This window comes from Gossypium arboreum, chromosome 10, assembly GCF_025698485.1.
Source record: "Gossypium arboreum isolate Shixiya-1 chromosome 10, ASM2569848v2, whole genome shotgun sequence".
Taxonomy (NCBI): domain Eukaryota; kingdom Viridiplantae; phylum Streptophyta; class Magnoliopsida; order Malvales; family Malvaceae; genus Gossypium; species Gossypium arboreum.
The window spans coordinates 113,667,045-113,739,133 of NC_069079.1; the positions used below are offsets into that span (position 1 = coordinate 113,667,045).

The following is a 72,089-nucleotide window of genomic DNA, read 5'->3' on the forward strand; positions in this document are numbered from 1 at the left end:
AGACAACTATTAAAATTATGAACACCATACACTTCAACATACTTATAAGGTCTTACGAAAAAAATAATCCACTAACATAACACAGTCAATGTAAGATCTTTTAAACATTACTGTAGCTTTAATGTCGTACACCCTGGTGTGGATGCTATTGTAAGATCTCTTTGCACTAAAGTAAAAAAAAAAAAAAAGAAACCTTGCTTCCAAATACTATAAAAACATCAAATAATCTTCAAATGCAATAACAAGAAAAACTCCTTTACAAGTACATTTGATCTAAATTAGGCATAAATGCCAATTTTAAAACTTAATTGAGTGATTAGGTCGATTTTCACCATATTTACTGAAATAGGTCGATTTTGAAGAGAGAGAAAAATGCATCGAGTTGGACATGTTTTCCTCTCTCTCTTCGGTCAGTTTTTGGTTTTAAGGTTTATTTGGTTTGGTTAGGGTTTTTTAGGGTTTAAAATTTTTAAGATAGTAGTTGGATTTTAATGTGTTAGGGTTTTTTTAAGAGTTTAGGGATGGAAATAATGGGGTTGATTTATTTGTGTTTGTGTTTGTGGCAGACATTGTGAAAGCTTAAAAGTATATTTCAATGAATGGTGATGCGATAGCGCTCGAAGTCCTATACATTTCATCTGTCGCGTTGGGATAGAACCATTTCCTTAGAAGCCCATCACAATGCAACTCAAGCCCCGAGTTTACGGTGCATATACAATCACAGGCACATGTATAAGTAGGGTTCCTAGTTGACAGATGTTAATGCAGGGTCAAGATTTGGAGTATAACTTGGGAGCCCATTTAATATTTTTTTTTTTGCGGTCCTGGGTTCAAGTTCCACCTCACCGAAAGAGGATGGTTTGTAAACCCTATACCAAAATTTTAGATTATAAATGTAGGGAAAAAGTCAATGGCTTTCCAATATAACCAACTTATTTTTTTTCTCCATCTCCACTAAAAGTAAGATTGATAACCTCTTTATTGTTTGAAACGGTGACAGAGTTGGATAGAAGAGCATTGTCAAGGGGGCGATGGCAGCTGTAGAGCGAAGCTAAAGGTCTAGTCGGGGCGGCAGTGGTAGCTGGAGGTCAAGTCAGGGCAACAATAATTGTAGTTATTAGTCAGTGATTTAATCACAACAAGCACTATCGAGCCTAAATGACCTCCAGCTTTTGTCCAATGTGACAGTCGATCACCCCTTAACAATGTACTTGACCCCAACTTTATCACCAATTGGGGACAAGAGGGAGGTTGACAATACTGGCATTGGTGGTGATGGAGAAAAAGAATAAGTGGATTATACCAGAAAGCCCCTGAGTTTTTCCCTACGATTATCATGTCAAACTTATGTATTGGTTTTACAAAACATCCCCTTTTAGTGAGCTAGAACTTGAACCTATGACCGCATAACTACCGTCAAGTGGTCTCCCGAGTCATACTTCAAGCCATAACCACACATTAACATCCGTCAAGTGGGACTCGTAGTTAGGTTATAACTAGTGACCATATAAGTACTGCGAACTCTGAGTGCCACTGCATCATCGTGAATTCAAACACATCTTAAAACTAGCACACTAGCTCCCCCAAGCAAAAATAAATCTATCAGTTGAAAAAGTTAAAAAAGTAAAAGTAAAATATAAACAATGGTGTAAATAAGTTTTTAGGGCTGAGGGTAGGTGATTGAGGGAGTTGATGCACAAGGAGAAGCAAAACCCCCCATTTATAAAGGGAAGCAGATGGAAATGAGTGAATGAGGGAAATTTAAATCTTGCTTATGGATGTCTCAAAATATCCCACGAATCTTGGGATATCTGAAAAAAGGATTGAGATTCCTAGGGTTTAGTAAAACTTTACAGGTGAGTTAAAAATGGGAGAGTCAATCGAAAATGTGTCCAACTGGGCATACTTTAGGTGCATCTTTCTGCCACATCACTGAAAGTACGCCTTAAGTAAAGCGTTTTCACTCTCGTATTTTCAATTCCCTTGAAAATTTTCACTAAACCCCAAGAATCTTGGTCCTTTTTTCAGATATCTCGGGATTTATGGGATATTTTCAGACATTGAGAAGCATGTTTGTTGTTTTATTTTGAAAATGCTTCTACAAACATGCGTTTTTTTTATTTTTAAACGTGTTGTACCGATGTGCAGTTATGTTCAATATTCGAGGTAGTATTTGGTATAAAATGAGTGGCTATTATGCTTGAGATGTTCGAACTTGAAACACGAGAAGATTGTCAGTAGAAGGAGATTTGCATAAGGATAACCATATTTACATGAAAGAATTGAATTTCACAAATCAACCCAAAACACATTATATCAAGTAAGTTTCATAACTTGCACCGAAATAGTATTTAAGTCAAATAATCAGGGATAGGAATAGAACCAAAAATTAACAATTTTTTTAAAGAAAAGACTTGAACCCAAAACCTTACATACACAATCATAATCCTCAACCACTAAACCAAACTAAATTAGTTTGTATAATTCAGCATTCCAAACTTAAGAAAAATTGGGGCGTTAAATAAAATATCAAGTTACCTAACAAAATATCAAAATAATGAAATATCAAAATAAAAGTAGTAGTATAGAAGATTATCATAAACTCAAAAATACATTGATTGTTAATCAAAGATCCAAGCATCGGTCATATTTGCATATTCTCCCCATTTTTGTTATAAATGTCCAAAGAGCTAACTTCCTTCGATTGTTGCATCACTAAAAATTAACTAAAGTATAAATAGAAAACATATATATTCTAGCAAAAAGAACACCATAAAAAAAAATAATAATAGCACTATTACTCGTATTTTTGTCAAATAGGCCACAACAATGGCTCCCCTTAATAAAATGCTTTTTTAAATAAACTAAAAAAGTAATGAAATATTTGAAACACCAAGTGCAACATCAGGAGTAACACCAACACAATCAATATGTTACACAAGCTTTAATTTCCTAGAGATTCTAATTTTATAAGGAATATACTCGAGAAAATCAAAATCCTTCTAGATGTTATTTTGTCGCATTAGAATTCCACAATTTAGTGAAGGAAATACAATTAAAACATGAATGACTTAAACCTTAACATGTGCAATAACCTTCAAACATAAATCTTCAAATAGTCTTCAAATGTAAGCTCATTACATTAGATGAAGGTGTCTCAACAAGTGGTGCAACATCGCTAGTAATTGGTATCAACAATTTGATCACAAAGTGTTATAACTTCAGAAATGACAGGTGGTTTTACTTCATCCCCATCCCTTCAAGAATTTAAGAGGAGTCTTGTTCTTTTTTTATTCTCATAGCCTATCAATTCATTAATCACATTAAATACATTAGCATTTTTTTAAAATCATTGGAAGATTCTAGTGTAGTTAAAGCATTCAAAACAGAGGTTTTACCTCCCCTTATATGATCCATTGATAAGAACAAGAGCAGTGATAGTAGCAATAAAGAATAAAATTAAGAACCATTAACTGGGGCTTTTGACATAATAGAAAAGTGAGAATCCACAATTTTAGGTAATTGGTGTACACATAAAACCATAAAAAAAATTATTATGAATCAACTAAGTAATGAATGTCTCTCCAAAAATGAAAATAATTTCTTTTGAAATAGGGGGAAATATTGTGTTGAGATCAAATTGTTTTATTGTTACTTAAACGCCTCCTGAAATAAATCATCTTACACAAACATTTGATCACACCCCGAGTGATATTTTTATGGTTTCCATCTTATTTGTATTCCCTATTCAAATTGGAAATAACATTACTAACAAGATTATTTTTACAAACCCTTAATGAAGAATTCATGGTAGTTGATACTCTTCAATATGATATTAAGTTTTTTCGTCTTGTGTTGCAACATCATTTTTAACACCAACACGAATCTTTTGTATATCTTCACAATAAATAAGTTAATATGAATGCCAGAGCTATGATACCAATTGGTTTGTATTCTCAATATTCTTTTTCAAAGATTAAGTTTGAGACAAGCTTCAATTTAAGTAAAATGTAAGGTTTTGGAATTAAGAAAATGGTAAAATATAGGTTTCCCACTAGACCCCTAGGTAAGGAAAATTTTCTCTACTAGACTTCTAATTAACTTGGAAATGGAAACTTAGATAATTAGAATAAAAAAATTGAAAATGCCGCAAAATACTATAGTGTGATAAGTTAACAATTCTTGAAATAAAACTAAGAAGAATCCTTCCTTTTTAAAAAATGAAAGCTCAAAATCTCAAATTTATTAATTCTCAAACATATGTAAAGTTGCAAAACATAATGTCTTATATATAAACCTAAGGAAAATAAGGAAATAACCCTTCTTTGTAAGCATGGTCAACCCTTGACTTAGTCATTGGCTTCTTCTTTAAGTTAAAGTAACCATAGTTATTTTGTAATATTGACTTCATGCTTATATCAATCAATGAAATCACATGAAAATCATACGATCCTTATTTAATAAGGTAATCCCCACATAAATAATAAATGAACTTAAAAAAACATTTAATAATATTTAACAATCTAATTTCGACCCAATAATGGTACTCAAGTTAATCTGTGCATCTTCCTTTTTGTCTTTCTTATGTATGATATAATGGACTTTGATGTTTGACCTAATTTGTCTATCAATGAAGGCCTGCATGGATATTTATAGTTTTTTCCTTATTTCTTTAGCTTCAGCCCTTATTACCGAACCTATTTGAATATTCAAGTCTTTAAGTGCATCCGCTCCATGCCTATGAACTTAACTTGGCCCTTGAGTCCTTACTTTCCATCCACATTCGTATCATAAGTGGATCATCATTTTTCAACCATACCCTCTTTCACTTGTAAGATCTTATTGTATTCCTCCATTTTGGAGCATTTCTAGTAACATTATTCGCTTATCCCCATCTTAGATCATTGAGAAACTTATAGTTTTCCTAGGTTTCCCTCAAGTTAGATATTTCATCTAAATTTTCAGTCTTTATGCCCAACTTTTTCAATATATTATTTGTTATAATCAAATTTTCGTTTGTAACATTTAATTTTCTCTTTCAATAAAAAAAAGCTCAACATCTTCTTCTTTGGCAACCTCTATGTAACAACCTGATTTTAGTGGTACTAAAAAATGAACTTTCGGAATCATATTTCCATAAATTAGGTCTTTACTTATTAAATATGAATATTTAAGAAGATAATACAAAAATATATTGAAGATTGGTAAAGCAAATTTATCAATTAAATAATTAATTAAAGCTCAAGGACTAAATTGTAGAAATCTAATCGTTATAGAATTTTAATTGACAAGACTTAAAAGGCTTATATAAAAAATAACCAAAGGTTTAAAATGATAATTAAACCATTTTCTATTAATAGATAATGGATGTTGATGATGGTTACTTATGTTAATTAATAGTGAGATTAACATGATTAAGGCTTACTTTGGATTTACAACTATCATTAGTGAGATGGAATCTTAGAGCATATGTCTTTTCACTAGACCTTTTTTGTTGTTTGGATTGTTAATAATGAGGTGCGTTTCCACCATCTCACTACATTGTCTCCTTAATTTTCAAGTGAAGTGAATTGGAGAACTGGGCAATTGGTGGAAGGGGTAATCCCCTTTTTCCCCTATAAATTTTTTAAAATTTATATTTTTTAATTTTAATATATTATTATTTTAAAATTAAATATTATTTTAATTATTTTTAACATTTCAGAAATTAGATATTAATAAAACCTCTCGCAATCATAAAAAGTCAAGAGTGCTTTCTCTCAATGTCCTAGAGAAATAGTGTTTGTTGTGATTAGGTTAAGAAGGATGATGACTTTATCAAAATTGGAATGGGGATAGTTGAGATCCCCCTCCTAGAGGAAGAGTTGGTTAAGTTAACGATGAAGAGTTCACAAGTTATCCCTAGTGATAACCCGACATGGATATGCTCTGTTTGGACGCGAAAGTCTTGCAATCTAGATAGTTTTCAGGCACAATTGAAGAGTATTTAGAAAATAAAGAAGAAATTTGAGATTCAAGTAGCAAGGCAGAACTTATTTTTGATCTCGTTTGAGTGCGAAAGATGATTTGGAGACAATTATGGAAGGTCGCCCTTGGCTTTTTAAAAGATAGTTGATTGTTTTTTATCGTATGAGAAACCCTATAGATTGATCGAAAATCAAGCTTGACCTTTCCCCTTTTTGGCTAAAAATTAGTTATTGCCCGCTAGAATTTGATAAAAAGGCTTACATTCGATTGGATCAACTTTTGGAGGCGTAAAAAGGTCAAAAATTAAAGAGGAGTTTTGCCAACTTTAGGTTCAATTGGATACGCAAAAGCCTCTGCGTCAGGGTATATTTATTTCAACGGATAGGAATGTAAGGGTTTGGATCTCCTTTAAGTACGAAAATTTGGTGACCTTTTGTTTTGGTTGTGGGAGAATAGGACATGGAGTTCAAGAATGCAATTTGATCCCGTTGAAAGAAAGGGAGGAAGTGGGCGAAAATTTCTTGTATTCAGTTCTGCTGAGAGCTGATACTTCATTACTTGGAAAGGAAAGTTTGCAATTCGATTTTTCCACCAAAAATTCAATGCATGAGTGTTTTTACACAAGGAATATTAAACTATCAAATATGGGTGAAGGAGGTGAAGGTGGGGTAAACCCTGCGGTACAATTTTCAACAACGGTTCACCATTCAGTTGACAATAGCGCTTCAAAAAAGTTCTTACCAAATATAGTTACTGTGTAACACCCTAATTTTGGGCCTAGTTGAAACAGTGGTTTCGGAATCACAAATTCGACGAAAAAAATTTTATTTTTTATTATATTTTTATGGTCTACGATTTCATGGAAAAATTTCGTGAAAATTTCGTTCGAAAATTTTGACATTCGGGCATTAGTCAAAAGGACTAAATCGTAAAAAGTGTAAAACTTGAGTTCTACATACTAGAGGTGTCCAATTGTTATGAAATTTTAAATTGAGGTTCCTTAAATGGTAATTAGACCATTGGTTAATTTCTGGACAAAAATAGACAAGAAATGGGTGTAATAAAATATTTTTAAGTTAGGGGTATTTTGGTAAACTTATAATTAAAAGAATTAAAAAGGGAAATAAGCCAAATTAGCTATCATCTTCTTCATTCAACCATTTCTACCAGCAGCAGCCATGGTTAAGGTTTGATCAAACTCCCAAGCTCGATTGTAAGTGCTCCTTAGCCTTGTTTTTAAAGTTCTTTACATTTTTGAAATCTCGGTAACTTGGTTAAGCTTATTCTAGCAATAATTTAACCTAGGGTTTATATTTGGAAAAATACCCATAGGTGAAATGTGTTTATTTTAATGTTTTATGGTAGAATATAAAGTTTGAAATTGTGTTAAACAACTTTTACTAAGAGATTTTACGTGAAAATGAGTAAAACGACATAATCGGTAAAAATACCTAATGTTCATAAATACATGTTAGAGTGTGAATTTGATGTTGCTATAGAAGGGAAAATGAACAGCATGTCATAAAACATAAGAAAATAGGATGGAGTTTAATTTACGAGCTTAGGGGCAAAAATGTAATTTTGACAAAATTTAGGGGCAAAATTATAATTTTTTCAAAATATGATTTTGGGTTAATTTGGATAATGTGAATCCTAATTAGGCTATATTTGTAATGATAGAGTAAGGAAAATTGAAATTTGGGCTAAAATCAGCAAAATACCAAGTTGTGGACAAAATGGTAAAAATGGCCATTTTCGTATACGAGGTAAGTTCATGTGTTAATAATAATGCAATACCATACTTGAATTGTAATTTTCTATTGTTATGCCATAAATTGTATGATTTAATATGTTCAGGAGAAGTTGATGGATGGTGTGTATAATATGGAAAATGTGATGCTTGTTGTGTCATATGAAATTGAATAGCAAATTATTGTTATATGAATTGAATGTTAAATTACTATTACATGGGTTGTACCTGATTAGATTTTGACAAGTTTGTACGTAAATAATTTATCGATTCTTTTTATTTTATTATATTTTGTTATCATATGAAATGTGGCTGCCTATAGAATGATTATTTGTTGTAAATTGTTAATTGAAAAAGGACTATGAATAAATTTGTAACATGTTGGAAAGTGAGGAATTTCCCGGTTGAGCCTTCGGAATAGAAATAATACGAATGATCTATTGTGAGGTCACGTGTGTAGTACTAAGTGCAGGCTACTACGTGTACCGGATAATTGGTCGCATGTGTAGTACTAACTGGAGGCTACTATGTGTACCCGATAACTTCGATCACGTATGTAGTACTAAGTGCAGGCTACTACGTGTATCAGATGGTTAGGTCACGTGTGTAGTACTAAGTGCAGGCTACTACGTGTACCGGATAATTGGTCGCATGTGTAGTACTAAGTGCAGGCTACTATGCGTACATAATAGCCTTATCTACAAGTGTGAAAATATGTGCAGGCAACTGAGTATCAGTTATTATTCCAAAGAGTTCAACGAGAAAATCGATCAAGTAAAAATACATGTGAACATGATTATATGATGAATAAGTGCAGGTATATGTTTATGAAAATTATGAGCAATGTGCTCGATATTTGAGTGAACTTCGATAAGACAAAACGGATTAAGTGAAATTATGTAAGAGTGAATTTTAGTAGTAAAACAGTGTTGGACAGCAGCAGTTGCGTGATTTTGAAAATTCACCAAAAATTGTGTAAGTTGAATTAAATTTCAAAAAAAAAATGGAATTAAAGACTAATAAGTCTATTTTCATATAAAAGAAACAGGGGGAGCAAAAGAGTACTATATTATGTTATATTCCAATTTTTGTGAGATAGTGTCAGAATGAATTCTAGATCCCCTGTTCTGACTTGGGAAAATCGTTAAAAATTGTACAAAAATAATTATGAGTTATAATTTATATGAATAGAATCCTCAATGAGTCTACTTTCAGGTGGAATGGATGGGAACATCATCCGAGTCCCGAAATATAAGATAAATAATTTTTAGTGAAGAGAGGTCAGAACTGTTGGACAGCAAAATAGGGGAAACTTTAATGAATAAACCGTACTAATTGGCTAAACCAAAAATTCTGAAAATTTTATAGGAGAAATTTATATGAGTCTAGTTTCAAGGAAAAATTAACGAAACTAAATTTGGAGTTTTGTATCTCCAGATATGAATGATTTAGTAACTGTAATTTGATAAAACAGCTTAACCTGAACATGTATAATTGTACAATTATAGTGTTTTATCTTGACAAGCATGTTAGTAATTGCTTATTAATTTTATATGGACTTACTAAGCGTAAAGCTTACTCATCCTCTCCATTTCTTTAGTATTTGCAGGTCGGCTCGGGGTTGGAGATCGTTGGAGGCAAAATCACACTATCAAACTATCATTTTCGGAGAATTAATTCAAATGTTAGAAATATCAAGTGAGTGACATGTATAGGAAGTTGGTTTATGATATGTATTATTATTATGATTTTGACCATACGTATCAGTCTGCATTGAGTTATCGTATATGATCATGAGATGTGGTCATTATCCATTATGGTTTATAAGTTTAATTAATCATGACATGCCCTATATTTTGATGTGATGATATAATTAGCTTTGTTTGTTATGCATGATTGGTAATACATCAGGTAAGTTAAATGCAAGCTAGTGGATCATGAATTAAATGGAAATGAGTAATGTTGCCTTGAATATGGATGTTTAATGGACAAATTGGTAACTACATTATGATGGTATAAAATGAGAATAAGATTTAACATGTCTAGTTCTAGTTAATGTAAGAATGTATATTATATACAGGATGGTAAGCAAATATGTTTAAAGTGAATGACATGTTATTGCATGATTATGGATGTGTAAGTACTCATTTATGCCACGTTATATGTCTTTAAATATGAGTCTATGCATGTGTTCAAAAAGTTTTGAATTAAATGAAATTTTATGGCCCGATTTTCGTCTATAAGTATGGTTAAGTCTGGTAATGCCTCGTACCCTATTCTGGCCTTGGATACGGGTAAGGAGTATTACATACTAATAATTTGAGGCGTGATTTGGGGGATTCTAATATGGTTTCCTCACCACTGTTTGAGGGAATTAGCACTAATATGGGGGATTTTATGAGTCAATTGTTGCAGATGTTGGGATGGACTCTGGAATTGGGGAAAGTCAATTTGGAAAATTAGGTTATATGGAAGGTAAAAGTGCGAATGCTAAGAAAGTTCGATGGAAGAGATAGTGAGAAAGGTGATGGAATAAGGGGAAGGGAGCATTAAGGAAAAAAGGAAGTTAGGTTCGAAAAAGGACGATAAAAATGATGAACTTCTATCTAATGGGGTTTGTAACAAAAAAATAAAATTCAAGAATGAAGACATTGTATTGTCGATGCTTTTGGATGTTGAAAGGACTACTTTGGAGTATCATTCTATCCTTTTATAATTGGATCGACGGCTAACACAAGTCAAGCCGACTGGGCACAATGAAAATCTTATAATGGAATGCCCACGGACTGGAGATTCCACGAGCAATTAGAAGGTTTCGGCACGTGTTGAAGTTACATGTTCCCCAGATGGTCTTCTTTACGGAGACAAAAGTAGATAAGAAACGGATGGCAATAATTAGAAGTGGATAAGGGCTTGTTAATGGGATTGATGTATCGACAAAAGTTACTCGTGACGAGTTCTACCTTGCATGGAAAGATTTGACCGTAGTTACTCTACGCAGTTTTTTAAAAAAAACATGTGAATGTAGTGGTCAAAAAAGTAGATGAAGCTTGAGAATGGAGATTCACTGGGTTCTATAGGGCTTCGTGTGCAAGTAATAGAGAAGATTCGTAGACCATCCTCAAAATTCTAAGGAGGAATCATGTGCTCCCATAGCTTGTTTGTGGGGATTTCAACGAGATAATGTATTCCTTTCAAAAAGTTAAAGGTAAGGTGCTCCCAAAAATGAACAATGAATGGAGTTATTCAGAAATGTTCTAGATGAATACCATTTAAGAGATGGCGAGTATACGGGTTCATGGTTTTCTTGGGAAAAAAGAAACCTTCCATAAAAAAACATTCGGGAAAGGTTGGATAGAGGAGTGGCCACAGATGATTGGTTGTGCATATTTTAGAATGCAAAAATTAAACATTTAAATTCATTCTTTTTTCGATCATTGCCCGCTCTTAATCAATACAGATCAGGAAAAAAACGAATAGAAAGTGCATAGATTTTGGTTTGTAGCTTGGTGGACGTTAAGGTTTCATTTGAAGATGTGGTAAGAAAGATTTGGGGATATACTTCGAGGAATATCCTGTATAAGTTAAGCTATGTACATGAAAGTTTACAAGTTTGGGCTAAAAGGGTTAAAATGGAAAGGGCTGGGTTAAAACGTCAGTTAACAAGGAAATTGGAAATGTTTATGGACAATGAGAGGGATGATGATAACATAGCTAAACTTATTGATACAAGAGAACATTTGAATATGGAAATAGATAAAGATGAAACCTATTGGGAGCAAAAGGCGAGGGTGAATTGGTTACATTTGGGAGATAAGAATACAAGTTTCTTCCATAAGTTTGCTTCATCCCGTAGGAAAATTAATACAACACAAAGCTTGGAAACCGAAGATGGTAACGAGGTTTTGACAGATTCGAGAATGGGGGAAGTAGTGAAAAGATATTTTCAAAATTTATTTGCTACTAATGAGATAGGTGATGTAGAGCATATTCTATTCCGGGTTACCTATTGCATTTCAGATGACTTGAATATAATGCTAACAACTCGGTATACATCAGAGGAGATTTTTGTGGCTTTAAAAGACATAGGACCAACAAAGGCACCGAGGGATGACGATTATTTGGCATTATTTTTCCAAAAATGTTGACATATCGTAGGTGAAAACGTAACCTCTTTTTGTTTAGAAGTCATAAACGAAAGGAAAGAGATGGAGAATTAATGCCACAAATATTATTCGTATTTTAAAAGTGTTGCAACCAAAACAGTTGGTAAATTTCAAACTTATTAGTCCTTGTAATATTATTTTAAAATTGATAGCAAAGACAATAGCAAATTGTTTTCAAAAGGTGTTGGAAGTTTGCATAGATAAAACCTAATGTCCCGGGACATTTAATTTCAGATAATGTGCTCCTTGCTTTTGAATTATTACACACATTCTGGCAAAAAAAGAATAGGAAAAAAAACCTTTATGGCACTCAAATTTAAATATGAGTAAGGCATATGATCGGGTTGAATGAGAATTTCTTAAGAATATGATGAAACGCATAGGGTTTATTCTAGGTGGGTCGATGTCATTATGAGATGTGTATCATCTATATCATACTCAGTTAGTATCAATGGCCAAATGAGAGTTTCTTTTTTACCTCAAAGAGGACTTAAACAAGAAAACTTGTTAAGTCCTTTTTTTATTTCTAATTTGTAATGAAGGTTTATTCACCCTCATGCACCTTGCTTGAGGGAAGGGTTATTAAAAGGTGCAAAAACAAGCAGAAGAAATCCCCAAGTTTTCCACTTACTTTTTGCTGATGACTATGTCCTATTCGGGGAAGCAAGTGAGCAAAGTGTCCAAATTTTAAAAGGAATTTTGATGGAGTATGAAAAGAGCTCAGGACAATGTGTCAAATATAAATTTATGATTTTTTATAGCTCAAATACTCGAGAATTAGATCGTGAGCTAATTTTGTAGCAGTTGGGAGTGCATTACTCAAACGACCTGGAGTGGTACTTGGGCTTACCAAATATGGTGGGACAGCAAAAAAAAAGTTACTTTTCATACATTAAAAGGTAGAATTGGGAAGAGGATTGATGGGTGGAATACACAATTCCTTTCTCAATGAGGGAAGAAGGTCTTTATAAAATCGATATTGCAAGCCATTCCAACCTATTTGATGGCCTTTTTTTTGTTACCCAAAACACTATGTAAGGAAATTGAAAGTATATTGGCAAGGTTTTGGTGGCAAAAAAGGCATAGTAAAAAAGAGATACATTGGTGTGATTGGGTTCGACTTTGTATGTTGAAGGAAGATGGAGGTTTGGGTTTATGCAATTTGGAAATTTTCAATATTGCCCTTGTAGCCAAACAAGGCTAAAGGCTCATTAATCAACTGAATTCCTTATTAGCTTGTGTTATAAAAGTTAAAGTATTATCCTAGTTCTGATTTTTTAAATGCGCAGCTAGGTAATCTACCATCTTACCCGTGGAAAAGTATTCGGGCTGCTAAAGGTTTGTTGCAAAAGGGCTTGTGTTGGGGGGTTGGTTCGAGGGAAAGCATTTTAATCTCAAAGCATGCATGGATTCCAAGTTCAATTAATTACAAATTATGTGATGACATGCAAAATAATGATGTTTTCTTTGTGGCGAAACTTAATGATAATATTACGAGGGATTGGAATAAGGAAATTGTGCTCAATACCTTCTCGTTTGGGGATGCAAACCAAATTTTACCAATACCGTTGGCCAAGGAGCAACATGATGAATTTGTGCTGTGACGGGGTGAACACTCGAGGGAGTTCTCGATCCAGAGTGTGATAATTTACAAAAATAGTCACTTTTGTTTGCCTCATGTTATATTTTAGTCACTTATGTTTAAAATGTTACGTTTTAGTCACTTATGTTATTATTTTGTTTCGAAGTGATCACCCTACCGCTAAGTTTCGTTATCTCTCGAACGGTAATCCTATGTGGCAGTCCAACTAGATTTTAAGTGTCAATTTGGATTTCCAAATGGGATGAAAATAGATTTTTAATTAAATAAATTTAATTAATTAATTTTTTTAAATATTAAACCTTAACTAAAAAACTGTTCATCTCCTCTTTCTTTTTAATTTTTTCTTCCGTCACTCTATTTTTAGTTTTTTTTTTCATTTTATTCGAAAGATTTGGATAGATTTGGAGAGATGACTGTTCATCTCTCCCCCATCTCTCCCCCAAATCTTTAACAATTCATTGCCCCCTAAATCTTCACAGTTCACTCAAACCATCCTTTACTTTTCCTTCTTCTGTCGATTTTTGAAACTCAAGTTTACGTTTCAGTTTTCTTCTTTTTCGTCATTTGTTTTGGGTTTATGATTTGTTTTGGGTTTATACATATTTCATCTGGCTAACTTTAGCATTCATCTCTCCAAAAATAGTTCTTTAATTTTCCTTTTTCTACCGATTTGTTTTGAACAGTTTTTTAAGGTTTAATGTTTAATGTTAAGGTTTAATGTTTAAAAATTTTAATTAATTAAATTTATTTAATTAAAATATATTTTCATCCCCATTATTTTAATTAATTAAATTTATTTAATTAAAAATCTATTTTCATCCCCATTTGAAAATTTAAGTTGACACTTAAAATCTAGTTAGACTGCCACATAATATTATCGTTGGGGAGTGATCAGTGACTAAAACTAACATTTCATAAATAAATAACTAAAATATAGCATGGGATAAACAAAAATAACTATTTTTGTAGATTACCCTCCAGAGTGCCTATAAACTATTAGGAGTAGGTATTTTTGGGCCTAAGTTTAATGATGTACAGACCATTTCTATAGGAAGCTTTGGAGCCTTAAACTTCCCACTAAGATTAAGATTACAATATGGAGAATTGGTAACAATTGTATCCCTACATGTACAAATCTGAACCTTGGTGATTAATACTGTCTGCCCTCGATGTACGGAGGGTACAGAAAATTGGGACATGTTTTTAGAAATTGCCCTGTATCAGTAGAAGTATGGTCACAATTAGGCCTTCGTTCGGTTTTAAGCAGAGCAGATTTGGGCCAATTTGAATGGCTTACCTGGGTGTTTAGGGAGAGTAATCATCATACTAGTAGGATGTTCGGAGGAGCACTATGGGCAATCTGGTCGGATAGAAACAAAATAGTTCACTAGAAGCAGTCAAAAACTGGACGGAAGATCGCAGATGATTTACTTTGCTACTTAGTGGAAATTGATAAATCAAAGTTAGATGGGCCTACCAGAATAAGTGCGAATGACCAGTGGATTCCCCCACATGGTGAACTCATCAAAGTTAATTTTGATGGGGCTTTTGACAAAGATTGCTTTCAATCTTGCTTTGGAATTGTGGGAAGAAATGCTGGTGGTCGGGTTCTGGTCTCACGAACAGTGCTGTTGTTCCAATAGGGTCGGAAACGTGTAAATTATTGTACTAAAAAATCACACAAAGTTCAATTCCCAGGGAAGAGAGGTGGATCACAAGGATCTCTTAAATACCAAGTCTTTCCTTAGTCAGAATATTCCTTCTAACGTAATTTAATAGCACAATTAAATACAACTATTATACCCTCAAATATTGAAAGAAAAATAAGACAAAAAGAACACAAGAGTTTTAACGAGGTTCGGTAAATTATACCTACGTCCTCGGGCACTAACATCAGATGATAACTTTACTATCTCCAAAATATTACAAACAAATAGAATTCCTTAAGAATTCTCAAATGGGAGAAGAGAGAAAACTAAGAGAAAAAGATTGGTTGGGATGGTTGAAATGAGAAATGGTTAGGCCTATTTATAGTTGAGGTTCAGGGACTAACTTGTAAATGGCCTAAAAAATTAGGGACCAAAATTGCAATTATCCCATTCAACTTTAAACAACTTGCCTACCACTTTTTTTCTTTCGGTGCCACTTGCACCACCCATTTTTGACTTTTCAACACCCCTTTTAATTTGACTTTTCAACAATCTCCACCTTGAAGATTTGATTAGGATAATCACATCTTCACACACTTCCTTCAACTCCCCAAATTCGATAAAGCTATCTTTTGTAGTGCCTTCAAATGCGCTCTCGAGCGCCATACACCTGAAGATGCTCAAATTCTCAGGATGTTAATCAAGTGCAAACAATAATTAAAATTGATTGTTGTTACCACCTTGGTCATCATATCTGCGGGATTATCTGCTGTCGGAATCTTCTGAAGTAGAATTTTTCCTTTTTCAAATACTTCCCGCACAAAGTGATATCTTACGTCGATATGCTTGGTTCTTGAATGATAGACTTGATTTTTCGCTAAATGAATAGCGCTCTGACTGTCACAATATAAACTTATGTGACTTTGAACAACTCCCAAGTCTTTCAACAATCCATTAAGCCAAATAGCCTCCTTAATGACTTCTCAGAATCGCCATATATTACGCCTCTGTAGTAGACACACCATCAGAGATCGAAGGTAGACTTCCAACTCACTGGGGCTTTCGCAAGAGTAAACAGATACCCCGTAGTTGAACGACGTTTATCTAAATCACCAGAAAGTCGGAATCAACATATCCAACTACAAACCCGACCAAGTGCTTCATCCTGCTCAAAAATTAAACCAACATCTACGGTTTTTCAAGATACTGTAGAATCTATTTCCTGACTTGCCAATGTCCTTTTCGAGGATCATGCATATACCTGCTCACAACTCCAACAACTTGTGAAATGTCAGTCACAGACACACCATCGCATACATCAAACTCCCAACTGCATTAGCATATGGGACTTTTGCCATATATTCTCTTTCTTCTTCGCCGGAGATAATTGAGCACTAAGTTTCAAATGAGAAGCAAGTGGGGTACTTACATGTTTTGTGTTTTCATTTACACCAAAACATTGTAATACCTTTTCAGATATTGCTTCGATTCAAACAAAGCTTGCCTCTCTGTCTATCTCTACTTATCTCCATGCCGAGAATCTTCTTGGCCTCACCTAGATCTTTCATCTCGAACTCTTGATTCAACTGAGCCTTGACTTATCTATCTCTTTTGGCTCTTGAGCGATTAACATATCATCAACATACAAGAGTAGATAAATGAAAGATCCGTCATCGACTTCCGCAAATACACACAATTGTCATATTTGCTTCTTGTGTACTTACGCCTTTTCATAAAGCTATCAAATCGCTTGTACCATCGCCTCGGGATTGCTTCAATCCATATAGCGATTTGTTCAACTTACAAACCCAATTTCTACCACCAGCATTTGTGTATCCTTCAGTTGAGTCATATAGATCTCTCTTCTAACTCACCATGCAAGAAAGCCGTCTTAACATCAAGTTGAGCTAGCTCCAAATTTAACTGTGCTACCAAGGCCAACAAAATTCTAATGGAGGAATGCTTCACTCTGAGGAAAATACATCATTGTAGTCAATTCCCTCCTTCTGAGCGTAGCCTTTAGCTACCAATCTTGCCTTGTAGCGAATATCTTTCTTGCTAGGAGATCCATCTTTCTTTGCGAATACCCATTTGCATCCGATTGCCCTTTTAACTTTCGGTAATTGCGCCAACTCCCAAGTATTGTTCTTCAGGAGAGATTGCATTTCTTCATCCATGGCGCATTTCCATTTGTCACTTTCTAAGCTTTGCATTGCTTCTTGATAAGTGACAGGAATATCATCATCAATAACGGGAAGGGCGTAGGCACCATATCAGTAAATCGAGCAGGTTTACGAATTTCTCTCCTTGGCCTTGCAAGCGCAATCGGTTCAGTGTACTTAACGGTTCTTGGGTCGAACCTCTTCAACCTCTAATTCCTCCATTATGGTGGAGAATTAGACTTATTAATGGGCAAATCCCCATCCGCTCAAACTCCACTGTTTTGGAGTACACTCCACCTGCTTGTGAAGTATCGCCGTCGAATATCTTTATCTGCTACATTTTCAATGTGGCGATTCATCAAAGGTAACATCTCGCTCACATGATCATTTTCTTTGTGTCTAAGCACCAAAGACGAAATCCCTTCACTCCGTAAGTGATTCCCATAAAGAGAGCTTTCTTTGCCCTCGGATCTAACTTTGACTCCTTCACATGGTAATATGCGGTGGATCCAAACATATGTAAGGAATCATAATCAGAGCCGATTTTCCGGACCATACCTCCATAGGAGTTTTTCTTTCTAATGCGAGATGATGGCAAACGATTAACAAGATGGCGGCAGTATGTCACGACCTCAACCAAAATTGCTTGCCCAACCCAAAGATTGGACAACATACATCGAACTTTCTCCAAGAATGTTCAATTCATACGCTCGCCACTCCATTCTCATTGTGGTGTATCCCTAATTGTAAAGTGTCGAACAATACCATACTCTTGGCACACATCGAAGAACGGATCACTTTATATTCCCTCCATTGTCCGTCCTAAGCCGCTTGATTTTCTTGCCGGTCGGTTTTCGATCATAGTTTTCCATTTAAGAAAAACTCCAAGCACTTCATCTTTAGTTTTCATGGTATATACCCAAACTCTTACGGAAAAGTCATCAACAAAAGTAACAAAGTAGTGTTTTCCTCCCAACGAAGGTGTTTTGGAAGGCCCCACACATCTCGAGTGAACATATTCCAAAATACCTTTTGTATTATGGATAGCAGGTCAATTTCACTCTCTTTTGCTTTCCCGAACACAATGCTCATAAAATTTTAATTTGCAAGCCTTTGCACCTTTCAACAATCCTTGCTTTGCTAGAATTTGCAAGGATTTTTCATTGGCATGTCCCAACTTCATATGCCACAAGCGCATTGAGTCCAAGTCTTTGTTCTGGGAAGCTACAATGATCGCTCCAATAACTGTACTACCTTGGTAGTAATACAAGTTATTTTTCCCGATGCCCTTCAATATCACAAGTCGCCAGATGTCACTTTCAAAATCCCATCTCTCATAGTAACAACCGAACCATTGGATTCCATGGCTCCCAATGAGATGAGATTTTTCTTCAAACCGGGCACATACCGAACATCGGTCGAACTCGGTTGATCCATCTTTATTCTTTAATTGGATTGAACCTATTCCAACAGCTTTTCTGAGCATTGTCATTGCCCATATAAACAACTCCTCCATTTAGTTCTACTAAATCGAGAACCACTCCGGTTAGGGGACATATGATAGGTACAACCCGAATCCAATATCCACTCATCCGAATGGAACGACGATGATGATGCAACCATGATAGTTGAGTCACGGTATCATGCTTTACAACACAAGCATCTACAATGACTTTTCCCTTATTCTTGACTTTGGACAATTTTTCTTCCAATGGCCTTTCTCATGACAAAAGGCACATTCATCTTTCCGAGCCTAGACTTTGACTTTGATCTCCCTTTGAGTTTTCTTCCTAGTGTATGCGTGACCTCGGACTACTAAAGCTTCGTATCTCGATTGAGTTTTTCTGTTTGTCCTTCTTTCTCTGTTCATAAGCGTATAAGGCCGCAGACTTGATCCGAGATATATCACTCTTGCCATGAAGTAGAGTAGTTTCTAGGAACTCAAACTCCTCGTGAAGTGACCCCAACAAGATCAAAGCCAAATCTTCATCTTTGAATGTCTCATCCATATTCAACAAATCGGTGACTAACGATTAAATTTGGTGATGTGATCATTCATTGTGGTACTTGGGACGTAAGTGAAGTGAAACGATCTTTTCTTCAAGTGGAGCTTATTTTGACTGTTTTTCTTCAAAATTTTTCTTCAAGTGCCACCCACAACTTATTTACAGAAGTCTCCTTTGAAAAAGCATACCTCTGCTCTCAAGAAAGGCATGATCGAATTGTGCCACATGCCAACCGATTGATCGCCTTCCAATCTTTCTCCTGTACATCATCTGGTTTCTCTTCATCAATGGCAATGTCTAGACCTGCTGAAAAGGGCATCTAGAACCTCACTTTGCCACATACCAAAATGGCCCGTGCCATCAAAGATCTCCACGGCCAATCTTGTATTTGCAATTGTCGGTCTTGTCCACATAGACGATGTTGAAGCTCCTACACCGACCGTTTTCTCCATAATCTTTCAATATACCTAAGGAAATCTTTTCTGATGTGGAAGATCAGTTTAAACTGCAACCACAGAGCATACTACGATTAACCTTCGGCTCTTGATACCACTTGTTGTTCCAATAGGGTCGGAAACGTGTAAATTATTGTAATAAAAAATCACACAAAGTTCAATTCCCAAGGAAGAGAGGTGGATCACAAGGATCTCTTAAATACCAAGTCTTTCCTTAGTCAGAATATTCCTTCTAACGTAATTTAATAGCACAATTAAATACTACTATTATACCTCAAATATTGAAAGAAAAATAGGACAAAAGAACATAAGAGTTTTAACGAGGTTCGGTAAATTATACCTACGCCCTCGGGCACTAACACCAGATGATAACTTTACTATCTCCAAAATATTACAAACAAATAGAATTCCTTAAGAATTCTCAAATGGGAGAAGAGAGAAAACTAAGAGAGAAAGATTGGTTGGGATGGTTGAAATGAGAAATGGTTAGGCCTATTTATAGTTGAGGTTCAGGGACTAACTTGTAAATGGCCTAAAAAATTAGGGACCAAAATTGCAATTATCCCATTCAACTTTAAACAACTTGCCTACCACTTTTTTTCTTTCGGTGCCACTTGCACCTCCCATTTTTGACTTTTCAACACCCCTTTTAATTTGACTTTTCAACAAGTGCTTCATGAAAATGTTGCGTCCGCTTTCGCTGCTGAGGCCTTGTAGGTACTTGGGCAGTACAAACAAGTATGGAAATGGGTTGGCTAGATCTCATCTTTGAAGGGGACTCGTTATCAGTTGTTAATAAATGTCGAATAAATTCCCCTGATAAGTCAGAAATTGGTGCTTATATAAGGAATATTCAACAAATTTCGAAAAAATTCTGGTGGGTTCGATTTCAACATGTGAACAGGAAAGCCAATCAACTTGCTCATATACTAGCGACGGAGTGTTTAAGAAGGAAGGAGAAAACTTACATGGAAGGTGGGGTTTCCAGATTTGGCAGACGGAGAATGGAAGACGACTGATCGTGCGAACCAGATAGAAGGAGCTGTTGTGTTTAAGGGGTGGAAGAATCGGGAACGGTGGTAAAGAAATGGAAAAGGGTTTTTTGTTCTGTTGGAAGATGTAATCACCTGGTCTTGAAATATGGAAATGAATTGATGGGGGGTTGCTGGTAAGTCTTTTGGTCTGCTTTTATTTATTGTTTTGGAACAGATATTTTATGCTCTCTCTTTTGGAATGGTTGGTTTTGGGTATTATGTTGTTGGGTCAGGTCATTTATGCTTTCTTTCTTTGCTTTTAAGCCCGTGAGTTTTGGGTCTTATTCTCTTTTGTTTTTTCTTTTGTATATTCATAAAATCCAGCCCATTTATTGATTAAAAAATATTATTTTAATTATAGGTTAATATTAATATGTTTATTAATGAATATAAATATATTTTTAACAATTTCTTAATATAAATACAAATTTAATACTTTTTAATAATTTTAATTTATAATATATTATTTCATATAAATATAATTTCAATCATTTTGAATTTTTATTATAAGTATGCTTATTTTAATCTAGTGTTCTTAATGATTATTTTATACTTTCACCTTACTTTTATCACTACGATTGAATTCAAAAACTTCTGTTATATATCACTTCTAATCTAATGTTATTAATAGTCATTTTCTATTCTCACAACACCGCTACAATTGCGTTTGAATCCAAACACACACCCTATCGTTGTTTCTAATCTCACCGCTATAGTATCCCATATCATCGTTATAATAACCAGTCTCACTGCCACCGCTATTTTTAACCTCATTGAAGGTAAACACACCACCCTTCCAAACTAAGCCTAAGCTTAATTAAGTTAATAAAATTAGATTAATTAAGCTTTAAACCTAGTATAAAAGCTAAAGTTAATGGGCAAAATGTATGATCTTCTTTCCCCTTCACCATCCACCATTGTTGAAAACAAAAGAAAACCCTTTCCAAGCTTTAAAGCTTTCGGCCAAGGAGAAACTAAGGAATTAGGTCATTTTTCATGTAATTTTTATAGATTTTGGGTTATGGGAGTTTGATTTAGCTAGATCATGTACCGATTTGATAAACTGTTAAAGTTTTGAGAAATTTCTATTGTTGATTAATTGATGAATTAGACTTGAAATTGATAAATTTTAAGTTTAAATTATAATAAATATTGTATTGTAAAATTTATTTAGCTTGTTTATTAACTTTATTACTTTAGCAAACAAATTGAATAAATGTAAAATCAATCATAAAATTATATTAAAAATAGAAAGTATAAAATCCTGCAATAAACAATAAAAGGTATTTATATTTAATATACATATCATATAATAATATATTTTACCTATAATAAACATTTTAATTATTTTATGTAAAAGAAATCTAATCATATATATAATAAAATAGAGTTTTAGAAAAAAAAGTCAACATTCAGTTCTGAACCACTTCTAAGCTTGACATTTGGCACATCAAATGTGTTAACACGTTAGCAATGTAACACCGCTAACCCGTATCCATCGCCGGAAGAGGATTTCGGACATTACTAGGATTTACATATCATTTAACAAAAATTTCAATTAAATACTTACCATTTCTTCATAAGTATATATCATTTATTTCATTATATCAATATTTCATGCATTATCATTTCCATATATTTTATGTATATTTATTCCGATAATAGTTCATATCAAACTTAACATAAATTATATTCCATGTACCTATACTTATTTCGTTTATCTATCTTCATAATTATTTCATGCAACTATTTTGTATATATATTTCCATATGACCAATTATTGTAAACGTTTCACACAACCATTTTGTACAACCAATTTATATAACCATTCATCATCTGATACATATTACCTGAATATCAATTGTTCAACAGATGTCATAGCGTCTCCCATCCACGGTCTTATTTATCTTTGACATGATGCCATAGTGTCTTTCAACTATAGTCTTACTAATTTTCTCTCATGTTGCCATGGTATTTTCCAACTATGGTCTTATTCATTTCTTGTCACGTTGTCATGGTATCTTTCAACCATGGTCTTATTCATTTCTTGTCACGTTGCCATGGTATCTTTCACCCATGGTCTTATTTATTTCCTGTCATGTTGCCATGATATTTTTCAACCATGGTCTTATTCATTTCTCGTCAGATTGCCATAGTCCAACTATGGTCTTACACGTATATTGCCATGGCCCAGCCATGGTCTTACACTCATGGTGCCATATCTCAGATATGGTATTATCATCAGGATGCCATTGCCTAGCTATGGTCTTACACATATATTGCCATGGCCCAACCATGTTTTTATCCGTCAATTCATCACTTATCACTGAATGGTCATACTCAATTCAGCATTCTGCTTAATTTGAACTTTTGATCCGATTTTTATAATTTAGCAATATTCATAATTCAATAGCAAACATATGAAATAATACATTATATCAGTCCTAATTTAGCAAATAATCATGAAAGTTCAACTATATGAACTTACCTGGTTAAATTGCAGAAATACCAAAATTCAGGGGAATTTTAGAAATTTTTTTATTTTTCTCTATTTTCCACCCAATATTTATCTAAATTGATAATTTCATTCAATTTATTAATTTAAATAATAAAACAATTCATTTCATGCAATTTGATCATTTTTGATATTTTTACAAAATTACCCTTAAAGTTTTACTTTTATTCAATTTAATCCCTGAGCCTACAACATGCAAATTAGTCATTTTTAATGTAAACCTATGTTAGCTGAATATTCACAGATATTTTCCTCCTCCTCTCCATTCTACATCCTTGATATGTACATAATTTCACTATATGCTTATATACTCATATCAAGCTGTCCACTTGAGTCATTTTCACTAAATTATTTATATCTTGAGCTACAGAATTCTAAATCAAGATCTGTTTGTTATTTTAAAAACTATACTAAAATATATTTCTACCATAAAAATTCCAGAATTTATAATTTAGCCAATAAGTACAGTAAAATCTTCAAATTTATCCATGTTCTATTATTTGACAACTTCAACCTTTCTTTATTAAAAATTAATTATCTCTTAGTACGGAATTCGGATGATGTTCCCATTTATTTCTCTTGAAAATAGACTCATTAAAGATTTTAAAATTTAAATTTAATCCCCTAATTATTTTTATACAATTTTTAATGATTTTTCAAAAGTCAGAACAGGAAAACCCAAAATCATTCTGACCTTGTCTCACTAAATTTATTATATCTCACAATTTACGATTCCATTGCTTACACCATTTCTTTTATGAAAAACTAGACTCAATAAAATTTAATTTCTTATTTCATTCAGCCTCTAATTCGATTTCCACAATTTTTGGTGATTTTTCAAACTTAGACCACTACTGCTGTCCAAAACTATTTTAGTACAAAATGTTGATTACCAAGTTTATAACACCCTTATTTCCTTTCTCGACAATATTTTCCATCACTTTCTCTTATGTTCCTTCAATAACATATCAATAACATAAAACTTTATATAAAAAAACTCTACATTCACATCATTTCCACGCTTTTTCAATGCTATTAGTTGATTACCTATTCAAAAATAAGGTAAGTTGGTTACACTTAAAATATTTATTGAAATCTTGATATTCTTACCTTGTTCTATTGTTTTTAATTTCTAACTTGATTTTCTCTCTCCTCCAGCTTCTATTTCTTGAATCTAACTTGATATTCTAGCTCCCCATAATCTCCTTGTCATCTTTCTCTCTTGATGGCTACGGAAATTCTTTTGATTTCTAAGTAAAAATGGTGGATTTTTGGTGAAAGGACCAAATTATAAAGAAAAGAAAGTTTTTTTCTTGACCAAATTATAAAGAAAAGAAAGTTTTTTTCTTTCTTTTCTCTTCATACGTTGGGTGTATGGGAAAAAGATTATGGCTCTTTGATTATGGCTCTTCATCTTTCTTTCCTTATATACTAAATAAAATAATAATAAAATAATAAAATATCATTTAAAAATCAAATTAAAATATTAATAAACTAATATTTATTTATTTAATTAATCTAAAATATCTTCAACATCATTATTACCTTCTAGATTTCTTTCTCCTTCTAACTGACCATTTTGCCATTGATGATCTTTTAAAATTCCATCCTTGAGTCATCATTTATGATAAAATTGTAATTTAGTCCCTCATAATTCTTCATCTATTCAATTTGGTCCTAATTCATCTATTTTCCTTAGTTTCTAGATCATTCCACCCTTAAAATATTTACACTATTAGTCCTTTAACTTTTTCATATTTACATTTTAACTCCCAAATTTTGAGTATTTACTCTTGTGCAACAAAACTTTTCTCACTTTTACGATTTAGTCCTTTCTTGAAGTAATATATCATAATATACTCCCCAAAGTTAACATAACTCAAAATTTCCCTTTTTGTCACTTTATTTCCTTATTTTACTATATCAAGGATAATATTTACTGTAAAAATTTTCGGGGTATTACAAGCAGTGAATCTTGATTACATATTCAACATAGGCACTAATTTTGCCAATTAACTTTGACAATGGCAATTTAGGAATTTAAATTTGTAAAATGTTAACGGTTTATGAGATTTTTTTTTTTTGCAAACTAGAATGATAAAGATGTGAAGTAAATAATGACAGTAAAATGCATTAAACAAAATAGTTTAGTTATAATTATACAATACTTCATATACTCAAAGGACAATCAAAGATTACATTGAAGGTATATGCTATATATAAAAAAAAATTCATTAATTACATTTAAGGTTTTCATGTATCAAATTTTACTCAATATTTATTGACACTAAACTCCATATGATAGCTTGATGGTTAATGATGTTCACCGTTCTAGATGTGATTTGGGTTTGAGTAGCACTAGTCACATTTGTTGTTCAGGTTTTACCTTGTTATTATAATTCACAAATATATAAATATATTGACACTCTTTAAACATTCCTAAATTTTTGTTTGATGAAAAATTCAATGGCTTTCATTTCAGCTTATCAATGCTTAAAATAGCAATGCATCAACATTTGCACTTTTCGCGGGGTATCGTGGAGTGCAGAAAAGATTATCAAAGATGCGCATAGTTGGGCTAATCAATACATTTCAGCTCACAAAGAAGGGAGTTTTGTGAGATATAACTCGAAGGAGGAGGCGGTGGCAACAATAAGGTGGATTTGTATAAGATCTAATAGAGCTGTTAAAATCAACACAGGTTGTGCTACTGCAGGTGGGGTATTGAGAGATCATAATGGCGGATAGATTATTGATTTTAATCGCAAAAATAGGAAATGCTTTATTTTTTAGGTTGAATTGTGGGGTATTCTAGATGATATGACACTGGGATAAGGCAAAAAACATGATAGAGTTTTGGTGCATACAAATATTATGGAAGTTATTGGAGTTATCAAGGAATCATTATCGAAATGATCAAATTCTACTTTAATCATGCTTATTATACAACTCTTGCAAAATGAGGAAGATTGGTCAATTGATTTTGTTCCTAGAGAAAAAAACATAGAAGCCGATAGTATCACCAAATTGACCTTTGGTAGAGAAGAAGATTTATAGTTATATGCAATCTCTTCTTTTATTTCTTTCTAGCATTTTGTAAAATTTATTTCTATAAAAAAAAAATAGGAATGCATCGAAATGGCTTAATAATATAGTTTTAAAAATTAATTACATGACATCGCTACGTGCTTCATCAACTTATTGCTTTGTACATATGATGGGGTGATCAATTTGTGAAGAAATATTTTTGAATGAATTAATTTTCTATTTTATAACGTTTATAATAAATGTGAGTATATGGTAGGGTTAATAATTGCTTGTTTTCATAATATGTGCATATTTACCGAATTTAGAAATGTTAGTAATCTGGTTCCTTTCTTTACAGTGGAAGAAAAACACAGACGGTTATATATACTCCAACTCCAACATATATTCTCTTTTATATTATTATGATTTTTCTTTAATATAAAATTATAAGTGTAATGATTCAATTTTAATAAAACATTTGATTGAATTACATTACACATATTATCATCGAATGGGAATAAAAAATAAAATGACTAATTACTTTTGAAATTAAATATTTTTTTAAAATTATTAGAGTTTACCCATTTCAATTCAAACCCGAATTCAAAAAAATCCAACCCTTACAAAATTCCAATCCTAGCCTGCCCGTTTGGCACCTCTACACCACTCCCTACCCCTTACTATTCCACGAAACGAAGTCGTTTAGGTAGATTTTTCATCTGCTTATCCCACAAAAACGATGTCGTTTTCTGTTCTAAGTAGCAACTGAAATACTCGAACGCATTATTTTTCGTACTACCCGCTATTTTGGGGTAGTTGCCATCATAGCCGCCGCCACCGCCAGCACCACCACGACTACCAGCGGCTTCGGCCATCGTAACTTGCTCTTGAAGGTTCGGTCGGGTTCTCTTATATTTTCTTTAGGATTATGAATGCATTTTACACTTTTCTTCAGGCTCATAGCTAATGCGGGATTCACATGAATCATGATTCAACGGTTTAAACTTCATTTCAATGCTTCTATGTTCTTTGATGAATTATCTTTCTGAAGGGTGATTGTTCAGGATCTAATTACTTAATTTTTTGCATTTTATTTTGATTATAATGGGGAACGAAGTTAGATTTAGATGAGCTTAATTTTACTGTTTGTCTTCTTATTCACTCATTTTCTACGAAATGTAAGTAATTGATGTCACTTATCTTAAATGGGAAAGATATACTTTTTTAAGTGGGTATAGAAGTTTGTTTTAATTGGTCTTTCTTATCTTACTTGAACTTACTTGAATTCTTCCATAAATAGCATGAAGAAGCTTTGCTGAGCTTTTGTTGTTAAACTGAGTTTAAATTGTTTCATTAAGGATTGTTCTTTTTTCACTTGCTTGGGTAAACGGAACTATTCTGCAATGGAGGGGGTGGCATTCGCTTCGTTTACAAGCTTCGCAACAAAATCTTTGCTCTTTTCTTCTCTGTCACCATCTTCTATCATAACCCATCGCCAAAAGAGTCAGAAAAATACTCTAAAGACAATATCTCCCCGAAACCTTGTTATCCGCGCTTCATCTGCTTCTAGTTCTGGTACTTTTAATAAATCTGGTTCACTTGGTGGAAATAAAAGAATATAACAAATATTGGTTAATTTTATATTACGTTTTTCAAATCATTTTGTTGTCTTTTTTAGGTTCAGTTGTGACGTTGCTTGATTATGGAGCTGGAAATGTTCGGAGCTTAAGGAATGCGATTCGCTACCTTGGGTTCGAGATAGAGGATGTAAGCCGTTTTAGTTTTGAGAAGATGATAATAATTTGTATCATTCTATTTTTAGTTGCTTTTCATAAAAGGATTCATGGAAAGTTATAAATGTATTCTTCCTTTTGAATTATAATGTAGGTGCGAACTCCAAAAGACATTTTGAATGCAGATCGCCTTATCTTTCCTGGTGTTGGGGCCTTCGCTTCAGCCATGGATGTATTGGTCAAGACAGGGTATGATTTTTACCGACTTTTTTATGAAAATAATTATTTAGAGCACCTTTCTTTTTCCATTTGAACTTAGAAGTATTAAATGTTCTTCAATGTGCCTAGATGGATTTTGGACTTGGAAGAATTATTATTAGAGAGTTTCTTGCATCACTTTCTTCTTGTTCATATGATCGTGCAATGTATTGAAGCTTAGGACCTTAGGTTTGATTTTTTAATTCTATTTCTAAATTCTTTTAATGTAATTGGAGATAAATAAAATAACTCGTGGATGAAATCTGATTGGATGATCGTTGAGCTTTTGATTTGATTGGCCAAACCATGCATCTTTATCTTGATTGGTCAAATGGCTTGAAAAATCTTCAATTAGTTTATTTAGCAACACTAAATAAAATTTAAATAAAAGTTTGAACAGTATGCAACTTTGAAATTGGCTTGAATTTTTTCTCCTTACAGACTTTTAATGATAACTAAATATCTCTTCTCTTTGGCTTGGAATTCTAACTTTGTTAAATTGTCTTTCATTTATCATATTCTTCAGGATGGATGAAGCACTGTGTACCTATATAACAAATGACCGCCCATTCTAGGCATTTGTCTTGGACTTCAACTACTTTTCGAGTACAGTGAAGAGAATGGACCAGGTCAATTTCTAAAAACCTGTCCTTTTTTTATTATTGTAAATCTTTGATAGACATATTATATATTATGATCATGACTTGATAAAGTTTCTATGCTTGTAAACTGTGTTATGAGTAGAGTTGTTCATGACTCATGACTATCTTCCTCACTGTATCTTATGTCATATTATGTGGTTTAATGAACATCTTTCTTTGGCATTTTAAATTTTATTTTATAACTAAATATTTATTGATTGCTTAAACAAGAGGTGAAGCATGGGAAGAAGGAATCAAGAAGAGAAAAAGGAGATACCAATTAATCTTCATTTTGCAAATAGAGAAAAATTTAGATGTTTTCTTTTCTTTTCTAGTTCTTAACTTTTCAACTTGAGTTCACAGTTTCTATTTGTTTCAGTCAAGGGTCTTGGTTTGATACCTAGTGTGGTTGGGCGGTTTAACTCTTCTAATGGTTTTAGAGTACCCCATATTGGCTGGAATGCTTTGCAAATTGCAAAAGACTGAAATTTTGGATGAAATTGGAGATCGTCATGTCTACTTTGTTCACTCTTATCGAGCCATTCCAGTATACTCTTCCTTGTCAACCTCTTAATTTGTTTCTCACCCTTGAATGTGCATGTTGAAAAAGCTTTCAATAAGCATGTTTTGTGCAGTTTGGTAACCTATATGATCATATGTTTGTTAGTCAGATGATAACAAGGAATGGGTTTCATCTACATGCAATTATGGTGATGATTTTATTGCATCTATCAGAAAGGGAAATGTGCATGGAGTGCAGTTCCATCCAGAGAAGAGTGGAGGCAAGATATTTTGTGCCTTCAGTTGTTATCTTTTGTTCTTTGCATATTCCAAATTTCAAAATATACAAGTTTCTTCCTTGTGGTATTGAAATGATATCACTTGTAAATGTCAGTTGAACAATGTTGTACGTTCATCTTCTGGTTTACTGTATTATCATTAAAAGAGAATGAGGTAAGCCAGAGGGGGATTTCTGACATGTTTTTCCTTGCTTACGTAATTAGTTCATATCCTTTACAATGTACTTACTCGGTCAATTTGATTATTGGACAATCTTCTTTACAAATTGTTTTTTTATTTTCAGAACAAATGTCTGGCAGAATAACTAACCTCTTTATTAACAATTAATAAATCAAAAAAATTGTTTCAGATGTTGGTCTTTCTGTATTGAGAAGGTTCTTACATCCAAATTCGCAGGGGACAAAGGTAGTGTTTGTGCCCTTGGTTTTAATTCATCTAGCAACTTTTATCAACTCTTATGTTCATCCATCTAGCAATCTGATTGATTCACTTAAGTACAGAGTCCTACTCAAGGGGAGGCTTCAAAACTTGCTAAGAGGGTAAGAGTTTCTAAAGCTAGAATTACTTTGTATATTATTCTTGATTTTATTTTCTATGCACCAACTGTTCTTCCAATTTTAATTACATATCTCTTAATTACTATTGAAGTTTTCTGCTTGATTTTGTGTATCATTTGGCTCTATGCTGACTGGTATTGCTTCCACTCAGGTTATTGCTTGTCTTGATGTTAGGACAAATGATAAAGGGGATCTGGTTGTAACCAAAGGCGACCAATATGATGTAAGAGAGCAAACAAAAGAGAATGAGGTAAGCCCGAGGAGGTCATTCATTGCTATAATTTCCTGATCTATTTGATTTTTAGTTTTAGATGCCTCAATCAAAATTTTGTTTTGCATATCAGTGCATGGTACTTATCATACATGAAAAAAGTGGGATGTGCCCTTAGATATTTTACTGGATACAGGAATTGAAAGAGTTTAATCATGTTGAAACACTCACACTTGTTTTCTTGTTGATCTCCTATATATTATATTTAATCTAGAGAACTTACATGGATCTAGATGCTGTTTTAACTCATCAGAAACTTTTATAGGTGAGAAACCTTGGCAAGCCAGTAGAGCTTTCTGGACAGTATTACAAAGATGGGGCTGATGAGGTATGCTTATACCTTTGAGGTGTTTTATGTTTATACTGCAATATTGGCAACCGTTTATCTTCTCCAGAGTTTCTTTTTATACCTTGAATTTTTTTATTTCTTTCTTACTTTAAATTTCAGGTTAGTTTTTTGAACATTACTGGCTTCCGAGACTTCCCATTAGGCGATTTACCAATGTTGCAGGTTCTTGACATTTCTTTTTGATAGATTAACTGTGATTTGACATAGTATTTTTTTTTTAATTCATTCTTTAATGGTTTCTGTGTTTGTATATCTATATTTATATTAGTTGTTGTGCTTTGCAGGTATTAAGACACGCTTCACAAAATGTTTTTGTCCCACTAACAGTTGGTGGTGGTATACGAGATTTTACAGATTCAAATGGCATGTGTGCCTCTATTTTATACTGTGATGTAGTTTTCACACATCTTAAGATTAAGACTTGATTTCTATTCAAGTGATTTATTAGACATTCTCTTATACTGCAGTTTTAAGTGATCTATGTGTAATTAACCAACACAATATTGTCTAGGAATTTACTATTTGTATATTTTTCAGGTACTATTCTAGTTTGGAAGTTGCTTCAGAGTATTTTAGGTCTGGGGCTGATAAAATTTCCATTGGAAGCGATGCAGTTTATGCAGCAGAAGAATATTTAAAAACCAAAGTTGGCAGCTTCACCTCTTTAGGACTTGTAGCTTATCGGAGTTAAGATGTTACACATGCATAAATATCTTTACCACCAATAGTCCTGTAAATGTTTCTTTTAGGTAAAGACAGGAAAGAGCAGCTTAGAACAAATTTCTAGAGTTTATGGGAATCAGGTGATCGTTATTCTTGTTTTTGTTGTGTTGATGCCTGTACTAATATGCATCCGTGTATATTTGTTGGTCTTATTGTGAGCGTTGTATTTTCCCAAGAAAGTAAAAGAAAACAGTGAAGCTGAAAAGAAATCAAAGAATGAAAGAGTTTGAAATAACTCTTTCTCTTCTAAACTCTCTATTGAATCAGAAAATCAAGAGAAACATATCTTCTTTAAAATGCTAGAGGTTATTTATAATGCTGAATTGAAAACTGAACTTAACAGCTTCTTACCAACCTTCTGATAACAGCTTCACAGACTAACTACCATCTCAATGATCTGCCAATGTCAGCTGCTTCAACTAAGTAACGACCTTAAACTCCTAGCTTAACCTCTGAAAGTCAATCTTATTTGCTATCCGTGTCAACCGCTAACACTTCTCTATATGCTTACTTCAGGCTCTAGCTGATTGTGTAGCTTCTACTGTTGCTTGCCTGATATTTAATTTTACCCTGTATACAGAAATAGATTTTTTTCTAGGAAAAATAAATTTTAAAGAAAAAAAGCAGCATACAAATGGAGGATGGATATATGAAAGATTTAATTTGGTTGGGCCTGTTAATAAAATTGTTCTTCTGTTGCTTTGTATTTTAGTTTAGTATTAGCAAGTTAGGAGATACCGAAGAAAGTTGATGACTTTTCTTTCATTGTAAGCATTGATTCTTTCATTGTAAGCATTGATCCTCACAGTGTGCACCTTTAATTTGCAGTAAATGAATTTATAGTGAATTGATTGAATGCTTTTTTGACAGGCAGTAGTTGTAAGCATTGATCCTCGTCGAGTGTACGTTAAAAGTCCTAATGATGTTAAATTGAAGACTATACAGGTCACAAAACCAGGTAAAGAAGATTTTACTCGTTTGTATTACCATTCATATGAAATTTACAATGAGTCCTTGGAAAATTCTACCCTGTGAATGGAAGATAAAAAAATTTCTAACGACTGTTTTGAGAAATCTACAGTTTTTAGATTTTACAAGGACTTTTAACGGATATGCCTATCTGGTGTCAGGTCCGAATGGAGAAGTGTATGCTTGGTATCAGTGTACGGTAAGCTTCATTGCTTTCTGCCTTTTGCATGATCATTCATAAAACATTTATCTAGATAAACCTTTTAAAACTAGTGATCTGGCTTAAGCGCATCATGGAATTAGATCTTATACAATGCAAGCAAATATCTTGTATAGAACTAAAACCCATCAAACACTTAATTCCATGCTACAAATATTAATCACAACAACTCAAAATGCACACTTAAGGCCTAGGACCTAAATGCAGTCAATACCCATTCATGCACATCAATGGGCGATCATCACTTGAGTAAGTTTTTTTTTTTTTCAGAATATCTAAAACAAGTCTGTTGGTATAAAGAGGAGGGAAAGAGAGTCAACAAAACCTAGTTTTAGAAGGGAAAAAAGGAAGAAAGAAAATGCATGAGATAGGCATCTGGTTCGGCACTTGACCATGAGTATGAAGAGCAAATAGTCAGGAGAAAAGAAGAATAAGAGAAACAAGGGAGGCACTTGACCATGATTTTGTGATAATATGAACTCTTGAAAATTAAATAAAATTTAAATGTGCAAACATAACAAAAGAAAAACTGAGAAATCAGAAAGAAAATTAGCTTGAAGGTGCAAACAAAATATTGAAATGTTATAAGGAACAGTAGCATGTAAGTAACATTCGAACCCGTTGATATAGAAGGAAAACATGTGAAGAGATAGATAGACAATGATAAACTAACAGTCTCAAATGAGAGGTGCTTTGCAGAACTTTGAAATCACAGCTGGCACCAGTCCTGTAAAACCCCATTGGAACCTTCAGCTGTTGGAATGCGAGTAAAATAAAATCTTAAGCAGGACAAAATACTAGAAAAATGTATTTGTAAATTGAAGAACGGTGCATAGTTAATCAATATCAAGATAGATGTTACTAAAATGACACTAGTCTATAATTCAAGTGCATGTTCATGGTCACCGACATAAAATCCAAATTACAAAAATGAAATCTTCATTATCTCACTATGCTAACCCTAAAGACTTCCACATGCTAACACGGATCCTCAACAAGCAATCAAGAGAGCATTGGGATGATTAAGCGAGAACGGATTGCAATTAACTAAATGTACCTAATTGGAAACTTGCAAATAAATGACAACTGTTTAGGAACTAGCATGGGAAGATCACTTTCATAAGAAAAAAGATATGTTTTGCATTTTAACAGCAGCAATATGAATTCTGTCATATTTTTAGGGCCTGTTTAGCATCTTAATGCATTCATAAATATTACATATACAGGGTTAAATGATCATTGTTTGCCACTTATATCCTCAAGTCTTGTGCATATCTTTAATGGCTTTCTGTTCTTAAGGTTAATGGTGGACGGGAAGGTCGACCAATTGGAGCTTACGAGCTTGCAAAAGCAGTTGAAGAACTGGGAGCTGGAGAAATACTGTTGAACTGCATTGATTGTGATGGTATAAATAACTTTCCTGTCAAACAATTCGTCCTTATAAGTATTTGTTTAAGCATGGCATTCCCATTTCAGATGATTGCTTTGAAAATTACATAAAGAGATTTTTTGGTTTTGCTTTTTTTTAAATATATAGTGATGGTTAAGTGTTACTGAGAATACCTATCCAGAGTAAGCCAGTTTTTTCTGCTACACAGATGGTCATCAAAGTTATATGGCTGTTGAATGTTGTCAAGCACACGGTCATCAAAATGACTGAAGATGGATATTATATAATTGTGATTATATTGTTTAACCTACAAGAATATTTGGTTTATTCCTAAATCCTGCTCCTCTTTTTTTTGTGTTTAATCCCTACTTGCTGATTCTTGCAGGTCAAGGAAAAGGATTTGATATAGATTTAATAAATTTGATATCAGATGCTGTTAGCGTCCCTGTGATTGCAAGTAGTGGTGCTGGTGCTGTCAAGCACTTCTCGGAGGTATTCACTAAAACAAATGCGTCAGCAGCTCTAGCTGCTGGCATTTTTCATCGGAAGGAAGTGAGTATTCAATATAGAATTTCAGTTTTTCCAGCTTTATGGAACAAAGAAAAATATTTATTTCCTTCATATACAGCACCATGCAAGATTCCATTAATTTGAACTGTGATTACAATGCTTTGATTCTTTGGGTTTTAGGTTCCCATTCAGTCTGTAAAAGGACACTTGTTGAAGGAAGGCATTGAAGTAAGGATCTAATAATATCTGCCGACTTGTAGATTAAGCGCTTGAAATTTTATTCATAAAGTCAGGAATGATAGAAATTTTCAAACATTTTAAATCTCATCTGCTTTGTATATTTCAATGCATTTTTGCAGTTTTGGGATTGATTTCAAAATGTTTTTTTCTTTTTCTTTTTCTTTTTCAAATGTATTCAGCATGAATTAGAAGTTTATGAGTGAAGCATTCCTAGGATTGGCAATTTTAAATGTTCAGAAACTCAGCTGTGTTCTCTGTTCTCTTTTGCTTTTGTTGTAAAAATTTACCGTCTGCTTCTTTGTAAACGGCAAACTTGTGAAGCTAGAAAATTTCTGTAAAGATCGGGTTCCAAGATGTCTACCTTGTGTCGTCCTATGGATTGGGATATGGTTGTGCCTTTGTTTGCGCTTATGTTAAAGGTATTATCCTTTTTGGGCACTCAGACTTATCACTCAAAGGTGCGTCTCCTTCAGATTGAATCTACCTCCCGTGTATAGAAAACCTCTTCATTGTACATGCCGGGGCAACAGTCGTATCTGGGTGCGTAGTGTGAAACTATAGCTGCAAGCTATCAAAATTGAATAACAGCTAGAAAACTAACAAGTATACAAGAAGAATAATGATTTGAAAAACTTATATTGATCAGAAACTTGCACGGCTTATATACACATTAGTGGTGGTTGATAACAGTATAACAGAAGATAACAACCCTAACAGACATAAAACAACCCTATCAGACTTAATTGATCTGTTAGTTAAACAACTAAGTTGAGCTGCTTAATACTCTAATATTCTCTTGGTTTTTTACTCTTTGTCGATTATTAGACACATCAGCTAATGGTAGCACTTGAAGAGCATTCAAGCATTGCGAAAGGAAACCAATTGCTTTGGTGTGACCGACTTTGTAAGAACATTGGCCACTTGATTTGCCGAGGGAACAAAATTAACTTGCAAAACCTTGCAAAACCCTAGCGTGGAGATCGATTTCCACATGTGTAACCTTAGCGTACACATTAATGTGCTAGTTTAGGTTGATAATTTGCATATCTCTGGGAATGATTCCGTTGCTTTGAAAACTTTTAAGGGTTATCTTAATTCTTGCTTCCATGATCTTGGTGCTTTGAAATATTTTTTGGGCATAGAGGTAGTTCGTAGTTCTTTGGGTATATTTCTTTGTCAAAGGAAATACACACTTGATATTATTTTCGAGACGAGTCTTTTGGGAGCAAAGCCCGTAGGATCACCAATAAAGCAAAATCATAGATTTACGAATGCTATAAGGGCGATTTTGACTGATCCTAAGTCGTGCAAACGGTTAATAGGCCGTTTGGTTTATTTGCCTGTGACCAGACTTGATTTAGCATACTCAGTTCATGTCTTATCTCTGTTTATGCATGAGTTGAGGTAAGAGCATTGGGACGCGGCTTTGCGTATTATCCAGTACTTGGAAGGCTCTCATGGCCTAAGGATTCTATTTAGATCTGATAGTGATTTGTCCTTAAAGGAGTGGTGTGATTTGAATTGGGTTGCTTGCCTGTTAACTCGACGATCGCTTACTGGCTGACTATCTTTCTGTGACAATTACTCCTTCTTTTGTTGAGGCCGAGTATAGGTATATGACTTCCATCACTTGTGAGCTCAAGTGGCTGAAGGCTTTGCTATTAAGCTTAGGTGTTCATCATCCTAAAGCTATTCATTTATTTTGTGATAGTCAATCTGCATTGTATATTGCACAGAATCATGTATTTCACGAGCGTACAAAACATATTGAAGTGGATTCACTTTGTTAGGGATGCAATCTAGGATGGGTTGATTGCACCTTCTTGTGTTTCGACCTCTGTTCAGTTGGTTGAATTTTTACAAAGGCGCTTGGTAAATCGTAATTTAAATACCTTCTTAGCAAGTTGGGCATTTATGATCTACATGTTCCAACTTGAGGGGAGTGTTAAGATATTATTATGTGATGTTATCTTTTAAGAATGTATTGTATATTATTGTATATCTTTTACGCATATATTTAAGAATATATTATATATATTTCATATTCCTACATTATTACTGTTGTATGAATATTATGTATACTCTTTAGGTCTATCAATAAGATTGAAAAGGGTTACCCTATTTTTGTAATCGACCTGCTTCTGCGATATCTTCATTGATATTCCAACAAAAACTATTAAGCAGTAGGTAAGTGTCTTAACATAAAACACTCCCTTGAGAGTAAACTCTACCAAAGCCTACAAGCATAACAAGTATGAACCCGATATCAACAGGAGGACGATTGGTGGTATCATGGTGAAACCAAAGAAAGATAATCAAAGAGAATTTTGTACTATTAATCTAGTTAGACAACCTAGACTAAGTGATATATAAAGGTAAAATGATAGAGTTTTATCAATTTTCTTGATACTAGCTTTTCTTGTTAGAAAAGTAAAGTTTTGAACCCTAACTATTTCAATTCTCATTCTTTTTCTTCTATTCTCCTTTTATTTTTTTTCAAACATTTTAAAGAATTGAAAAAAAATGATAATTTAAAAATGCATAAAAATTAAAAATATTAAAATTAGAAAAATTAAGAAATATATATTTACAAAATTTAAAGATAAAATGAATTAAAACATAATGAAATCATTCAAATTTTTTCGTTGAATAGTTTTTTAAAAATTAAGTTTTCCATAGTTCTCAATTTTTTACCGGTTTAAAATGGTTATTTTCGATTATATACTATCAGTTGGACTATCGATTTTCAATTCATTGGGTTTAATCGACCAATCTATTTTGATTATGAGGACAATATTTAAAAGTGTCTCCTTTGAGCAATAAAGATATTTTTATCAATTCAAAAGTTTTACTAAATTCATACTTTCATATATTATATATTATAGATTTAATTTAATTTTGTTAAACCCTACACTTTGAGTACCTCCTATGCCTCCCATGCAGGTGCAACCTTACACTTGACTTTAATGAAAATTTTTGAATAATTCAGTGGTAAAATTGTAATTTTTTAATTAAGTGACCAAAATAAAAACGTACCCGTAATTTAGTGATTAATGGTGTAGTTTACCCAAAATAAAAATATTTCTAATATTTTGCCACGTATACTAATAAATTTGAATTTGAGTTATGGAAAAAGGCAAAAGTCAACAAGGAAATCCAGTCGTTGGAGATTTCAATGACGAGGAGGAACTCACAAACTTAGTAGAGCTTTGAACTTCCCTCCAAACAACAAAAATGAATATTCTTGTAATTGGAGACTTATTATTAATTATCATTTTTATATATAGCAAGACCTAATTGTCACATTCCAAAAATCGGGTTGGAAGAAATTGGGTTAATGAAACTTAGAGGGGTCACATTATGATTTTTGAGTTAAAATTATGAAATTATGTTAAGTACTTTGTTCTAGTTAAGTGGTTAAGGGTTGTTCTTGTGTGAGGAAGGTTTTAGGTTTGAATCCTTTTGCTTGTGTTTTTGCCAATTTTGTCTAAATCCCTAGTTTTTGGTATTTGGTTTAAGAAATATTTGAGTGCATTTATTAACAAGAATGAATTTATTGGTTTGGTGGTAAGGTGATTATTAGCTTATTTTTTGGTCTTGTGTAAGCAAGTGGAAATTGTTTTTGTTTTGAACTATAAGGAAATCTGGTGAGTGATTATTTGTGGGACTTAGTGGGATGTGGGTGGTTAATAAATTATACCAAATTGTCTCTCCCACTCTCACGTTCTTTTTTCCCCTCTCCTTTATTTTTCTTCTTTCTTTTATTTTATTTTCTTTTCTCCGTTTCCATCAGTTTTGCTTGCTGCCGTTTCAATTTTCTTCTATGTACGTGTGTAAGATTCTCTCTTCGATCAGCGTAAGTTTGTCAAGCTATTTTTCTGTTATTTTAGCTTTAATTTGTTCTTGAATAAGATTTGAGGTGTTGGTGTTTACTTTTCATCCCACGTTGTGTTAAGTGTGTTCGAGATTTTGATTAGGCGGAAGGTACGAAAACCAGAACCCTCTAGCGAAGTAGATACGGTTTCAACATTGTTTCAGATAAGTAAGTGTTTGAATTTCGTATTAGGGGCTGGACGTTTGATTTATGAAAGTTATTTTTTGGATGAGTTTTGATGATTAATTAGTGAGGTTTGATGAATGATTGTAGGATTCAGAGTGCAATATTTAAGTGGTTTATCATCAGGTGTGTCATTCTAACCCAAAACATCATTTAAAACTCGAAAAACTTGAGAAAATTGAGGCTGTTTTGAGACTGTTGTTTGTTACATGGCCTTGTGGAGCACACAGGTGTGTGCGATTACACGGGAAACTTGGGTAGGCCGTATGGGGCACACAAGCGTGTGTGATCACACGGGCTATTTAGGTAGGCTGTGTGGGTGCCATTTTTTGGAAAATTTTCATTTAAGGCCCATTTGATTTAGAAATGCGTAATTATATCTTTTGTGGGGTCCGTTTGGCTTAAATAAGACCCGAAATGTGATAGTTGTCAATATGTGGTAGTACGTGATGTGGTTAAGGTATGTGAAAAATGTAAGTACGATCTATGTTCTGGTAACTCTGAAAACATAATTATGTGTTTGATTACGCATGATATCTTTATGTGGAATAACTGTTAGTATAAGAACTAATATATGATACGATTTGTATAAGTTATGTGTTGTGTTGTGCTCTGTAAAATATGTGTTTCGATATGCATGTCATACCACCTATGTGTTATGTACGTAAGCTCATATGAATTTGTATTTGCATTGGGGTGGATTTTGATACAATGGAAGAAGTGTTTTCTGTCAGTATTACTGCAATTTTGGCAGTATTACTGCAATATTTGTCTGGCAGCTTAGTTGCATCATTATGAGTGACATACCCCATGACTCAATGTGATTGAATGGATAAACTCTTGTAATCTTATTTGGTGTGATTGGTTGGACGAAGTTGGTGTGTAGCGGATAAGGGTAGGATTTGTTCTGTTTTGATATGACATTATGATCCGATATATATAAATTTCTGAAAAATATGACTATTCGAAACAATATATGCTTCTGGATCTGTTATGACATTTTGATATGTTATTTGCATATGTGTATGTTATGAGTAAGAATCTATTTCGATACCGGTGTCTGCACTTGTATATGATTATAAATATATATATCCAATTTTGTATGTGAGTATATGTTAAATCTGTAACTGATAACGTGTCCATTATTTATGTATCTATTTGTGGGTCAGGTCACACACTAGGCTTCTAGCTCACTCGTTTGTTTAATTCGTTTCAGGTGTATTTCCAACTTAGGACTTGGCAACAACTTCAAAGCCCGGTTCACACAATTTGGTATAAGTTGATTTGTTTATTTATTTATTTAAATTTTGGACTTTACAGTCTTTCAGATTTTAATTTGTTTTGGAACGTTAAATTCTTGATTTTGGTATTTGTTTTCGTGGATGTTTTATTTAAAACTCGTAAACACACCCAAGACAACATAAGTAATAGATCTTACGATTTTAAGAGGTAAGAATTTTAAAAGTATTTTTCCGCTGCAACGTTTTGAAATTAATTATGACTTTTTACAATTCAATTGGTTAAATATTCGGGATTATTTTTATAAAATTAATAAAACAAGATTTTCGTCTAAGTGCTTATAAAGAATCTTTTGAGAACTTGTGTTTTTGATAATTAAATAACTTTATTACTCTGGAATTAAAACTAAGTTTTTTTTTCCTTGCGTAAGTTAATCGATAATATTTTTACGAGCATTGTAACCTCTATAATCTGACTTTAACGTTTAGGCCGAGTTTAGGGTGTTACACCAATAATTTAGGACATAGAAGATCAGAGAAGAAAAGGAAAATGGATTCAAAGATAATTATTTGCATCATTTATTTCTTCTGTATCGCCGCTTGTATAATAATTTCTATTCTTTAGACTTCTCTGTCTCCGTCTCTGTCATCGGCGCCTGGACCTAGTAAGGGCGGATGTTGGCTTCACTTATTAATTTGTCATAATAAGAGCTTAACGGCATGCGTCCATCTTTCTTGAACCGGTTAATTCAAAACTTGACAAAAAAAGAAGTGATTTTATCTCAAAATTATAGTAATACTTTTATCTACATTTAAAGAAATTATATTCCCAAAAGATAATTCCTATAAATATCTTTTAAATATCAATGTCTTTAAAAAATCAACACTTTATATCATATTATATCATGCATTTGGGACCAATGAATCGGAAGTCATGAATTTTACCCTTCTTGAGTTTTTCATCCTACAAATACTATATAAATTTTATTATTTAATAAATAATGAAATGTATGGTTTAAAACTAATTAATCATAATAATATATTAAATATGTACGATATTAAAATAAAAATTAGATTAAATTGTAAGTAAAACGAAATTTAAACACATAAATACATCAAATTAACAATACTAAATACACTACAATTATTTATTATGATGTTGTCATCAATTGTGACTTAGTGTCGAGTTGATTTGTGACTCTAACTCAATTAACAGTATTATTAATATAGATATACAATTTATAGAGGTAACAAAGTGTGCATAATAAAATTAAACTGTGTAAATAAGTTAAAATAAAACTTTAGTTAAATATTAAATTTAAAATTTTTACTAATGTAATTTGACATGGTTTAAATCTCACCATAGGTTTTTTTAAATTAAAAAAATTAAATACCCTCAAATAATATAACACATTTAAATATGGAGAGTTATTTTATAATTTCCTAATCGAGTTGATATTTGATTAACTCGTGATACTTACTTGGTCAAAGATTTTATTAATAGTATAGATATAAACTGGTGACTAAATTGGTGTCACGAGTCAATACAACCAAATTTATATAAAGAACCATTGCCACTCTACCAATAGTTATTTGTTAATATATTTTTATAAATCTATTTTTTAATATAAAATATTTTTATTCACCCACATTATGGATATGATAAAATCTAATGTATATAATTTGAATGCAAGTTTGGATACAAGATTTTTAAACTTCTGGAGGTTTTATAATGTTCTCATTTTGAAAAGCATCATTTTAAAATGTTAGTATTTCTAATTATTTTGTTTGGTTAAATAATTTTAAAAAATTAAATTAATGAAACTTAAAAATAATGATATAAAAATAAATAATATAAAAATATGAAATATAGATATATTAAATCTATAAAAATATATAAATATTTTAATAACATAAAATATATATTCAAATTAAATAAAAGTGATATATAAAATGAACGAAAATTTGAAAACCACATCTTTGGAATTTGAGTTACTCGAAGATTTTATTTCAAAATTCTTAAAATTTTAAAATTCTAACAAGTAATTTATTTAAAAAATTTAAAACTATTATAAAATGAAAATCTTTCTTCATATCCTTCGTCCAAATACAATATAAAGTTTTTAAGATTGGCAAATGTCAATCACATCAACACTACTGTATATAATTTGAATCTGCTAATGCATTTAACTTTTTATTTCTATTAAGTTTGGCTTGCTTTTTTTTTTTTTACATTATAAAAATAATGGTTTTACCTCTATATAATATTGAAATTTGATATTTAATTTATATATTTTAATTTTTATTTAATGTGGTTCTTTACTTTTAAATATCATTATTTAGTCTAAATAATTAATAGTATTAGTACTTTTGATTAAAATGTTAATGTCAATTCATCTTAAGAACACTATTTTAAGTTTTAAAAATTATTCATGATAAGTTTGGAGTAGTCGTTTTAATAATAAAAATCCACATCAGTAGTTTAATTGTTATATTAGTGAAATTAATAAAAGAATTTTAACCGTGCTAACAATTAGACTTGAGTTTTTAAATTCAAAAAGTAGAGTGGCCAAATTCTTAAAAATAAAAGTAGAATTAAATTCCAAATGGAAGAAATGTATAAAGACTCGAAGTATAATTTAATTTTTAAATTCTTTACTCTATAATTTGACCAAAACAAATAATTATGAAATCAATCATGACTGATGAATTTGCCAATGGGATTGAAATTTCTTTTGCTTGGCTCAATGAAATCGTGAGGAACATTTCTTTTTTTCTTTATATGTAAATTTCATAGTGGAAAACATCAATAAGAAAATTTGCCATTTCGATTCAAAGCAATTGTTACTCTATGTGGAGAATGAAGGTGAGGCCTCCCGGGTAGTAACTGTCTCAAACGCGCAACATATCATCCAGGAGTTTTTATTACCAGCACATCAAACCAAAAAGGTTTAGTTTCAAATTCTCCCTGGTTGATTTTGGTTTAGGTTAATATCTCAGCCGAAGTTGGTGGAAATTCGCCCATACAAATAGATTCTGGAAATTTTGGATGCGAAATTCACACAGTATCATTAGGAACTGGTGTAGGAATCTGGAGGACGAATATAACCCCCCTCAATGTAGCCTACATACCGTTCCTAACAGGTCTCAGCATCGCTGCAAGCAGGGTGATGGAAACCCATATCAAGAGTTGGAAAACAGGCAACCTGATTCACCTTCAGCCATCGGATGGTGAATAGATCAGTCGATTTTACTTCCCGGACTCCAAAAAGAGGTACAACAAAGTAGTTGTAGAACGAAAGTTCGACATAAGTACGACCATTTTTAACGTTCCTTGTGTAACACTTCGTGTCAACAGTCTTGAATAAAAGATAATTTTTTTCAAACTTTCTGATCTGATCATATTTTGAGACTGCAGCTTTTGATAGAAAGTTCCAAGAACAAGAATTGGGGTCTATAAGAAAATTATAAGGTGGGGACATAAAAGAAAACCACTTGTGTGATTGAGGATGTCAAGCAATAAACAGAGACCATAAACATCTCTTATTCCTCTCTACACAATATGTCCATTGTGAAACATAATTTGAAAATTTTAGTGGTGGCCGGGGGGGCGGGGGAAGTTTTGTGGATGAAAGAAAACCACTAAGATTAAGATACAATCATGTTTCACGGTTAGGTACCTCTATTCAATCCCAACTATCATTACATACAAGGTTAAATTCCCTTCCCTGCAATGAGTGGCTTAGGTGGGGTCAATGACCTAATTTCAGGTGCAGAACTGGGAAACAGTATATTCAGCTTGTGCATGAGGATGTCAGCTCTTGATGGAATCTCATTCAAAAGAAACTGTTGAACGATTGGTTTTTTGAACCACTCCATAACAGAGTCTCCGGTGGCCCTTAAAACCACCTTACTAACTTCAAATGGGGATTCTACAGAGCTCAGCATCTGTGCAACCACGATCTTCAGAGTGGGTCCTGTAACCAATTTGATACGCCTCGGGACCACTCCATAATACAACATTCTTTTCCTAAATCTATGGAGGGTGTGCACAACAGCTATAAGAGCAGCTCCCACCGACAAATTTCTAACGTCAAGTGACCAAGCAATATGCTGATCGAAAACTATTGCCTTCGGGAAAAGCTTATTCTCGTAGGCAACCTTCCAAACACAGCGAGCTCTGTTTATCTGCCCCATCAGAACAAGATAGTTTAGGAGAACATTAACAAAGTACCTCGCAGCCCCTTCTTCCAACTCGTAATCAATACCTTGAAAAAACTCCCTCACAAACGATAAAACTGGCTGTTTTCTCTGTTCTGGGCCAGTAAAGAGTCCACACATAAAGGCATGAGCTTTGTGTTTTGTTGCACCAAGGATTGCCATCAAATGTCTCTCATTGTGTTCTTCCTGGCATCGTACCAAATAGGCAAGAATTGATGTGTAAAGAATCAGATCCACCTTCGCAGCAGAGTTCACATAGTTTTCAAGGAGAGGCTTTGCTGAGTCATATAAACCATTCTTCATGCATGATTCAAACAACTGCCTAACTATGAAATTATTTGTTCTAATCCCCGATGAACCCATGAAACTTAACCACCTCAAGGCGAGCTCAATGGAACCATCTTTAACATAAACCATTAGAACATCACTAGCACTAACATCAATAGAATATCCCATGGACTTCATTTCAAGTAAGATTTTTGCTGCGACATCCACAAGTTTCTTATTAGCCAAGAGGGTCAAAAGAGCTGTATACGTGCTCAATCCGGGCCGTAAACCTGCATTTATCATTGAGTTATAGAGCTTCATCGCAGAATCTACCTGTCCAGAGGCTGCATGCATTTCTAAGAGACATGAGTACGTCGATGGAGTGGGCAGAAACCCAGCTTTCTCCATTTCTTTAAATATTGATGTTGCAATATCAAGCTTTCCTGATTTTGCATGGGACTCAATGATCATCGTGTATAAGCCAAAATTCGGCCTAAAACCAGCTGCCTTCATCTCCTCCCAAAGCCGAAGTGCAGTATCTAGCTTCCCAGCCTTTGTGTAGGAGTCGATCAATGAAACAAACATAGTAGCAGATGGCCGAAGCCCAGAGCCCAGCATTTCCATGTAGATTTTCATTGATGTGTCCAGTCTCCCAGCTTTCCCCATTGAATCAACAAGTGATGCAAAGATACTAAAGCCTGGCTGAAACTTCCTTTCTTTCATCTCTTGAAAGAGCTTAGAAGCTGCATCAAGCCGGCCTGATTTTGCCAAGCTAGGTATCATCAACTCATACGTAGACCCATCCAACAAACATCCTGCCGCTTGCATGCTCTCATATATCTCAAATGCCTTGTAAGGCAAACTTTTATTCAAAAATAACATCATAAGGTCGTTGTATGTTTGAGTGTCGATTTTACAACCATAATCCTGAGCCTTCTTGAAACAACAAAACGATACCTCCAATTTCTCAGCTTTAGCCAGAAACTGAATCACCCGATTGTATGCACTAAATAATGAAACCTCGTTACCACTCGAATCTTGGACCAACTCCTCAAACAATGATTGAATCGCATCAAAGTCTCTACTTTGATTTAACCCATCAAACAACATGTCATAACACTCATCACTCGGGGCATACCAAGATTGTCGCTTAGCCCATCTAAACAAACTCAATGATGCATCGCTATCTTTGACAACCTTCAAGGCCTGAGTAATATGAGTCATATTAGGCGTAAACTGTAGTTTATCCAATTGGGTCTCTAATTCTGGTCCCCATTTCCACCTCTTAACAACCTCAACAATCTTAGCAACTGCAGAGGTATTCAAAAATGGTTTCTTTAACCCACCCACCATAACATGATCGTCAAGCCCCGGCTCGACTGACCGGATACCTTTACCAGAGTATATAACACTCCCCGACTCATCTAAGTACTCTATATCCTCAGTCCACTCACCAGAACAGTAACTTCTTACAATTCTAGGGTTTCCAATAAAATTGGGGGTTTTATAAAGAGTATGGAAGGGGGAAATTTGATTGATACCCATTGAAGAGTTGAAGAAACTAAAGCTATTGGAGCACTTAGTGAGTGCATTTCTGCTAGAATTCAGGTCCGAAGAACTAGTGCAAGAGTTAGGGTTTAGTTTGAGAATGAAACAGAGATTTCTAGGGAAAAGTTTACGACTCAAGGTATGAAGCATTGAAATAACTAGGAGGAAAATGCTAGGGTTTGGTAGATGTAGAAATACTTACCAGACGATATTCTCTTGTGTTGGTAATCTCTCCAAGGGAGGCCAAAACCTTAAACCCTACTGAATTGGCAATGGAGGAACCTTTACGGTAATTTGACGTGGCAAATAGCCAAATTACTCATTGTTTTTAGGGTAACTTGCATATTCAGTCACCCAACTATTATTAAGTTTTTATTTTGTTCACCCAAATATAAAAAAATACAAAAATAGTCACTCAATTATTTGATTTTTTTTTTTGTCATCAACCGTTAAATGGTTAATGGAAAGATAGCATGACAACTATTAAAATTTGTACAAATATTTACATATTGTTTCATTAAGTCTTAATTTTTAAAATTTAGCTCTTAATATTTACATATTCTCTAATTTTATCCTATATTTTATATGAAAATATAATTCAAAACACAATGTGTAAATTAAAAATAAAAACAAAATATTTTACAAAAAATCCTTTTTATTAAACTAGACAACTTTCAAATACATTGCTTTCTTATACTTTAAATAGTTGATAACTTACTACCTTTCAATGCCAATTAACTATTTTTTTGTTAGCTTTGTAAACTAAAATATTTTTTTAAAGTTGTTAGAATTAAAATTAGGTTAAATTGACAAAGAGTGTACTTTTATTTTCAAGGAATTGAATTGGCTATCTTATAAAATTTGGGTCATTTTATTTTTTTCTGTTCTTTTTCATTTTTCTTTTAGGCCAAACGTAGGGACGACATTGTAAAGAGATGAGGTGGCGGTACTATTGTAGCTCCTATTTACTAACAAAACTCATTGTTTGATGTCAACTCTAGCGATCGATAATGCAAGTTCATTTTCATGGCACTGTTTGAATTTTCGAGTCCCCTAGTCATTCAACTTATCCACTCCTTGAACTTGATTAAACTTTCCTTTCAATAGTGGGTTAAATGTAGGAGGATTAAAGTTGTTATTATGCTAATTTTAAAAACCAACATGTCATTTTTCAATTAACCATTTACAACTAGTGATTAAAAATTCAAATAGTTCGGCCATCGGCTGTTTCACTAAAAGCAACTCTCAGAAAATGATTTTTGGAAAGTGAATTGATTTTCTGGAAAAAGAATTATTATTTTCTGGTGTTTAGATGATTCTATATAAAATATTTTCGTTGTTTAATAAATTTTCTTGAAATCATTTTTTAACAATTATTTTCACTAAAATGCAGACACAATATTAAATTTTAAAAAATTATATTTTAATCTAGAAAACTAAGTAACATTAATTCAAAAATGCTCTTTTCCATAATTAATCTTTTCTAATAGAACTCATACATAGCAAGTATCAGTTTTTAATAGAACCCATACATAGTATAACATGTATTAGTTTTAATAAATATTTAACTGTAACGCCTAAATTTTCGGGAATTCTGTGAATGTTGGCATAGGTTTAATTATGTTAGTGGGCTTCTAGAAGGCCCAAGCTTAAGATAGAATCCGGCAATTTTAGTTAATTTTTGTTCCATAAGAAAAAAGGGGGTGAAATTATGAAATAGAACCTATGTGAAAATGTTTGAAAATGCTATAGGCTAAATTGAAGTGGGCAAATAAACAGGAGTGCAAAATAGGAGGATTTGCATGACAAACCTCCCATTTTACATGAAGTGGCCAGCCATCATGTTGTTGTAGACAATATGAGCACTTGATATCCATAATTCATGGTACAAATTGATAATGGGTTAGGTAAATGTTCCATGATAATGGATTAGGTAAATATTCCATGATAATGGGTTAGGTAAATGTTCCATGATAATGGTTTAGGTAAATGTTCCATGATAATTGTAACACCCCTAACCCGTATTCGCTGCCAGAACAGGGTTTCGGAGCATTACTACCATTTACAGATCACTAAAAAAATTTAAATACTTACCGATTCAATGCATCATATAAATAAATATATTACCATTCAATCAACAGTTTGACAGTTGTATAAACATCAAACAGCAACATTGTTAGTATACTTGCACATATCTCATATAAATTCAACACTGATATATCTATTTTCTCGACATATCACACTTGAGTTTAATAATAGTCTCAATTACATAATTTCCTTGTATCAACATATCAAAGATAATCATATATGTACATGTCATGAAACATATCATGCTCTTACCGTTTCTTCATAAGCATATATCATTCATTTCATTATATCAATATTTCATGCTCCATCATTTCCATATATTTTATGTATATTTATTCGGTAATAGCTTATATCAAACTTAACATAAATTATATTTCATGTACTTATACTTATTTCGTTTATCTATCTTCATAATTATTTCATATAACCATTCGTCATCTGATACATATTACCTGAATATCAATTATTCAACAGATGCTAGAGCGTCTCCCATCCACGGTCTTATTTATCTTTGACATGATGCCATAGTGTCTTTCAACTATGGTCTTACTCATTTTCTGTCATGTTGCCATGGTATCTTTCAACCATGGTCTTGTTCATTTCATATCACGTTGCCATGGTATCTTTCAACCATGGTCTTGTTCATTTCATATCACGTTGCCATGGTATCTTTCAACCATGGTCTTACACATTTCATATCAGGTTGCCATGGTATCTTTCAACCATGGTCTTACACATTTTATATCGAGTTGCCATGGTATCTTTCAACCATGGTCTTACACTCAAAGTTGCCATGGTATCTTTCAACCATGGTCTTACACATTTCATATCGAGAGCACACTCCATGAACCTCATCCTTGCAATGGGATTACCGGTCAAAGCTAAATCCTCGCAATATAAACTCATAGAGTATTGTCGGGATTACCATCAAAGCTAAATCCGCAACGACAATTACTCTAATGAGCTTGGATCCAATTACCATCCAAAGCTAAATTCAGACCCTAATTCGGATTACCCGTCCGGCTAAATCCATTTTACACATATTCTTCTGGAGGGCTATATCAGATAGGATCACCCGTCCGGATAGATCCTTTTACCGTCAATTCCTTTTCGAGATCCATCGAATTTTCCTTTCATTCAACCGGATTTCTTCCCATTTTATCAAATATATCAATGTTTTATAAATTTTCATACAATGAACATTCAAATCATATTCACATCAATAACATACAATCTCAAGCATTTGAATATAATTCAAGTTACACGAACTTACCTCATTGATTGCTCATGTTTATTATTTCATTATTCGATATATTTTCTTTTCCATGATCAAGTCTCGTATTTGTGTCGTCCGGATCTTTATAAATAAATTTGATCATCATTTTCATTCATTTCATATTCTAATACATTTAATTAATGCTCTAGGCAAAATTACCATTTTGCCCTAAACTTTAATTAATGACGATTTCATCCTTAGGGACGGAAAGTAAAATTCTTGCAATTTAATCCTTATTTCCAACTATTATTCTCATATATATTGATAACATCTATGAATTCTATAAAATATCAAAATTTTCCATAATTTCAACACTTTTCAATTTAATCCCTAAAACATGTTTTCCCATATCTTGAACTAAATTGATAATTTCGTTAAATTTTTGTAATTTAAATAATAAAATAATCTATTTCATGCAATTTAGTCATTTCTGACATTTTTACAAAATTGCCCATAAAATTTTACTTTTATTCAATTTAGTCCCTGAGCCTAAGACATGAAATTAGCCATGCTAGATGAATATTCATACATATTTTCCTCCTCCTCCTCTCCATTCCACATCCTTAATTTATATAACCTACAACAAGTAACATTATCAATAATTTCACTATTTACTTATATGTACATTCAAAACTGTCCATTTGCGTCATAGTCACTAAATTATTTATATATTAAGCTACAGAACTTGAAATTAAGATCCGTTAATTTTTCCTGAAACTAGACTCACATGTATTCTTATCATAAACTTTTCAGAATTTTTGGTTTATCCAATTAGTACAGTTTATTCATTAAAGTCACCCCTGTTCTGCTGTCTGACAGTTCTGACCCTTCTTCACTAAAAATTAGTTATCTCCTTTTACAGAATTCAAATGATGTTCTAGTTTGTTTCTAATAAAACTAGACTCATTCAGGATTCTATAAATATAAATTTAAGCCTCTAATTATTTTTCTTCATTTTTTTATTATTTTTCAAATTCTGAACAGGGGAACCCGAATTCATTCTGACCTTGTCTCACAAAATTCATTATATATCAAAATTTACAAATTCATTGCTTACACTGTTTCTTCTATGAGAAACTAGACTCATTAAGATTTAATTCCATATTTTTTTCATCTTCTAATTCAATTTATAAAATTTATGGTGATTTTTCAAAGTTAGACTACTGCTGCTGTCCATAACTGTTTTAGTGCAAGATATTAATTACCATGTTATAACACCCTTATTTTCTTTTTCTACACCATTTCTCATCACTTTCTCTTATTTTCTCTTCACTAACATATCAAGAACATAGGACCTTATGTAATAAAACTCTACTATAACATTATTTCCATGATTTATCAACAATAACAAACTTAAAAACATATTGAAATCTTGATGTACTTACCTTATTCTCTTGATACCAATCTTTAACTTGATTTTCTCTCCTCCAGCTTCTATTTCTTGAATCCAACTTGATATTCTAACTCCCCATGTTCTCCTTAACATTTTCTCTCTTGGTAGCTATGGAAATTCATTTGATTTTTGGGTGAAAATGGTGAATTTTTGGTAAAAGGACCAAATTGTAAAGAAAGTAAAACTTTCTTTCTTCCTCTCTTTCTCTCACGTTAGTTTGCATGGAAAGGAAAGATGATGAAAATTCTTCATCTTTCTTTCCTTATATACTAAATAAATAATAATAAAATAATATTAAATATCTCATAAAATATTAATAAAATAATATTTATCTAATTAATTAATTTAAAATATCATTAACATAATCATTACATTCTAGAATTCTCTCTCTTACTAATTGACCATTTTGTCCTTCATGATCTTTTAGAATTCCATCCTTGAGTCATCATTTAATTTGGTAAAATTGCAATTTAGTCCCCGATAGTTCTTCACTTATTCAATTTGGTCCTAATTCATCCATTTTCCTTAGTTTCTAGATCATTCTACCCTTAAAATATTTACACTATTGGTCCTTCAACTTTTCATATTTACACTTTAACCCTTTAAGTCTTGAGTATTTACTCTTAGGCAACAAAACTTTTCTAACTTTTACAATTTAGTCCTTTCCTGAATCAAGATATCATAATTTACTTCCCAATGTTGCCATAACTCAAAACTTCCCTTTTTTATCACTTTATTTCCTTATTTTATTATATCAAGGATAATATATTACTGTAAAGATTTTCAGGGTATTACAATAATGGTTTAGGTAAATGTTCCATGATGGGCATTTCATGTCTTTTGTATTAAAGAATTAAATGGATGAAATATGAAATTTTATTAAAAGAAAAAGGGGTGAAAAGAACAAAGTTTTGTCCATCTTTGTTCATCATAGCCGAAAGTTAGAGAAGAGAAAGGAGAGGAGAAAGCTCTTGAATGTTTGGTCACTTGGGGAAGAAAATTGAAGGTAAGTTCATGGTAGTTTGCTTCTATCTTGATGTTCATGAGTTCTTCTTGATTCTACCTTAACTCTTGAAGCATATTTTGGTTTTTAGTTGTGTTGTGAGCATTTAGTCATGAATTAAAATGAAGGAAATGGTTGTTGTTTCATGTTCTTTTGATGAAAAATGGAAGATAGGTGAAGTTGAGCCAAACAAATGAGCATGCATGTGCCTTAGATGCTAAGGGGAAAAATCGACTAACATGTTGTGCTTTAAAATGATGAAATGGAGATTATACTTAAGTAAAATCATAGATATGTGATGATTGATTGGTGATATACATGTTTAAATAACAAGCATGCAAGTTAGGTGTGAAAGAGTGAATTGGTAATAAATCTGCTTGGGACAGCAGCAGTAACGTGACTTTGGAAAATCACCATAAATTGTGGGAGATGAGTTAGAAGCTGCATAAATTATGTAATTAAAGCTTAATGAGTCTAGTTTCAAATGGAATAAACGAGAATATATTTTGAATTCTTTACAATGAGAAATTTGATTCGTAATGAAGAGTGGTCAGATTAGTCAAACAGTGAAACATGGGAAACTTTAAGAAAAATATGGTATTGATTGGCCAAACCAAAAATTCTGAAAATTTTATGGATAGAAGATATATGAGTCTATTTTCAGGAAAAATTAACGGTACTTGATTTGGAGTTTCGTAGCTCCAGTTATAAATGATTTAATGACTATTGCTCAGGAAGACAGCTTGCAGTGAAATTATGATTATGTGGTAAACATTGACAAAAATTTGTTAATGAGTTGCTTATTGATTTCTTATAAACTTACTATGATCTGTAGGTGTGGTTGGCGAATATTGTAAGGGGTTAATCGTAGTTTGTATTTGAATAGTTAGATTAACGTGTTAGTAATTCAATTGTAGGTGGTTCGTGTGTGGATCTCACAAGATATCGTCGCAAAATGTGTGTAACTAACACCCTCTTTCTTAGTCCGGATCGGCAAAAGTCGAAAAGCGAAATGCTAAAAACCGTATTTTGTAGATTTGAGAGTGTGCGAATGCTCGTGAGGTAAATCGATTAATGTTTTTGGTAAGCTGCAAAATTTGGACCGCAAAGTGCATGATTTTCGTGCCCTCGATATTTTTGGGCTTAATAGGCCAAAATTGGAATGATGGGCCAATCTGGGCCCAATTGATAAGAAACCTCGGTATGTGATTCATTAGTGCGTGAAAAGTAGGAATATGCATGAAAACCCTAAAATAGATAAATTCTTGAAATACCTTTAAAAGTAGAAAATTTATAATTTTACCCTAGTAGATAAATTACCAAATACCCCTAGGGTTAAATTGACCTAAATGCATGTTTGATTGTTGTTATTTATGCATGCCATGTTGTTATTATCTCGATGCATGGGATTGGGATATTGACGGAGGAAGTCTGAAAGTGGCTTGTCCACGTCTTGGAGGCTTTGCCTCAATTTCTTGTTGATCGAGCAACAAGGTGCAAGCTGTGGAGTGTTAATTTGGGTGGGTTGAGCTATTCCCACATGGTGTGTAGGGTGGTACGGGTGGAGTGTAGTGGTTGGTGGGTTGAGTAGTCTCCCCAAATGGGCTTGCATATGTTATTGATATTGCATGTATTTTGAAATGGGCCTATGGGCCATACTGTTATCTGAATAAGAGGCTAAGGCCCAGTTTATTGTAATCTGAAAAAGGCTCTGGTCTAGTACAACTGTTACCTGATTGGGCTTAGGCCCAATAGGCTTGAGCTGACTTGGGCTTTGAATGAGTTTTTCTTACACACTGAGTTTCCCCAAACTCACCCATTTTATTTTCATCCACGCAGGAAATCCCCAACCATAGTGGGCTTGGAGCTGTGAGGGAATTCGGAGTGGCCACCCGTTCTGAAAGTTTGGTTTTCTTCTGGTGAACTGGACATCCTATTATTTACGTTGAGGTTTGGGTTTTTAAATGTAATAAGGCCGCTTAATTATTTTTGATGGTTTTAATATGTATTACTAAGATAGGTATTACTTATTTTAACTGTTGAAATTGGATAGCTTTAGGGCGCATTTTCAAAAAAAAAAAACAACAATTGATTTCAAAATAACACGACAACAAGTAAAGCTTCCACAATGAAAGTATTTTCCAAAATTAATCACTTTTCCTAAAAATGACTTAATCAAATCGGTTTCCTAGAAATATACATGACATTAAGGTGTGGCAATGGCGGTGTGCATGTCTAGGATTGGATCGGAAGGGAGCTTGGTACTTAAGTAGTCCGATAGACTCACCTCTTATTTTTCGGTTTCCTACCTGGTGCACAGCTTCCATTCACTTTAACCTATAATAAAATTATCTTTTAAAACACTAAGTAGGTTTCTTCTGGATCAACAATATAAAATATTTTGAACGCTTCGATGTGGCATGTCGGATCCGGCCATAACGTCTGGGCCGGGTTTGGGGTGCTACATTTAGTGGTATCAGAGCCTAGGTTGCAACAACTCGGCTGTGGAATGGGTTAAAAAAACAAAGATTTTCGAAAGCGAAAATTTAATAAAGAATGCGAAAAACTCGATTTTCAAAATTTAGATCTTTAGAAGGTGGCATTCCGAATCTCCAGCTTAAGTCTGTAAGTATTACTCTGAACTTTTCTGAATATTTTCCTGAATTATCTATCTGTACTGAAACCCTACTAGGACACTCTAGATAGGATGATACTGAAAGCATAGGAAAATCTTATAAGAGAGTAAAACTGTAGCTAGACTTCGATTCTGCGAAAACAAACTCTGAACTACTATCTGATTCATAAAACATCTGTAATAAACACTGGAATATTAATTGATGCATAAAAATTCGTAATCAAGATAATACGATATGAGTACAAGAGGCCGTGGAAGGAGCCGAGGAAGTGCTCGAGCGAGATCTTCGTCTTCGAGACATATGCCAGTGGTGGATGCACCGGTACCACCGGTAACAGAGGTAAAGTCTCATGACCGCGATGCCGAGGATGATGCCCTGTCACAGACAATGCTTCGTGTTCTGGAAAAGGTTGCCGAGGCAAGTACGAGTAATGGAGTTCGGGGATCTATTTCTGAACGACTTGAGCTAACTGAGCGAGAGATCTTTAAGGCGTGTTTGGTATAGCCCGAATGTGGCGAGTATTGGTTGGAGGCCACGAAGCGGATTATGGACAACTTGACCGCTCGAGGAGATTGTGAGTGGGGTATCTGTACTAAGTCCTTTGGGTCACTTTCGGTTAGGGTAGACAAAGTGTATAGGGATGTACCCTTAGAAACTCAAGGTAGGATTTTCCCTGGAGAGCTGATGGAGTTACCGTTCGGAAAGTTTGATCTCATTTTGGGAATGGATTGGCTTGTTAAGCATAAGGCGACCCTGGATTGTGCTGCTAAACGAATTATGTTAAGGACCACAAAGGATGAGGAGGTTATAGTGATAGGTGAGCGAAGGGATTATTTATCCAATGTGGTGTCGGCTTTAAGAGCCGAAAAGTGGATCCGGAAAGGTTGTGAGGCCTATTTGGCATTTGTAAGTCAGTCAGAAGAGGAGGGACTGACAGTGGATAAGGTTAGGACCGTAAAAGAGTTCCAAGATGTTTTTCCGGAGGAGCTTCCAAGATTGCCTCCGAACCGAGAAGTTGAGTATGGAATAGATTTGTTGCCTGGAACGGCGCCCGTGTCCATCGCACCGTATAGGATGGCACCGAAGGAGTTAGTGGAGTTAAAGGCTCAAATTCAAGAGTTGTTGGATAGGGGCTTCATTAGGCCAAGCGTGTCTCCATGGAGAGCACCGGTGCTATTCGTGAAAAAGAAGGATGGTACGATGCGGATGTGCATTGATTATTGCCAGTTGAACAAACTGACGATTAAGAATAAGTATCCACTGCCAATAATTGATAATCTGTTTTACCAACTTAGAGGGGCTTCTGTATTTTCTAAGATCGACCTCCGATCTGGATATCATCAGTTAAGGGTCAAGGAGGCGGATATCCATAAGACGACATTCAGGACTCGGTATGGTCATTACGAGTTTTTAGCTATGCCAATTGGATTGACGAACGCTCCTGCAGTATTTATGGATCTGATGAATCGGGTGTTCCAACCATTCTTGGATCGATTCGTAGTTGTCTTCATTGATGATATCTTGGTATATTTTGAAACTGAAGGGAAACATGATGAGCATCTCCGTATAGTGCTGCGAGTGTTAAGGGAGAAGGAACTCTTTGCGAAGTTCAGCAAGCGTGAATTTTGGTTGAGGGAGGTAACCTTCTTAGGACATGTGGTCTCTGTCGAAGGGATTAAGGTGGATCCTCGAAAGATTGAAGCAATTTTGGAGTGGAAGCCACCTAGGACGGTGTCGGAAATTCAAAGCTTCCTAGGGTTGGCAGGATACTACAGAAGGTTTGTGGAAGGTTTTTCTGTGATGACAGCACCTCTGAAAAAACTCATAAGGAAAGGGGTACCGTTTGTATGGACTGAGACCTAGCAGGAGGCTTTTGAGAAGTTGAAGAAAGTTCTGACTGAAGCACCTGTGTTTATTCAGCTAGAGTCTGGGAAGGATTTTTCTGTGTACAGTGACGCATCACACGTGGGTTTGGGCTGCGTGTTAATGTAGGAGGGTAAGGTGGTTGCATATGCATCACGACAGCTTAAGCCTCACGAAGGGAACTATCCTACTCATGATTTGGAGTTGGAGGCAGTAATATTTGCACTTCAGATTTGGAGACATTACTTGTTCGGGGAGAGTGTATTATATACACAGACCACAAGAGTCTTAAGTATTTGTGGACTCAGAAGGAGCTGAACCTTAGGCAAAGGAGATGGATTGAGTTGCTTAAGGATTATGACTATTCGATCGAGTATCACCAGGCAAGGCTAATATGGTAGCCGATGCTCTAAGTCGAGAATCAGATTCGATCCGAGAGCAATGTTTGCTCGTCTGAGTCTCAGATGATGATAGAAGTCTGTTGGTGAGTTGCAAGTGAGGCCAACTGGTGGATCGATTAAGGAAAAGCAGTTGAACGATGAGTCTTTGGTCACTCGTTTTCAACAAGTTAAGGAAGGGGAAACTTTTGAGTTCTGCTTAAATGGTGATGGAATTCTGTGTTTCCGAAGAAGAATTTGTGTTCCAAGAGACTCTGGTTTAAGGCAGACAATATTGAAGGAAGCTCATGGGGGACTATGTGCCATGCATCCTGGAGGGAATAAGTTGTATCACGACTTGTGAGAATTGTACTGGTGGCCTGGACTTAAGCGAGAAGTAACGGAGTTTATAGGAAAATGTTTGACATGCCAACAAGTGAAAGCTGAGCATCAATTACCTTCTGGACTGTTACAGCCGGTGAAGATACCACTTTGGAAGTGGGAGAGGGTAACCATGGACGTTGTGAGTGGGTTGCCTTTGACACCATCAAAGAAAGACTCGGTGTGGGTGATTGTGGATAGGTTGATCAAATCAGCCCATTTCATACCTGTACGTACTGACTTTTCGATTCAAAAGTTAGCCAAGCTGTATGTGGCGGAGATTGTACGACTTCATGGAGTTCCAGTTTCAATTATTTCTGATCGGGATCCCAGATTTATATCTCAGTTTTGGCAAAAGTTGCATAAGGCGTTGAGGACGCGATTGAATTTTAGTATGGCTTTTTATCCCCAGACTGATAGTCAATCGGAAAGGGTTATTCAGATTCTGGAGGACATGTTGAGGGGATGCGTGATTGACTTTCGAGGTAGTTGGGAGGATTACTTGCCGTTGGCAGAATTTGCGTACAATAACAGTTACCAGGCGAGTATTCGAATGGCACCGTATGAAGCACCGTATGGACGAAGGTGTCGTACACCTAGTTGTTGGACCGAACTAGGAGAGCGACAAGTTCTTGGACCAGAGTTGGTAGCTGATACTGAGGATAAGGTCAGAATAATTAGGGATCAATTAAAGGAGGCATCTGATAGACAAAAGTCGTATGCAAATTTGAAGCGTAAGGAGATTGAGTACTCAGTAAGTGATATGGTCTTCTTAAAGGTTTCTCCTTAGAAGAAGATATTAAGGTTCGGTAAGAAGGGCAAGTTGAGTCCGCAGTTCATTGGGCCTTATCGGGTTTTGAAGCGAGTAGGCCCAGTGGCTTATCAGTTGGAATTGCCTCCAAAGTTAGACAGGATTCACGATGTTTTTCACGTCTCCATGTTAAGGCGTTATCGTTCTGACCCTACTCATGTCCTGCCAGTTGCTGAAATTGAAGTTCAGACTGATTTGACCTTTGAGGAGTAGCCTGTGCAAATATTGGCTCGAGATGTTAAGGTTCTCAGAAGGAAATCTGTCCCGTTAGTGAAAGTACTTTGGCGTAATCATGAAAGGGAAGAAGCTACTTGGGAATCAGAAGGGACTATGCGTCAACAATACCCTCAACTAGTTGGATCAGGTAAATTTCGAGGACGAAATTTCTTTAAGGAGGGTAGAGTTGTAACGCCCCAATTTTCGGGAATTCTGTGAATGTTGGCATAGGTTTAATTATGTTAGTGGGCTTCTAGAAGGCCCAAGCTTAAGATAGAACCCAACAATTTTAGTTAATTTTTGTTCCATAAGAAAAATGGGGTGAAATTATAAAATAGAACCTATGTGAAAATGTTTGAAAATGCTATAGGCTAAATTGAAGTGGCCAAATAAACAGGAGTGCAAAATAGGAGGATTTGCATGACAAACCTCCCATTTTACATGAAGTGGCCAGCCATCATGTTGTTGTAGACAATATGAGCACTTGATATCCATAATTCATGGTACAAATTGATAATGGGTTAGGTAAATGTTCCATGATAATGGATTAGGTAAATATTCCATGATAATGGGTTAGGTAAATGTTCCATGATAATGATTTAGGTAAATATTCCATGATGGGCATTTCATGTCTTTTGTATTAAAGAATTAAATGGATGAAATATGAAATTTTATTAAAAGAAAAAGGGGTGAAAAGAACAAAGTTTTGTCCATCTTTGTTCATCATAGCCGAAAGTTAGAGAAGAGAAAGGAGAGGAGAAAGCTCTTGAATGTTTGGTCACTTGGGGAAGAAAATTGAAGGTAAGTTCATGGTAGTTTGCTTCTATCTTGATGTTCATGAGTTCTTCTTGATTTTACCTTAACTCTTGAAGCATATTTTGGTTTTAGTTGTGTTGTGAGCATTTAGTCATGAATTAAAATGAAGGAAATGGTTGTTGTTTCATGTTCTTTTGATGAAAAATGGAAGATAGGTGAAGTTGAGCCAAACAAATGAGCATGCATGTGCCTTAGATGCTAAGGGGAAAAATCGGCTAACATGTTGTGCTTTAAAATGATGAAATGGAGATTATACTTAAGTAAAATCATAGATATGTAATGATTGATTGGTGATATACATGTTTAAATAACAAGCATGCAAGTTAGGTGTGAAAGAGTGAATTGGTAATAAATCTGCTTGGGACAGCAGCAGTAACGTGACTTTGGAAAATCACCATAAATTGTGGGAGATGAGTTAGAAGCTGCATAAATTATGTAATTAAAGCTTAATGAGTCTAGTTTCAAATGGAATAAACAAGAATATATTTTGAATTCTGTACAATGAGAAATTTGATTCGTAATGAAGAGTGGTCAGATTAGTCAAACAGTGAAACATGGGAAACTTTAAGAAAAATATGGTATTGATTGGCCAAACCAAAAATTCTGAAAATTTTATGGATAGAAGATATATGAGTCTATTTTCAGGAAAAATTAATGGTACTTGATTTGGATTTTCGTAGCTCCAGTTATAAATGATTTAATGACTATTGCTCAGGAAGACAGCTTGCAGTGAAATTATGATTATGTGGTAAACATTGACAAAAATTTGTTAATGAGTTGCTTATTGATTTCTTATAAGCTTACTATGATCTGTAGGTGTGGTTGGCCGAATATTGTAAGGGGTTAATACGTAGTTTGTATTTGAATAGTTAGATTAACGTGTTAGTAATTCAATTGTAGGCGGTTCGTGTGTGGATCTCGTCAAGATATCGTCGCAAGCAGTGTGTAACTAACACCTCTTTCTTAGTCTGGATCGGCAAAAGTCGAAAAGCGAAAACCGGTATTTTGTAGATTTGCGAGTGTGCGAATGCTCGTGAGGTAAATCGATTAATGTTTTTGGTAAGTGCTAAATTTGGACCGCAAAGTGCATGATTTACGTGCCCTCGATATTTTTGGGCTTAATGGGCCAAAATTGGAATGATGGGCCAACGGCCCAATTCGTAAGAACCCTCGATGCGTGATTACTGTTAGTACGTGAAAAGTAGGAATATGCATGAAAAACCCTAAAATAGATAAATTACTGAAATACCTTTAAAAGTAAAAAATTTACAGTTTTACCCTTAGTGGATAAATTACCGAAATACTCCTAGGGATAAATTGACCTAAATGCATGTTTGACTGTTATTATTTACTGCATGCCATGTTGTTATTATTTGATGCATGGGATTGGGATATTGACGGAGGAAGTACTGAAAGTGGCTTGTCCACGTCTTGGAGGCTTTGCCTCAATTTATCGATAATCGAGCTGAGCAAGGTCGCAAGCTGTGGAGTGTTGAGCTGGGTGGGTTGAGCTATTCCCCACATGGTGTGTAGGGTTGGTACGGGTGGAGTGTAGCGGTTGGTGGGTTGAGTAGTCTCCCCAAATGGGCTTGCATATGTTATTGATGTTGCATGTATTTTGAAATGGGCCTATGGGCCATCTCATTATCTGAATACGGGCTAAGGCCCGTTTATTGTAATCTGAAAAGGGCTCGGTCTAGTACCCTTTGTTACTGAATGGGCTTAGGCCTAATAGGCTTGAGCTGACTTGGGCTTTGAATGAGTTTTTCTTACACACTGAGTTTCCCCAAACTCACCCATTTTATTTTCATCCATGCAAGAAATCCCCAACCATAGTGGGCTTGGAGTTGTGAGGGAATTCGGAGTGGCCACCCGTTCTGAAATTTTGGTTTTCTTCTGGTGAACTGGACATCCTATTATTTACGTTGAGGTTTGGGTTTTTAAATGTAATAAGGCCGCTTAATTATTTTTGATGGTTTTAATATGTATTACTAAGATAGGTATTACTTATTTTAACTGTTGAAATTGGATAGCTTTAGGGCGCATTTTCAAAAAAAAAAAAACAACAATTGATTTCAAAATAACACGACAACAAGTAAAGCTTCCTCAATGAAAGTATTTTCCAAAATTAATCACTTTTCCTAAAAATGACTTAATCAAATCGGTTTCCTAGAAATATACATGACGTTAAGGTGTGGCAATGGCGGTGTGCATGTCTAGGATTGGATCCGAAGGAGCTTGGTACTTAAGTAGTCCGATAGACTCACCTCCTATTTTCGGTTTCCTACCGGTGCATGACTTCCATTCACTTTAACCTATAATGAAATTATCTTTAAAACACTAAGTAGGTTTTTTCTGGATCAACAATATAAAATATTTTGAACGCTTCGATGTGGCATGTCGGATCCGGCCATAACGTCTGGGCCGGGTTTAGGGTGCTACATTAACAGTTAATTGTTGTGAGAATAACCACATAATTTCGAAGGATCACAAGGCCTTAACAATTGACACGCACTGGTTAGACCTAATCATGATACACTTCACCCGACCCGGCTCAAAGTTCCGCCTGAAGTAGAAGGATTTTGGCTCAAAATTCCATCTAAAAAGTGAGGGGGTTTGAGTAAAAATATAAGCTCAAACAATAGGTTTGAAAAAAAAAACCTGTTTAGAAAATGAGTCGAGCCTCAAGTAAAATTTTTTTGCCCGAACTCGGCTCGACCTGAATTTGCAAAAAAGAAAATTACTACTGCTGTTTTGCTACTATTTTACTATTATTTCACTATTTTATTGCTACTATTTTGTTGTTATTATTTGGATATTGTATAACTATTATTTTATTTTTAATTTTACTACTATTTTTAGAAGCATGTTCTTTTTAAGTTGTACTTATCTTAATGTTATTTAAGTGTAAACACTTATTTATTTATTTATTTTAATTTGCCAAAAATATTTATTTTATACTATTAAAATCAACTATACCAAACGTAACAAAAGTACACCAAACAAAAAGGCATACACTAATTTATACTATTAATTGCCTTGCTAAGTTTACAAATAAAAGAAAACAAAATTTACAACATTAGTACCACGAAAAAGATTGACAATAAGCCAATTAACAACATTAATTCCCGTCGCTTTAAGTCATACCCTAAAAGAACAAGCAAATTTCAAAGACAATAACTATCATATTTGGAATATTTTTAAATATTTATAGTAATTTAATAATTATAAATAAATGAATGTAATTAATTAAAATTAATTTTTTAAATTATTAGTTAAGAGTCATATCATTTGATTTTAATAAAATTATAACTATTCAAACAATATTATTTGAATAGTTATTATATTAAATGGATGATTATATGTCTTTTTAAAGATATTATTTAAAAAAAGCACTTATTAAAGATAAATTCTTTGTACAAGTTGAGTTTGTTGTTTTAAATTGCTTTAGTGGGCTATTCTCGTCAATGCAAAATGTAAATAGTCATCGGCTTCATTGTATCATAATTTGTTTGAAACTTTTTTGCACATCGAATATAGGTAAGGTGAATATAACCTTAAAAATAATAGCTTAATATACGTCTTTGAGCCTTATCCTATTACTTCATTTTCTGTTCCAGTTATATTTATATATTTGAAAATTTCTCGCCGGAGCTTTGTACGACAACTTTTTGCAAGTGTGTTTGCTAGTCTGTTCGCTTCCCTGAACTTATTGACGAAGCCTTAAAAATCTTTGATATGCTAAGCAAGAGGTAAGAGCAAATCAATGATTACCAAGATCAAGGCCGACATCGAACAAGAAACACAATACTAACGCATCGAACAAGAGCATGTGCTCCTTTATGGGTTAATTTATACTATTAATTTCCTTATCCCATTAACTGCCCATTTATGGGATCATGATTGTGGCCTCGTCTTGATGGATTAATTTTTTCCAGTGAGTTAAATAAGTTTATAAACAGGGGAATCCAACTTAACCTGTAAAAACTTGACAGCAAAATATTATAAAAAGGCCTCACCTGAAACTTTTTTACAACACATTTTCATGCATGCGGTGGTCTCTGCTCCTTTTATTTGTCTATCCATGGATGATTAAAATTGCACTTTCCAAAAAGAAAAACAAAATTGTCAACTCATATTCATCAATTATGTCACCATCTATTTTAAGACCTTGAATTGATTATTAAAAGGATATTGATTGTAGGCACCCACTTAATAGCAAAAATGTAAATTAAGATGAAGTAAAAGGGTAGAATCATGCTCAATAATTGGTAGACATTGAAAAAAGAAAAGAAAAGAACACAGTATAGCGAATTAAGTGAAACACATACAATATATAGTTATCAATAATTACTGGCATCAAAATTTGCATCACTCATTACCTTCAAGAGAGGCATTACTAACACCCATCAAAACTACTTTCTTTTCTAATTTTATCTGCCAGCCATTAATCTTCTCCTTCAAGGCTACATTACCAAATTCTAATGACTCAACTAAATCCTGAAATTCAAAGGCCATCAGCAAAAACTCAGTCCGTACTAACATCGAAAATTAGAAATCTCAAAATTTAGACACCAAACCACATGCCATAAAGACAAAATCTAAGCCCCTAATAAACAACTTCAATCAATAGCCTAAAAGAAATCATCAATACCTTAGTAAAACTGACTACAAATCATTGCTAAAAATATATTAGGAATCTATTTTCTTGCCACAAGCGACCAAAATTTCAAAACAACAAACAATTGCATCTTAAGAATACCACTCAAAAAACATCTCACCTTAACTAAACCTAATATAGATAAAGTCATAGAAGACTTTATGTTGACACATTTGAAGGAAAAGTTCACTCTGTGGTTGTGTATGAGGCTGAAACAGTGGCCACAAATTCAGACATTGTTTCATTGTCATACTTGCCCTTTTGAAGAGTTGGTAGATTTAAAAAAAAAAAAGCACTGGACTATTTATTTTTTATGATATTGGATGAGTAAAGCCCAACACATGAAGACTTGAGTAAAGCCCAACACATGAAGACGAAGTGATTTGAAATTGAAGACTTGAATATTGGTTTCTTGCGGATTAAGCTAGGTTACTTGCAAAACAAGTAAAATCACTTTCTACAGTTGAAGAGTTGGAATTACACCGGGACTCTTATGAAAGTTTTACCTTTTGCTAACTTTTAGTCTTACTCGATAGAAAAGTGATTAGATTAAAATTATTATGTAAAGAATTTTTCCTAGGTTAAGTAACTGACCAAGAGATTTAGCGTTTGATAGAACACAAATTTTGTTTAGGTTAGGAACATGTATGTGTGCATTATTTTTTAAGTAATCAAGAGAGTTGTAACACCCTATACTCGGCCTGGTCGCAGGCCCAAGTACGGAATGCCACACCACTATCTCGTCTCATGTACACCGAATAGGAAACTAAATGCAATCAACACGATCATCTTCTGTTAACCGAATAAGTTTTAAGTCGTCCAAATAGTTAAATATCATTATTGCATGCAAATCATTTGTTAAATGATCATATGTTCAGTCAAAACTATGCTTAGGGGCAAATTAGCAAAATTCCATAAAAGGTCCGTAGGTACCGTTACTAATATCCAGGTATCGATATTTCCCTTGACTGATATCGATACCACTTGGAAAAATGATACCAAATGAGCATACTGTTTCACGATGAAAACCCCAATGTCAGAAATTATCGATACCACCGAACCAAGTATCGATATTTTTTTTCCCGATTATCGATACTCGAGCAAAGATATCGATACCAACTCTCTATTTTGTTTCCTGTAGTTTTAATTCATAGAGGTATCGATTTTTCAAGCCCAATATCAATACCTCTGCTACTGGAGCTAAAAATGCAGTATAAGGGAACAAATAATTCATTTTCAATAGTTCCTAATAAACATGCATCAACTACTAAGTTTAATAACCAATCATACGACATAAGCAATAGTACACAATACCAAAAATGAGCCCAAACAATTATTAACATGCCAACTTCAACGTCTATAATCCTAAGCAGTAGTAATAACATAAATAACATAAAATCCTTAGAAACCAAGTCAATTGTTTAGAAATCAACGTAACTATAACTATCCTACCACATTGCATGTTTTCCCAAAAACAAATAAAAATAATGAAGCACCTACGAAGAATAACCAAACTTATTTGGATCATTCCTTTAGAAACCACATCGCCCACAACGTGAGGACACTAATCTGCATACGTTGAAATGAAGGGGTGGGCTTTAACAAGCTTAGTGAATGCAAGAATTTCTATAATGCAAACATGTCATCATGCAACACAACCAATCATTTACTCACAAGTACCATATTCTTAAGTCTAGCATCAAATAGTATTAAATCATGCATAGTCTAAAAGGGTCATTCTCATAACACATATACATATTCATTCAAGCATAGAACATATTCCACACAATTATATAAAATACGATAATATGACACTTAGATTATGAAATATGTAGTGAGCTCTATCATCACACATCAGATACACGAATCTCTTTATACCACATAAACTCGTAGAGTTAAACATGTCCCAAAAGTGAAGCATATAGCTGGCACTCTCCTTATTTTCCCTCACATGTCCTATTGAATAGAGCTTAGCTCACATTCCCTTATCCCTCCAAACATGTCCTAAAGCCTCAACACCCAAAACCTCTATATATATAAGTGAATACTCGTAATCCTATGGCATGCCAATTATATCCAATGGTTCCAAGATCACAAGGCCAAAATATTCTAAAAGTATCACATATTACTTACCGACTAACTGTGCACTAAAATTGCATGTTAATATCTTTTGCAAAACACTAGCATTGTCATATAACATGTATATTACACATTTATTGCATGTATATAATTGTACTTTACACAATAAGCACCATATTCACATATCACATATCATTCATATTATATAACCGTATACCACAAGACAAGTATGACTCAAGAAAACTTGCACTCAAAATTTAAAGTAGGGGACTTAGGTTACATTTAAATTCCCAACAACACATGACTCATGTTTACGAGTAGCAATTCCATACACTCACCACTTTATGCTTTTGTCAAAAATCGAAAGCTCAACTAACGCTTCCCAGCTCATAGCAAGCTCTAACGAATCCGAAGATTTACACAAATGAATCATGCAATAACCATAGTCAAATATCAACCAAAAATCCACTTAAACCAACTAAGCACAAGCATTAAGTTAAGTTCTCATGTGACTTAAGCTATTAAAACAACAAACTCTATATACTAATATCTTGATCTATACTCAACCTTTTTGTTTAAAATCAGTTCCATTTATCTAGTTAATCATCTATGCCTAATTCAAAACCTTCAAACTAGACAAATCTACTCAATTCATGGTATCAACATTTTTCGACATATTTTAGGCAATTTTCACAAAATTCATTAAAAATGAGAAATCATTAACGAAACTTTAAGATCAGTTTAAAAACCTTATAATCATGCTAAAACGAGTTGAAAAATACTTTGAAACAAAGTTTTTTATGCAAAATCTTGAAATCCACCATTGATGGCTATATTTTCAGCTTTTATTTAAAATATGCGATTTGAAGGCTAATAATTCAGTTCTAAAGTATAAATAACATTAAGAACCAATGGATACATGAATGATTACCTTTGTTAAAATAATGAATGAGTTTCGATGTAAATCTGAAAACCCCACATTTGAAGAATATGGTGAAAAATTATGGAGTTTGGGGTGTTTTTCTTAGAGATTTATGGTAATATGTGACTTAGGAATAATAGAAAATTAGTGTATTGTGGTTTGGGAATCAAGAATCAATGAAATCAAAAGAAATAGAGGTGAAAAACATGTTTATGGGGAAGAAATAAGTTCAATTTTACAAAATGGTAAAATTCAACATGAATGCCTACTATTTTGACTTCATTATAAATCAATCATTGCTCAAAATTAAGGGCTTCTAGAGCATTTTTTCAAAAATTGATTTGACAGTTAAGATGCCATAGTTGAAAACACTATCAAGTATCAACCTTACGAAATTTTGAGCTCATTTAAGCCAAAATTCCTAAAATATCCCTAAAACTCCAAAGCCCCTATTTTAGGATGTTACAAGAGTATCTTGAGTTACAAAGCTAAGCTTTTCAGGGGGAAGCTTAGTGTGAGAGTGATTTAGTCTTTGTATAATGGTGAGGTTGCTAAATTGGTAAGATTTAGAAAAGTGTTAGGATTTAAACCGTTGGTTGTACTGTGAGAAAGACAGTGCATCATTGCTCTAGGGAAGGCCCCGCAGATGTAGACTAAGGTCAAACTGCATAAATAATCTCATTTTTCATCTTTACTTTTCCTAACTGCATAAATAATCTCATTTTTCATCTTTACTTTTCCTACACTTTTGATTTTATGGTTGAAATTGCGATCATAGTTCCAAGCACCATTTTAGCCACAGTTTCAATTTGCTAAACAAGTAACCCCCATCATTTCTACAATTGGTATCAGAGTCTCTCATTTAACACAAATAGTGATTATCCTGGTTGATTTACTTGCATGCAATAGAAGGATATTTAGTTTCAAGTCCCTCTATGCTCAATGGAGCAAATTATGCTTATTAGAAAGCTAAGATGAAAGCTTTCATTAAGTCAACTTATGAACAAGCATGAAGAGTTGTTTTAATTGGATGCACCCGTCCATTCACAAGAGTTGAATAAGTAAAAACTCCCACGCCCGTGGTAACTGGGACCACTAAGGAAGAAAGGACTGCTAATGACAACTTCTAAGCACTTTATATGTTATTTTTTATAGGGTAGATGCACAAGAGTTTAGGAGAATTTATAAGTGTACTGAAGCCAATGTATTTGGGAAATGCTAGAGACAATTCATAAAGGGACTGATACAATGAAATAATCAAGCTTCAAATGTTGAAAACTAAATTTGAGACTTCGAGGATGTAAGAAACATATACCATTAGAGAGTTTTATGTAAAAATCTATGACTTGGCCAACGAGAATTTTGCATTAGGGAATGAGTGCTCAAATTCTAAACTGTTGAGAAAAGTGCTTAGATTACTATATAAGAGGTTCAGCATAAAAGTAATTTTAATTGAAGAGGCTGGGGATATTAATGTTATAGGATAGATGAGTTAATTGGATCTCTTCAAACCTTTGAGATTAACATAGAAAAGGCTAAGAAGGGCAAGTTGAAATATGATAAGAACATTGCCTTTTTAGTAGCAAAAATTGCGTCCACTGAACAAAGCACTATTATCAAGGAGATGCAAGAATAGTTGGCTTTACTTACTTAAGGGTTCAACAAGATAGAAAATAAGCAATTTGGAAGAAGTAAACAATCTAAGTCATTCAAGGCTATCCAAGAGGGAAAATTCAAAGACAAATTTTAGTCAACAAAACTTTTTAAGGAGAACAAATAGGAAATTCAATGTCATGAGTGCCATGGATTTGGGTATATCTAAGCGAAATGTGCTAATACCTTAAAAAAAGAAAGAAAAGGGTAACAATTAGTTTTTAGTCAAATCGAAACAGTAGTTTTGGGACCACAAATTTGAGGTCAAAATATTTATTTTATTATTATTTTAATTTCTACAACATGATAGTATGATTTTTTGAAAATTTCGTTAAGAAATTTTATCGTTTGAGTGTTTAATTTTATACAAAGGACTAAATCGCGTAACGTGCAAAATTTGAGTTCTATAAGAAAAAGGTATCAAATTGCTATGTAATTTTAATGTGTATGGCCTTAAATGATAATTAAACCATTAATAATGGTAATGGACATTTATGGATACCATTAGTGTGATTAAGTAATGTTGTATTAGTAAATTAGTAAATAAATACTAAAACAACTAAAATAAAATTTAAAAATTTTGTCCATCTTCTTTCTCTTGCCAAATTCCTAAGGATAAAATACACCATTTTTGAGCTTGAGCATTCGACTATCTTGGGGAAGTGCATGTAAGTCATTTTTGACTCGGTTTTTAATGATCTCTATGTTTTTTAGATCGCTCAGGTTAATTTAGATAGCCCAGGGGCTAATTTGCAAAACTATTAAAGGTTTAGGGATTTGGAATTAATGTACATGTGTATTTTGATGTTTGATGATGACAATGTATGCTTGTTGTTAGATAAACAACATTTGTAAAGTGATTTTTAGTAAAGTTGCCAATTAGGGATTAAATTGTGAAATGTGTGAAGTTTGTGGTTAAATTGTGAAATAAATGAAAAATATGGACTGCTTTGGGGCTATATGAAATTAGGCTAGCATGGGTAGGGGCCTAATTACATGAATTTGTGTTTTTATGAGATAATGACTAAATTGTAAAAATGTTGAAATATTAGGGGCAAAAGTGTAAAGTTTCCATAATGTGATTTTTGGATTAAATTGAATAGAGTGATGATTAAATACGAAAAAGAAACAATAAAGAATAAAAAAAATTATATAGATCAAGAAAAGTGAAATTGAAATTTAGATCGGGGGAAAAACAAAGTTATGGATTAACCAACTCATTTAATTGTTTTTGCATTTGAGGTAAGTTCGTATGTTAATAAGAATTAATATAATTGTCTTTTAAATGATTTATTATTGAATTACTTGTGAATACAGCCTAGCGGATATGTTTGACGACGATTCGACAAATTGGAAATCCCGGTTGAACCTTGGGAATAGATTAGGATATGAATGACATGTCATTAGAGGTTATGTGATTTGGGTGTTGGTTCTACGTCCTACCGATGGCTGAGTTATCCAGCATGTGTCGCAGATTCTCGTCAGCTTGTGTGAGCAGCACCGTGTAACTACGTCATGATCGTCAGCTTGTGTGAGCAGACCTGTTGATAGCTCTAGAGTGAGCATTATATGTGATATGAGATTGCAATAGGTTCATCTATGTATTGGCACTTATGGTGCAAGATTCTTGAGTATCCGATAATATTCCAAATGGTTCAACGGGTATATTAAAGATATAAAATGGTGAGAAATAGATACATATCAGTACAAGTATGTACAAAAACTATACGAGCATTGAAAGTTATGAGATCTTGATTAATTATGTGATTGAATATATGTTAACCTTATAATTACATGATTTTGAAGTATACTTTGTTATATTACTTGAATGGTGATTAAATGATGAGTTTTGCTTATTAACTATACAAGCTTACTAAGCTTTATAGCTTAGTTTGTTTACTTTTCCATGTTTTATAGTGAATTTCAAAGCTAGCTCGGATTGGGAGTCGTCGCATCACACTATCGAGCTTCTACTTTGGTACTTTTGAGCTTATTTTTTGGTTATATGGCATGTATAGGAGTTATGGTCATTTTGGTATAGTTTGATAATGGATTTAGCCATTTGAGTTGGCTTGTAAATGATGAATGGTTTGTTATGTTTTTGGCAATGTGATTTGGCTTATTTTGGTTGATTTGGTTGTATATATATATGTGCAAATGGCCTTTGTTATGCATTTTGGTAATTACTATATAAATGCTTGTGGTGTATGGTTGTTTATGATTTGGTAATTTGAGTATCATATAGTTGATAATTGAGAATTGGTATGATTGAATAATGAGCCCGGTAATGTTCTGTAACCCTATTTTGGCGATGGATACAAGTGAGGGGTGTTATATTTATTAGTATCAGAGCTACAGTTTAGTCGATTCTCAAACTAACGTAGCGTGTGTGAGAGTCTAGCTATACATGCCATATATAACCTATGATAGTGTGATATCTCCTGAAATTTTAAAACGTGTTTTCTTATAGTAAATATATCCTGATCGAGCTGTGGCTGATGATGTTGAGAGTAATGGGTCAACCTCCGTTCACAAAGTAACACAATCTGAGTCGAGACCCGTATCGGGTAGTCAGGGAGGAAAGGCCAAGGAAACCTTCTTCCAAATGATGAATGAGTGGTTCACTGAGTTTGTCTGAACTAATCCGACTGCTCAGCAACCTCCACCCTCACCTATTCCTCAACCGGTTGCTGTAGCTCCTCAAGGTGTGGAACATTTACAATTGAGTAAGCCGCCAGTTGATAAAATCCAAAAATATGGGGCTAAAGAGTTTAGAGCTACCATTGATGGCGATCCTAAGAGAGCCGAGTTTTGGCTTGAGAATACTATTAGAGTATTTGATGAATTATCTTGTACACTAGTTGAATGTGTAAAATGCGTCGTATCACTTCTGAGAGACATTGCATATCAGTGGTGAATACTTTGATATCAGTAGTGCCGAGAGAAAGAGTCACGCAGGAATTCTTTCAAGCCGATTTCAAAAAGAAATACATCAGCCAACGTTTTATCGATCAAAAGCGAAAAGAGTTTCTAGAATTGAAACAGGGTCAAATGTCTGTGACAGAGTATGAGAGAGAGTTCGTAAGACTTAGCAAATATGCTCGAGAATATGTTTCCACAGAGGCAATTATGTGTAAAGGATTTGAAGACGGGTTAAATGAAGATATCAGATTGGTAGTCGTGATTTTGGAGTTGAAATAATTTGTTGTATTAGTTGACAGAGCATGCAAAGTCGAAAAACTTGGCAAAGAAGAGAGAAAAGATGATTTTGAGGCTAAAGATTTGAGTAAGAGATCGATGAGTAAACTATATCACTATTCGTCAAAGAAATCACGGGATTCGTATAGTCGTCTGAATGATTCAATAGGATATTCTATTAGAGATCGTGGGAAGCAATATACAAATCCTAAAGCTTAAGCTACTTCAGTATTGAGTATGGGTAGTGTGAGAAACAATAAACCCTAGTATCAATAGTGTGAAAGACGACATTTTGGAGACTATTGGAGGAATAATAAAGGTTGTTTTAAATGTGGCTCGCAAGATCACTTTATTCGGGATTGTCCTGAGTTACCCGAGAAATATAGATAT

The 72,089-nt window shown here is 33.6% G+C and overlaps 2 protein-coding genes and 2 long non-coding RNA genes across 4 annotated transcripts; 2 read left to right on the plus strand and 2 right to left on the minus strand.

Moving 5' to 3' along the window:
* Window positions 1–14,478: 14,478 nt before the first annotated feature.
* On the minus strand, window positions 14,479–15,110 carry LOC108488832 (uncharacterized). Its single transcript, XR_001871819.2, has 3 exons — window positions 14,964–15,110; window positions 14,784–14,846; window positions 14,479–14,701 (listed from the first exon to the last, which is right to left on the minus strand). It is a non-coding gene; the product is annotated as an uncharacterized LOC108488832 (long non-coding RNA).
* An 11,938-nt stretch (window positions 15,111–27,048) lies between these two features.
* Window positions 27,049–35,335, plus strand: LOC108489464 (imidazole glycerol phosphate synthase hisHF, chloroplastic-like). Its single transcript, XM_053020174.1, is given in 22 exon segments — window positions 27,049–27,227; window positions 27,693–27,909; window positions 28,013–28,101; window positions 28,222–28,316; window positions 28,852–28,895; window positions 28,898–28,954; window positions 29,346–29,448; window positions 29,450–29,513; window positions 29,634–29,748; window positions 30,117–30,172; window positions 30,268–30,306; window positions 30,476–30,574; window positions 30,861–30,923; window positions 31,044–31,106; window positions 31,229–31,311; window positions 31,482–31,590; window positions 31,694–31,747; window positions 32,538–32,625; window positions 32,798–32,835; window positions 34,156–34,261; window positions 34,632–34,798; window positions 34,937–35,335. Coding segments are annotated over 21 exon segments (1,764 nt in total). The 5' UTR covers window positions 27,049–27,227; window positions 27,693–27,737; the 3' UTR covers window positions 34,997–35,335.
* Window positions 35,336–43,772: 8,437 nt separating this feature from the next.
* On the minus strand, window positions 43,773–46,656 carry LOC108486963 (pentatricopeptide repeat-containing protein At1g79490, mitochondrial). Its single transcript, XM_017791131.2, has one exon. The coding sequence runs from the start codon at window positions 46,475–46,477 to the stop codon at window positions 44,006–44,008; it is 2,472 nt and encodes an 823-aa protein (XP_017646620.1). The 5' UTR covers window positions 46,478–46,656; the 3' UTR covers window positions 43,773–44,005.
* Window positions 46,657–51,925: 5,269 nt separating this feature from the next.
* Window positions 51,926–54,073, plus strand: LOC128281392 (uncharacterized). Its single transcript, XR_008271597.1, has 2 exons — window positions 51,926–52,090; window positions 53,927–54,073. It is a non-coding gene; the product is annotated as an uncharacterized LOC128281392 (long non-coding RNA).
* The last annotated feature ends 18,016 nt before the right edge of the window (window positions 54,074–72,089 follow it).

Excerpts from the sequence above, each read along its gene's own strand:
- LOC108486963 (XM_017791131.2), bottom strand. The coding sequence starts at position 46,477 with ATGCTTCATACCTTGAGTCGTAAACTTTTCCCTAGAAATCTCTGTTTC.